General features: G+C 36.8%; 1 protein-coding gene across 1 annotated transcript; it reads right to left on the bottom strand.

The window, feature by feature from the left end:
* Window positions 1-12430: 12430 nt before the first annotated feature.
* Window positions 12431-69103, bottom strand: kcnh8 (potassium voltage-gated channel, subfamily H (eag-related), member 8). The gene is made up of 16 exons (XM_066714565.1): window positions 68943-69103; window positions 44932-45165; window positions 36950-37081; window positions 35218-35348; window positions 33691-33925; window positions 33439-33596; window positions 29853-30057; window positions 28975-29172; window positions 27664-27863; window positions 26989-27238; window positions 25582-25796; window positions 24021-24059; window positions 21247-21572; window positions 20825-20928; window positions 20272-20351; window positions 12431-14182 (listed from the first exon to the last, which is right to left on the bottom strand). The coding sequence occupies exons 1-16, from the start codon at window positions 69016-69018 to the stop codon at window positions 13508-13510; spliced, it is 3258 nt and encodes a 1085-aa protein (XP_066570662.1). The 5' UTR covers window positions 69019-69103; the 3' UTR covers window positions 12431-13507.
* Between the last annotated feature and the right edge of the window lie 2986 nt (window positions 69104-72089).

The raw sequence follows: 72089 nt of genomic DNA, 5'->3' as shown, positions 1-72089 counted from the left end.
ATATCCTTGGGGATATTATGCCGAAAAGGTTACTTTTAGGAAGTGGAATCCATTGTGTTAAAAGAGTCAGTAACCTGAAATTGGCGGTACTGTAAAGTCTCAACAACAGTGAAAAGTACACTGCAAATCAGTGTACAGGAGCTACAATTGTGCTGGTTATCTCTACAACTGGAAATGTGAATCTGTTAACTTTATGCCCCCAAAAATTGATAAAACATGAATGATTTCTAGAAACAGCAGAAAAAGGAGTCACAGTCTGAGAGGCATGCCCAGACTGCAGAAGAGAGGTGGCATGTTGACAAATCTTCTTTCATGAAATGTGAGTTTCACTTGTAAAGCACCTCATTTAATTTTACTTTTGAGAATTATTTAAAGCAGTGCATGCTTTTAGTAAATACTTGTCTACTCAGTGGTTATTCATTTTAAAATAGATTGATATTTCTTGTCATATAAAATATCAAATTTAATTTTCCACTTAGAAAAAGAATAGTTGGGGAAGTAATAGGTTGGTAAATAGACTGACAAAATATTTCACATATGTACAAGTACTTTGTAGAGGAAATATAATAATTACCAATTTAAATTTAACAAACAAACAAACGTTGGTAGAGGGCATTTTAAAGTTTTTTATTAAATGTTTTTTTTTGTAAGCAGGTTAAAAAAAATATATCTAAGAACCTAAATTTAGCTAACATTATTATGTCTGTTTTCAGATAGTTTCTGATTAAAAAATCCCAAAGATTGGTGTCTACTTCTCACAATATGGACCTTAATCCTGTCAGCAGGAATTTGCTTTTAGTGCAACAGCAACACTCTCTCTGGGAGTTCTGACCCCTGTCATATTTAATTTGAATATAGAAATTCTTGACATCAACTTGTCTTAGCTTCACAGCTAGATTGACAGAGCTGAGATTTTAGCTCTTCCTAAAAACCTCCATATACAAAGGGTCAAAGCACAAGCCCAGTAGTCTTTCATTTTTATTCCCTATCCATTATATATTTTCCTATTATATAACACAGACGTTCCTCTTGTATTAAAGGTAAATCCCATTCTTTGTAGGCTTTGCCATTGAAGACAATAAAATTGAACTAGAATGCTAAAGGTCCTGAAGAAACTTTGTCTGCATGTTTCACTACTATATGAGTTGTATATGTGTACAACAGTATGTGTTGTACTACTATAGTAAGTACTATAGTAAATTGCAAGGCACTACAGTATAATATAGTATACATTATACTACAGTATTTGTTGTAGTACCGTAGTATGTATCATACATTGCAAGGCACTACAGTATAATATAGTATACATTATACTACAGTATTTGTTGTAGTACCGTAGTATGTATCGTACATTGTAAGGTTGTACAGTATAATATAGTATACAGTATATCACAGTATTTTATGTAGTACTAGTAAATACTATAGTATGTCACAAGGTATTACAGTATAATATAGTATAAAGCAGTATACTATAGTTAATTGTTGTACTGTAGTAGGTATACAGTTTGTTATAGTACTATAGTAAATAGTTTAGCACCTTATAGTTTATTGCATGTTAGTACAGTGTAACAGAGCACTATCTGTATATCACAAGTTACCACAGTATAATATAGTTTAATATTGTATTATGGCATAAAACAGTGTATACTGTATACAGTGTATACTATAGTATTTGTTGTACTACTGTAGGAAGTGTAGTACATTGCAATGTATTAGAGTATAATATAGCCTACAGTAAGTCCATAAGCATATAGCAGTAAGCATATAGTATTCCCAATAGTACTTTAGTAAATATTATAGTATGGCCCAAGGTACAACAGTATACTGTAGTATAGAGCACTACCACAGTAGTGTTACAGTGTACTATAGTATTTGCTGTACTACTGTATGAAGTACTAATATAGTGCATTGCAAGGTACTACAGTACCCTATTTTGGCACTATTTTGGGGGAACTTTATTTTAAACTATTATTGTTATATCATAATTTCCTTTATCTCAGGCAGTCAGTCAGTCAGTCGGTAGTAAACAGGAGTGGACTGGGACCAAAAAACGGCCCTAGACTTATACCCAGGGGGGCAACGGTTAGTGAATTCTGGGTATCAATATAATATAGTCTGGGGGTGGGGGGGTGGGTTGGCAATGCGCGGTCTGCTAGTCTACATGGGGCAACCGGCCCACATAGGAACCAATCGGCACACCTAACACATTTTTTTTGGCAGTTGTTTTGGTGTATGTACATTAAGAATTGTAGAAGGAGTAGCAGTCCAGATGAACAGCAGAATAATCATAATAATAAAAGAATAAAGATTTTGTAAGAGAATAAGACTTTGCATGTTTTCACATGCAGACTAATTAAAAGCAAGTGTGTTTCTTTTCTTTTCTAGGGCTAAGATTAGAGTTAGCTAATGTAACTTAGACTTCCATTAGTGTTAGGGTTGCATTTCTACCAGATAAACCTCTCCCCCACTTCTTGCACTAAGAATCTTGGAGTGACCCTTGACCCCTCTTGGTCCTACTCCCATCACCTCTCCAGTCCTCTTCCTTCCCAACTACTCGACTCAACTACTCAGCTTCTCTCCCGCCTGGATTACTGCAACTCCCTCCTGGCTAGCCTGCCTATAGCTGCTGCCCGCCAGCTGCAGCTCATCCAGAACTTGACTGGTCTGGTGTTCTCTGTGCCTCAATTCACTCAGTCTATGATTTTCCTGGACATACTAGAGGCTTAACTTTATTATGCTTGCACTTGTTAGCTTATTGTATTAGTATTAGTATTGTAACACTTTGGGGGTTTTCAGGTCACAGCGAGAGGGGGAATTGAACCCCAGTCTCCTTCGCCACAATGCAGCGATCTTACTGCATCACTAAAAGGCCCAGATCGCTACACTACCCCTCCCTTAGTGCTAGCATGTCCCCGCACTACTCCCATATCTCCCCCCAGACTGGAGTTGCCCTGAACTACATCTCCGGGCCGGCGTGGTTCAACTCCTTGGACCTCTGCAGCAGCTACTGGCAAGTGGAGATGGCGCTGGCAGCCCAGGCAAAGACGACATTCTACATCGGGCAGGGGCTGTGGCAGTTCACGATGATGCCCTTTGTTCTCAGCAATGCCTCTGCCACCTTTGAGCGTGTGCTGGCCTCTGTGCCCCAGACTCAGTGTGTCCTGTACCTGGATGATCTGCTGGTGCATGGTCCTGACTTTGCCTGGGCACTCTCCCACCTCCGCTGCATCTTGACCTGCATCAGGGCCGCCAGGCTCCGCCTCAACCCCAGGAAGTGCAAACTACTGCTCAGGAAGGTCGCGTTCCTGGGGCATATTGTCAGCTCAGACGGCGTGGCAACAGACCCTGCTAAGGTGGCTGTTGTGTGGGACTGGCCGGTCCCTGGGAGCGTGACAGAACTAAGAAGCTTCCTGGGGTTGGCCTCCTACTACCGGCGGTTCGTGCAAGACCTCGCCAGCATCGCCAGCCCTCTGCACCGCCTCACCGAGAAGGGACGGCCTTTCACTTGGGGACCGGACTGCGAAGCTGCCTTTACCCAGGAGGCCCTGGCCCACGCCCCTGTCCTGGCCTACCCTGACCCCAAGCAGCCATCCGTTCTGGACATAGATGCCAGAAACACGGGGGTTTCACAAGGTGGCCCGAAGCATATGCCCTTCAGGACCAAAGCACCACCACCGTGGCTGACGCACTGCTGGACAACATGTTCACCAGGCCGGGGGCACTGGAGGAACTGCACAGCGACCAGGGGCGGAACTTTGATTACCCCTGATTTTATTTTCAGCTCGTCTTAGTTTTGTCTAGTTTAACCTTAGTCTAGTGTTAGTCTTTATTTCCTTTTCTTTCTGAATACTCATACTTTTTATCACTGTGATCAGATCAAATATGGGAAAAGGCATGTACTTTTGAGTAAGATCCAATAATGTTGATATATTCCCCTCAAAATAAAAATCCTATTAAAAATATATGCAGTGTTTCATTCTGTTTTCCAAAAATATCCAATTCAGTTTTTTACTTTTTTTTGCCATTGCCCTTAACTCGCTAATAAAATCCCACTATAAGTTGTCTTTGAAGCTGAACTCTACCCGCTATAGTTCTGTATCTCGATACACTCTGTCTTAATCTACGTGCTCCTGCCATCTTAGTATTCTTTGTGTGCTGTATGACTGAGCTCTGGTAACCAATGATAAGAGAGTACACAAGGGTTTACCAAACTAGTTGAATGTCTTTGAAGAGATCTGCCAGCCCATGTCCTTGCTTTTGCATGACAAGGTTACTCAGGCGTCCAGTGTGTTCAAACTGCTGAATCACATTACAGTTTGGCATTTGGTACCAACTCTTTAGCCATGATCCCAAATAGAATTGCTGTGTCCTTGGACAGATTAAGACAATTCCTACACCAACACATTTCTCCACAATCTTTTTATACTGGAGATGAAGTCCCTGCAAACAAAAGTGACTGTTTTAGTTTTTTCAGTGTGCCTTTGTCAACTGAAACAGGAGAATCTGAATTAGACTCTGGATGGAATCATGCCTTCTGCCTAAACCTTTCAATTCAAAGGACACATCCTAAAGCACTAATAGATACATTACCTTCAATGCAATTTCATGCAGAGCTCATATCTCACTGAGTGCTGAGATTATTTAATGACAGGGTACAGGCTGCCATCAGCTTGCCAACAATCAAGTTTTTAGAGTATTTTCTTCTTCTGTATCATGTTTCAAGCTTCACAACTCTGAATCAGAATACAGGCGTTGTGAAGAAAGGTTGTTTGAATGTGCCACAGCCATAATGATGACTTTTCTTCCTATTTGAAAACTGTAAAACAAAGCTTTTATTGTGGAGTCCTTAGGAAGCTGGTATGCAACTCAAAAAAGAGACACTGGGTGGTGGATAACATCTGAAGCAATGCAGAAACACTTCAATTCTTGATACTCTTTGTTTATACACTGACTACTAGCTACAAAAGTTAGTTTTCTTACATCGCTATGAGTAACAATTCCTTGTTATGTATGTTTGTATGTAAGTAATTCAATACAGAAATATTAGATTAAGTCTTAGAAATTTTCACAACCAAGGAATGCAAAAAGGTATTACAATTCTCTCTCAGCAAGTTTATTTTTTTCATGACACAATGCCGGCTTTACTGCAGTGCTGCTCCCGCTGAGTGGAAATGATAGTGCAACACCAGGCACATGAGTTCCCTCACACCAGTACCAATGATCTCTATTAGCAGCAAGCTGTCTGGTTGTCATGCTAAGATTGACTGGAGCGGCACACTTTTGAATGCCCATAACCATCTGTTTTACTCTTGACAGAAAAGTACACTTAATTATAATGTCTTTCAAGATTCATTAGTACATTCATTATTTAGATTTCCATCACAAATTCACATTATGGGAGGCGTTTGATAGTTTCTCATGCTCAACCGCATTGTATTGACTGTTATGTTCTCTCCCACCACTAATGAAAAAGTCCTGTAATAGCCAACTATTAAAAAATAAATACATACAAAAGAAATGTAATATAAATACATGTTTTTATTTCCCATTTGTAAATAACATCTCATTAACCATAATACCTAATGATTACGTATGGCTTTGTTTCAACACATGATGGATTAATTACTATAAATAATAATAAACAAGACTTTTTATTTGCATCGTTTAAAACAATGCACCCAGGGCCTCAGCCACTCAACACTCCCATCAATATTTAGTTTTTCATTACAAAATGTCAGGCTCAAAGGTTTAGGAGGCAGAATTTATTGTTTTCCAAAACTCTGAATGGGCAGTCAAAAATGAAAAAAACTGGCATTGCAATGTGTCTCATTGGGAGTTTTAGTTTCAGCCAGCCTAGCTGTACAACACAGTCAAAATATTAATTTATTTTCCACCTGTCAGCCAAACTTGCCATGTATTATTAAAGCCAAACCCCTAAAGCTGAATATGTGAACTCCTCCAGGAAGAAATATAAAAGATCCATTGCATCACCAGGCCACCTGATGTTTCCCTGCAGCTGACTTTGTAAATGTGCAAAGCAAAAGGCAAAATGATCTTCCCCACAACGGATAGGCCAATTTGAATTTAATTGACACTAATGGCATCAGAGCCATTTCTGTACTGCTCAAACTGCTGAACCATATACAGCAGATGTCAGCCAATACAGCAGTAATTATGAACTGTTCCCTGCTGCATGATTAGTATTTAATTTAGATTTTATGGTGAGATCATTGAATAACGTTTAAATGGCCTTTAGGACCTGTGGGCTTCAACAGTTTTTGTTGTGAACCAACATTTATGAAAAGTCAGTTGCCACTCACCACCCATTCTGTGGAACATCTCTGTTACCATCATTTTATTATTTCTTCCTCTCCATCAACTTTTTTACTACTACAGTCAACTCAAACCTGCTTTACTCGAATCGGCTTTACTCAGATTTTGTTGTACCTCAGATTATTACAAGTTAGATAAATTGCAAAGTTTCTCTTTAATCTGGATCGTATAATTCCGATATTCATTAATCCCCACCTTTTGCTGGTCAATTAAGTACAGATTCACTACAATGTGTTCCTTTAATTTGGAATGGCTTTCATTCATTATAGCCATAGTAACACAGTACAATAGTGTTTGTTATCATTATTCGATGAGTATTGGTTACTGCCCTCATTAAAAAGACTGCATTCATGCTAATCAACATGGCAGAGAAAATATGTCTTCTCTGTTTTCACTCAGTTCTGCAAAGATAATCCAAAGATTAATGAAATAGTGCACTGGATACACTGAACAGATTTGCATTGACGAAATGTGGCGATGGCCAGTTGTGGAGGGTGTGATGGCTTTTTCTCTGAAATACTGAAAATTCATGAATAAAAAAATCCAAAATGAACAAAACAAACATCAAACTTCTTTTGAAAAGCAAATAGGTTCAATAAATTATAACATTATTTAATGAGAAAAGACACTACAGGATTCAATGTATTATAATAATTTAAACTATTAAACTGAGTTTGGAGTTCAGTAGATTTAACATGTATTACGGTTGTAATGGAAAATGATTTCCGCTTAACTCAGATAAATTCCCAGGGTCCCAACTGATCCGAGTAAAGCAGGTTTGACTGTACTACTACTACTACTACTACTACTACTACTACTACTACTACTACTACTACTACTACTACTACTAATATAATAAGGATATGTCTAATTTTGCCAGTTACACTTTATTTCTAACTAATTTAATTTGTATTATTATTTTTGTTGACTCATTAATTTGCTTACAAGCATTATAAGTTATGATCTGGGTTTAATTATAGCAAATTATATTATGAAGCCTAAAATTGAAAGATATACAAATATGAAAATGGGTTTCTCTTCAATAACCTTCTTTTAAAGAATGGAAAACTTGCTTCATGATACTTTACTTCCTCTCTATTTACTTCTTGACAAATGAAGAACAAATAGAATCTAATAAAAACATATATATAACTAATTATATTATTTATTTATATTTCTTTCTTTCTTTCTTCTTTTCCTTTGCTATTAGATGCGGAAAAGGTTCATTTAAGTTAATTTCTGTATATGATCTGACACTTCATTGAAAGAAGATATCTAAGCCAGTGAGTTGAGGCTGGCTGGAATAATCTGTGTGACTAAAATCCTTGTAGTGCTGTTGCAGGTCCCGAATCTGTCCTTTATGAAGATCGCTTCCTTCGGTTGGCATTGAACCACAGATCTAAGCTGACACTAATTGGCTTCTTCCAGAGAAAATTTGAGTACAGAATTAAATCCTGGGAATTACATTGCAATCGTGCCGAATACGGATTGTCTACTTATCTCCACAGGCCCTCGAACACCTCAGCATTAATATAACAAACAAACAAATAAAACCCTCAGACAGCCAAACACACACTGGAATGCACACTTACAAGCACACACACATTGTATTCTCTAATATATGGTCATAAGCATAACCTTCTGCTCTGGGTTAAAAGTGAGGCAGTTAACTGGTAGGCAGTCATTAGAATTACTTGCTTTACTGAATTCTTAATTCCAAGCAAGACATCGATTAATGATCAAGTGTTCCAAGTTTACATTAAACACTAATAGCCATGCATTTTAAACACATTTTGATCAACATGTTGTTTAATTAATGCATCATACAGCTTCTGCTTTTTAGTTGCAACTGCAAAATACAAAGGATATATCTAATAAGGAGTACAGGCATAAATTATGACATTAAGAATATTGTGAAAAATACCTTAATCACCTACTGCTGTAACATGGCTTCTCAATGCTGTTCATTACTCCAGACAACAAGAAACCTTTGGGATTTAGTTATCTGCAAATTGCACTTGTCAAAGGAAAAGCCTGCTGTGAAGGAATAAACTGATATTTATAGTCAGTTTCAAGTGGAGGCCATGGGACCTCATGTTTAAAATAATTCTTAGCCCCGACAGGTTGTTTCCCAAAATAAACAGCACAAGTTAAAACAAGAAAATCTTAAATGTTAAATGTTATTTTAATACAATACGCATGTATTTTATAGAAAGAGAGGGAATACATACCCAGATACAATTTAAAACTCAGTCAATGTATTTATTTCTTTATATCTTTAGACTGTGTGCACCTAAACATACAACATATTGACACACTTCGGTCATGCATTCACTCATCTGTGGCAGAGTAAATTAGTATAACACATTTATTTGAGTTGCAACATTGATTAATTTTCAATTAAGAGTAATGCACAATGGGGCTTATTTGATGTGGTTTATTGGTCAAACACTGAACCTGGGAAAAAAAGGACACCAGCAATTTATACTTTACTGAAAGGAAATGAAATGCAGAGCAAGCAAGTGGACGAAGATGTGAAACTGTTGCCAAAATGTACACTAACACAGTTGGTGTATTTTATTTTTGGAGTGGCAAGTGCATGAATTTTTCACATGCAGCATTAAAACGAATGAATACATAAATAAAACAGAAATGAAGACCCGAATGACATGACCCTATTACTGCTTTCTTAAAAGGCTGTGTCAGTAATAATAGGAGCACACATATTCTTACCTTAGCTTTGCCAATTTAAGTGGTATGTCTTATCCAGTGCAACACAGTTAAAATGACATACTTGGTTTGAATTACTGTCAGTTTATGCTGCTGGTCGAGAATCCAAGTTGATGCGCTCTTTGTGCATCATCTTCTCGCTGCCAATCTGCTCTCCCTTACAGAATCCTCCCAGACAGAGTTGTCAACAGGTTCTTCATTTTGACTCAGTTGCCACAGTGTACCGATATACACTTTCCTCTTCTATCTGAATGTGTGAACCTGAAAAGTAGCTGGGCAATCTTCCACGTGAAAGCCATTGAGATTGAGTTTGGCGCCAAACGCACTGATGGCAGGTGTCCACAATGCACACAAGGAACTCTCAAAAAATGGTTTCTAAATTAGCTCTAAAAGGAAGAACACAAGCAACAGCAACATATTGTAGGAAATGAATCAGACTGCATTGACAAACTGGAAACAAATGGCACTGTTTAGATATAGGGACTGCAGAACCATGTTTCAGAAAAGGCAACATTTTGGAATTTATACATTGAATTTTGAACGGCACTTTTCTCAAGTTAAGGTTATCTCAGATCTACAAAAGTATCCCTTTTACACCTCATAACTGTCCATGAGAAAGAGATCTTAATGAAATGTAGGGCTGACTGGGTTTAGGTGCACACTTCAACCAACATTGGAAAGATTTCACGTAGATGGCGGTGTCACATGAAGTATCATTTGCTTCACTTTAAGAACATATTCATTAAGTGTTAATTTATGTGCTAACAGCTCATTTCGGCTGGGATTTCTTTATTAGCGTCGGTAGTTCCACGTCGCACTGACAGAAATATGTGGAATTGATCATGAATTATGCATATATTTCTGGCGCATAGCAGATACGCATATAATGATTTCATATTTAAATTTGGGTTAGGCATTTTAAATCTCTTTTCACAGAGCAGGTTTGGAAGAAGCAGAGTTTCTTCATAAATGAACAAAAAGAAGTTCATGTTGTAATCCAGAAAATGCTATGTTTTACAGTTTTAGAAAATAAGTATTAGTAATGTGTATAAGCAGTTTTAGCCAAGTGATGTATAATGAATACTTTTCTGTAAAATGTCAATGAGAATCAAGATCTGTCTTTCAAATAGTTAAGTGTTATAACTGTCTGTGTTACAACAGTGCTGTTCTCCACTAAGAATAGCGTGGGATATTCAGAATGACATTAAATATGTATAAACTCAAGGTGGTTCAGTGTTAAGTAATAATATGCCACTCCAGCCAACATATTACGTGCACACCTCATGTTTGTTTTGTGAATAAGAAAATTAGTTTAGTTGCTGAGAGGTTTACAAATAAATGTGCAGGTGTATTTGCTTTGATGCAGCTGTCAAAACACATTACAAATGCACTGGCTCATTGTAATTGATTCACAAGAGTGCTCAATAATGTATGTTTCAATGTAGGAGCAGCCTGCTTACACGATTATGAGCAGATGATGACATATCCTTACAGAACGTATGAACCACAGCTTCTTTGATCAATGTAAGTCAAACAACATGTTTTATTAACAACCAGATGCATTTCCAAGGTATTATAGTCATACAATACATTCCCATCATCAAGGATTATTATTCAACAAGCTGTGCAAAGTTCAGATAGTGTGTCCTAGCAAAACTAAAAACAAATGGTTAGGTAATCAATAATAGCAGCTTGACTCCAGTTCACAGCATTTATTTAATGTCTACGTAAAGGCCAGGGTATTTTGTGAATACTAGTCTCAGTTATGATAATTTGATTAATTTATGTTTATAGCATGTCATAATGAGATATAGAAATATGATACGTTGTACTTAATGCACTAAACCATGTACAATGTAAAAAATACATAATTTACTATAAAGTGCACTTGTTTGACTTACCTTCTTTGTAAAAACAAACATATACATTACACATTAATCAGATGTTCTGTTAAAAAAATAAAAAATGATAAACATACCTGCTTAAACCTAGAATGTATATAACATTGGACAAATTGTACATTTCTTAGGGTGCACTACAAAAATGACACAAAATAAGCTTTGAAATGGGATAGGGGGAAAAAAAACTATGCATGGAACCCCGAAGGAAAGAATGAAAAAGTAGTGCCAATGACAAGATGATATGACAGAGGCAGTGATATGGAAGGAACAGACAGCAAAGAGGTCGGCAAGTTCAGGACTCACTGCACAGCCCAGAGAGGCATGGCATTAAACCGAGAGGTGTAAAAGTGCTTTGTCACAGAGGGCACAAATTTGCTCGATCAATCTTGGCTGGTCTCACCTCAGTTTTGACCGCCAATCCAATGGTACTAAAAGCACATACAGGTAAAAAACATGGCACTAGCTTTTCTGTGTCCTTATTAGTTAAGCTTTAGTTTTATTGTCGGCAGAATGGACTTCAAAGTATGTGTAAAATGTTTAAATATGTTTACTTGTGGAATCCAATTGGAAGTCATAACATATTTGAATTCAAAGAACCCTAAAAGCTGCTCTGTCCATATAGATAGTGAGATATAAAATCACACACACACACACACACACACACACACACACACACATATTGGACTGGAAAGAAGCTAATCATAAATCTGATTAAATGTGATATTCAGAAAGAAGAAGATTCAAAAGATTAATAAATAAATAATCACAAAACAGAAATAGAATATGCTGCAAATTAAAAACAAATCAATAGTCTAGAGCTGATAACATAAGCTACATTGCTCACTTTAGACTAATTATTTTAAATGTTTAAATGGTGGATATTTCTTAGCAATGTAGTGCTAATGACACCATGGATCAAGAGGTCATGTGACAAGGTTGTGGACAAGTATTAATAGGATATATATGGCTGATGGAAAATGATTATCACATCGTGCACATAATTCTGGTTTCTATTCCTGCACTCCATGTGTCATCTCATCTTTCATAATTTTTCCCCTTAAACTGATCTGATTAAGTTAATTTGAGGTTCTCGATGTAGATTTGTACGAGTTTGCCCACTTAGCTGGAATTTAATTGATTGTTTCTTCTCAAAGACACCATTTAAATAATAAATGTAAAGCAGCATTTGGGTGCATTACTGATGTCTATTATTAGGTGATAACAGATTTCAGGATGTCTGTTTGAAATGGTATTGATGGTTTAATGCATTATTCTGTTAAGTTTTTATTACATTTTTGAGACATTTGAGAAATTGCTATAATTTGTTGAGTGTAATTGACAGAAAGACAAGAAAGATATGATGTTGGACAAGATTATGATTTCTTTTATTGGATTAATACATATCTATAAATATTATATTGGACAAATTAAAAAAAGCACCACTTAATTTACAGCATGAAGAAGAATTGTTGCTTAAAAAAATAAATCAACAGGTGAATGTTTGAAATGCTGAGTTAGTTAGTTAGCAGTGTAGCTTACGGCTAAAAATTATAAATGTAAACGGGGAGCACCTCAAAATGAAATTCACCACATCATGATCAAATTATTATTTATTTATTTATTTTTACTAACATAAGGCTGAGTTCAGGAAACCTGTGAGATTTAAGAGGCAAATTATATTATTTTTACATACATTCGTTGCATTTTAAATATTAAAACGTTTTCATGAAATATTGCCCTACTTTCCCTTTTGATCATCGATGCATTCCTCCCAGCATGCAGCAGAGGGACTCAGTATTAATCTATAGCTTCTAACAGTCTCAGATCTACAGTACCTTGACAGTAGTATAGTTGTCATATAATATCAAGCGTTCACTAAAAAGAATCAAACTTTATAAATATTTTCACTTAAATACAGTATCATACCAAGGTTACAAAAATAGCCATTTCCCCTAAATAAATAAATGAAGAGTTTGATTTACATGAGGGCAACATGCAGGGCTTGATGCTCGTCTACTGGTTCTATATGGTTGATTGTCTAGGAGGTGGCATGCCGTGCTAATTGTCCCCTTGCCAAGTCAGAGACGACAAATACACCAGCAGGAGCCCTGATCACCTGCAGCAAAAAGAGCTCGAAAGGGTCTTTGGGGACAACCTCTAAAGAGCAGACAATAATAACTCCCACTAAAAATGGTGTTTATGTTTCTTTGTCTCAGACTTCCTGCTGTTCTGACCCAGGAGACCTTTGGGCAACTATGGAAACAATGTCAACCCCACCAATCCGTGCTGAGATGTCTATACAACTTAAAGCTACAGTCACACCCTTTTAACATGCTCGTACAAACCCCCCTCTTTCTGAATTATATTATATATATATTTATAATATATATTTTTGTATCCCTTTGATTGATTCACTTAGAGTGAAGTCTCTGGCAGTTTCAACCCTATGGTAGTTGCTGAAGGCTTTCGAATAAAGCAGTCATGCAGTAACAATGCCTTTAGCAGCAGACACCCATGGAACATGCTTCCAGAGCCATTTAGCGCTATAAATGGATGGCGGTGTCATCCGTGAGATCTCCTGGAGCCATCATGATTTCTGGAGGCAAACGTCTTGGGCTTTGCAAAGACACAGGAACCGTTCCCTCAGTGTTCCACGAAAGGGGCAAGTTTTCCAGACTGTGTGATCTTGTTGCGGCATAAGGAGAGCCAACATTGTCCTCTTGGCTGTGAAGCACCTTGGATGCCGCTTCTGGGGACGAACACACAGAAGGAGACAGGGTGGCGGAAATAGACTGAAGGGTAGTGAAGGTCGAGTCTGTCTGCGGAGAAGTGCACCTTATGAATTGCAAATGATCGGCTTGGGGCGTCACTTGGAAGTGGCAGGGTGGACACGGCGCTGCTGGGGAGACAAAGTGCTCCAGAATTGGACAAGTCCTCTGTAGACTGCTAGAGTTCTGCAAAGAGTCCATCTCCAAGACTCTGGGCCTTGTGTTGCCTTGTTGAAAATGCACTGAGGAGCAGGAGATCGTCCCTGGTTGAGAATGCACACATGACTGCTGTGTTGTCCATGTCATCTTAGAGTGCAAACTTTCCATTGAGGAGTTGTGACTATGGCAAAACACCGGAGGTTTGGGGGCAGACAGTAAACCTTCCACCAATAACATAAAATTCCTCATGCCTTTGCTTAACTCTGCTACTTCCTTGCTCAGTGTGCTAACCTGAGAGAGAAAGAAAACATGAAAATATATAAATATGAGATGTATAAAGTACATGAGGGCAGTCAAAAGTATTACCTGTCAGACAATTGTTTATAATATGGTTATAATAATAGTTTTATTTGCAATAACATCTGGAACTCATTAGTATAGTATGATGATGAAACTAATTATTTTATTAACTGTATTAAGAAAAAACAAACTTAATGAACTTGTTTACCATTCCATTTAAATGCTGAGCACCCTGTGTAAAACAAGCCGAGACTACAACTTATGAACGCAAATCAAGAAATAGTGTAGGGTCACACAGTATCTTTCTGGAAGTATAAAGGCACAATATGTACCAGAAATAAAAAGCCCAGCATGCCCTTATAATGACAGTAGAAAGAGACCTTCTGAAAGTAATGAGAGCATAATAAATGGATTACACCTTCATTATCAGAGCGAGGCCAGGACACTGTTGTGCACACTACTGGCGGGCAATCTTTTTATATACAAGTATATATTCTGCAAATGTAACTATGTTTGGCTTGTAGAACAAAATATATGCAGTGTAAAGTGTTTATTTTTTAAATTATTTTGTGATTTTCATTTGTTTATCCTCAGCAACTGCCTGTTTCATGTAGAAATGAAAGATGTGTTCTGATTGAAACAGGAATAAAGCAAACTTAACAAAATATATCAAAATAAAAATGTTTTATTTTATTTTATTTTCCATGGAGAAAATGAAAGCAGGGATAAGATGCATTATATTTTTCAATTAAAAGCCATAAACATATATACTGCTAGTTGTACAGCTGTGACCCTGCATTAGTCTAAATTATTCTATTATACTTGTGAAATGCCTACTTCTATATACCAATCCTTCAGTGTAGGAGCTCAGACCTTTCTGCACCATTTGGCTAATTTCTCATGTTAGAATATGAAGTGATTGATATGTGTTCCTAATGAATTTGGAGAATCATATGCAGGCATGTTGCCAGTGTGCCAGCTGGTCATGTCAGTCAGGACACAGAGCAATTGATTACTGGGACGGCACAGAATATTGGGGATTTCATGAACGGATGGGGAAAATGCCATTCCATGATTATAATAAACTGACATTCAAAACAAATACATGTGAATGTAGATTTAGATATTAAATTCTTAACTGGTGTATTTTAATTTCTGTTCCATAGGTTACAGACAATACAAACACCTGACAAAAACTGGGTCTTCCCTTATTCTATGGTGTGTATGGGATATTTTATCATCATGTTAAATACTGCAGAGGGTAGAGTGTCAGCAATTGTCTAGTTTTTCTTCTTCACAATGTCTAATTGATCAAAATTTGCTGTGGGAGTAGGTTGCGCGTGTGCTTGTTTAAATGTTAATATTACATTGGAACTACACATAAATTTGCATTAAGTTGAACTGACATTTCGGGCCCCAGAGTGCCTCATTCTGTTAAAGCCTCAGCCCAAGGTCCAGGATAAGAGAGTAAATGTGCATGAAGGCATGAGATAGCTAAGCTAGGCCATCTACAGGCCATGGCCTGGAGTCCCACTGAGGCACTGAACTAGACTGGGCACAGCTGGAGTCTCCTGCCAGCAGGGGGATCCTGGCCTCTGCTCACGAGAGACACCGGTGGCTGGCCAGGCGCCTGCAAGCAGCACGATACCTGGAGTCTGGCCTGTTCCCATCCCTGATTCCAGCTCAAGAAGAAGCTGTTTTCCTGGAACCCTGGTTGCAGGGAGAATTGTTTGTCATGACTAGATGGCCAGATAACTGGCTATTAAAAATGGGAGTTAAAGGGATAATAGAAAAAAGCAAAATTCTTGAATCAGTCCTAATCTGTTTTGGAGAAGTGTTTTGACACACAGCTGCATACAATCCTGTTTTATGTTAATTAAATTTAGGTAAAGCAAAACATACCTTTGTGTGCCCCTGAAGTCAATATTGTGCAGGAAGTCAAAGTAGCCTTAGCAACTTTGAGTCTACTCAACTCCAGCAGAGTTGCACAACTACTTGGCCAATTAGAGTATGTTATTACATGGCCTAGTTTGTGTGCAACCTGCAATCTGGTTTAAACACCTCTTGTAAGGGTATTGCTCAGAGCAATACACGTTGTGGTGAAGCCTGTTTACTTGCACCTAAAATAACACTAAATCCCTGTCTACTCAACAAACTGTTCGCAATCTTCCCACCACACAAGGTGCTCAGCTCTCAATAGCCTAGGGTGCTCAAACAGCAGGATAAGAAAGAAACCCCACTGTTTATCAAAGGAAATGAAAATATAAACCAGTACAATGTCAGTATGCATTACAATACACTTCAATAGTGCTTTTGCTTTATGAAATATTACAAATCACATGCAGTTTTGTAACAGAGAACATAACATGAGACCTAAATTGGCTTTCATGTTCAGGGTATGTCTTTATGAAGGCTTCAGTAGAGTCAAGCTGGCTTTAAAATATTTTCCATTTACCCCAGGGGCAAAACAGGGCAAAATCACACATAAAGCACTACAATCCATGTTTATCAAATTTAATTTTATAGTAATATACATTCAAATTAGACATAGTAAGAGTTTACAGCAGGGGCAGTTATCCTCGGTCCTGGTCCACCAACAATCCAGCAGGTTTTGTAGATCACCCTGAATGATAATTTCCCAAAGGCCTGTAACAACTGCATCATAACCAGCAAAGCAGGTAATGCGCTCAATTAAGTAATTTAGAGATAATTGTGAATTTAAACCCTAACACCCTGCAGCTCTCAAGCACCTGAGATTGCCACTCCATACTTAATTGAGCAAATTACTTTCTAAATTGACAACAACTTACAATTGTTCCCAGTCATTAGAAACTGACGATTATAGAAAACCTATTCTGGTGTCTGGGATCAGGCTTGGGTACCCCTGCTTGATGTGGAAATTAATGATAAAAATCAAATAGATTCATGGCAGGGAAACAGAAGATTTCCAAGCCCCAATTTCAAGGTGAAGTGAAAAATGCAAAGATGTGGAACACAGCATTAAACCAAGAAGAGAAGCACTAGGTAGGGAGGCATTCTTTGAAAGTGCATTATACTTTCATCAAAAACCGATACTGCCATTTCAAATCCATTGCTTCTTTTCCGTTATTTTAGTTTATTTTTAAATCTGCACCAAAATGTGCACCAATCCATCATTCAGACACTTAGGAAAACTCATTCACACATTTCCCTTCACATTTGCCATAGTCCTAACTGGACATTTTAATCTCAAAGTTTTATGTGGGAAGAAGGGGTGTTTTCTATCATAATTCACATTAAAAAAATCAATCAGTGCCTCCTTGTAGACTGAAGACCAGTCCTGTGTTTTTTATAAATAATGCTAGTGATCTGTTTTTATGAGTTGAGCGAAATCATACCTTTCCTCAGTTACAGATTCAGGACAGCCCTAAATAATTTACTGAGCTGACAGATACTGACAGAGAAAAGCATACTTGAAATTACTAGAATATATTATGAGCTGCCAAACAACCAAAACCTTCCATATTTTCCATTTCAGTCATTGTAAGGAAACACGCAATACAGATCTTCCTTCAAGTTTGGTATGGGAAAAACAATAACTATAGCTGCGTGAAAGACATAATTATCACATGTAAAAAGGGAAATGGAATTAACTGCACTAATGCTGTGAAGAAAAACGAGACATAAAAAATGCTCTCACACACCAAGCCATATCACTTTTAGGGTGTTATATTTAGGTGCTGGTCCAGTTAAATCAAATTTGGACTGTTAAAATGTCTGTCCTTCATATAGGCATTTGTTTGAATTATTATTATTTTATTTATATTGGTTTGTTCTTGTTGCTAAAAAATATTGTAACTTATTATTATTGTAACAATTGTAACATCTAAGTGCTAATCTACAGAAAATGTATCATTTAGCAACTATATTATTTATTATTAATAATTATTTTAATTATTTAAGGATCTGAACTGCGAATGGTAACTGGGATGATGACACATGCTAAACCTCTGTGCAATGACTACTGTTGTGAATGTTTCATATTTTGAGTTATCTCTTTTTTTATGTGCACCTGAAAGCCTTTTGTTTTCTGATCCCAGAGCTGTCAGGAGCTGAGCACTAAAAACAAAGACCAAGACCCGAGTTGCATTGTCTCTGTGGGCTTTGTCTTTGGCCCCCAGCAATAGCAGGGATTCACAATATGTACAGTGAAAGACGAAAAGAAAGAACAAAAGAAAGAAAAAAGTGAGAGAGTGTTCCTTCAGAGTATGCAAACTATATGGCAACAATGGGACAAAAAACCTAGCAAACAAACAAACAAAATATGCATATTAATCACTTACAAAGATTAAAGCCTTGACGAAATAAAAACAAAATAAACAATACAATTGATTAAGAAAAATATTTTGATAATAGTTTTAATTTGAAAAAAATATTTATTTTGCATTAGCACATATGCAAGGTCTAAAACTATACGGAAGTTATGGATAGTAGTTTAAGGAGTTGTTTTACTGATAAATCATTTCCAAACAGAGGGTGTTTTCCTCAATGAATCATAATGTCTATACTTTATTTCTAGCAAACTATGTTCAAAATATAGAACATCGATCTTCAATAATTCGAGTTTTAAAATCAATACGCCAGTTTCTATTATATAAACAGAACTTGTTAAATACTGCCAATTAGACCTGTGAAGTTTGACCTAAAGTCCCTCTGGACGTGATTATTGTGTCCTGGAAGGCTTTATATTCAATGCGGCACCTCAACATCAAATGGCTCGGCAGGCTGGAATAATCCTGGAGAGTTGAGCCACACTGACACAGAGTCCAGAGTTTTGTTGACAAGGTCATTGTGTGTTGCCAAATGAAGTGGACACCCACTGCTAACAGCCACAGCTTGTTAATCAGGAAACATTGCTTTTAACCACCTGGTCAACCAAACAGTCCGACTTACTCCAATTCGCCACGTTGCCGCAAACCCATTTACATGCAATTCACAAAGTACACAGATGACATCTGGGAGGTGACTCCAAGACTTTACAACCACCCTACATGTGAGGTACCATTCAGGAAAAGCAACACACACTCTCTGTAACTACACCACACTTGAATGTGGGCATATATATCTAATTTTAGGATTCTTTTTTTTTCAGTGCTGCAAACAAATGCATTTAACGTTCCCAAACCATTTCATTTACCACAGAGCAAATGCATGCAATGTCCTCCAAGCCTGGACGTCCCAGTATTGCTTCAAGGGTTACATAAATGCACTCTAATGATGATACTGTCATGTCTTGCTGAGAGGCAGCCTGTCTATTCAATGAGGTTCAGATGTGGTATGTATCCCACAGTTGCCTGGACCGCTTCATGGAACATTTTCTAAGAATTCAGTGAGTAACTTTGAAAAATGTCCTTTATTTTTATTTTTTTCTCTCAGATGCTTCAATAGAGGAACCATATGGCTCCATATGCACAGGGACAGCAGGCCAGCTCAGGTTGGCTTGTTTTTTAACTCCTGATACCTCCAAGAACATTACCAATGCCAACACAACCAGTGACAACAAGCACAAAATCATTGCTCCTTGGCCAGACAAACACTAGGTATGACGGTAATGAATACAACAGAAATACAAATACTAATGTACTAATTCTATGATTGTTTTCCACATGTGAAAAAACTAACAAACAAGCAAATGCACTATTTCTAACTAACAACGAAAATAATAAGCATAACATTTAATTATTACATTACAAAAACACTTTCCCCAGAGCATGTATTTTGGATTCCTTGCTTAACACTCTTTAGATATAACGCGTAAAACTGTAATTCAATAAATATTTGAAAACTACAAACAATAACCAAATCAAATGTATATTGAAATTGAAAATAATTCAAAGTTAATAACTATGACACCAGTTTATTAAACCAAAACAAATGCAATTGTTGAAAATGGAGTAAACAACATTTTCTATTAAAAACAGAATACTTAAATGTGTAATACAGAATATTGATTTTACACTTGATAATTCAGTGTAATATAGACTGTCTTTAATGCAATGTTTTGTTTTTTCTTGTAGATTCTCCATACGAATGGGGCTTACCTCCTGATTTAACCTGTTTATTTGTAGTTTTGTTTCTTCAGTCTTTGCTGCTAGCTCTCCTGAGCTAACCTGGAGCAAATCTGCAAAGTACATTGAACACACATATAAACATACATATAAAAAGTCTGTATGAAATACATTTCTCAAATATGACAGTATACTATACTATACAATAAAATATACAAAATACTCTCCAGAAACATCAATTAAATCCATACGTTTTCTGATGCTTAACAAAAAACTATAAAATATATATTAAGTAACATTTAACCTTTTTTAGGAGATGATCATTCTACATTTTAATCAATAATTTAAAATATACATTTCATTATATTAATAGTCTTTCACTATAATAAAGCTTTCATTAATCATAGCTTATCTGAGCTGGGTGCTATTTTGACTTGGGGTCATATCTTATCCATTTTTTCTGTGGATTGATTTGTAGACTACATTTTTTGTATTATTGATTTATTATAAGAAACACTCTGGATCCTTCCTGCTCCAATGGAGAGAACAATGAAGGGTCAAATAAACAAATCGGATTTTCAGCTACCTCTGTCCAAGGGCTGTGCTCTTGACTCCTTCAGCTGGTTCGGGTGAAACTCAAATGTTGAATTGCTTTCGTTGCCAGCATCATCTTCAGTGCCATCAACTATCCTGTATTAAAAAGGAAAGAGCTATTTTGTGGTGGAGATGAAAGAGACTTCTGAGAACCAGGGTAACAGTCAGCTGACATGATCTCTTGCTTTTTTGAAAGATAATTTCCTTACAGAGAGTAGGGACTAGTCCCATTTGCACTAGAGTTCTGTGCTGTGCAGGATTGTGAAACACTGAAGGTGTTTTTTTGGTAAAACATAAGATTTGTTTAAAGACTTCTTATATTCTTTATATTTGGAATCAATCACATATTTTTTCTTCCACAATTCAACCTCACTGCTCCAGAAAGTGAAAAACAATCCTGTGTTATGGCTATACCTTGGACTGAGGTCAGGAGGGCCGATGCTATTCACAGTGGAGACGTGGATTTTGAGGTTCTTCTCCAGTCCTCTCGTGTTCCTATAAGACTCTGCTTCATATCTGGACTTGGCATCCAGGTTTGAGGAACAGAGCCTCGGTGTGGACTTGTATGGGGATCTCGCTGAAGAGAATGCTTTCAGATGGTTCTCTGACTTGTATGAAACTCGGTTTTTGACAGAAGCTGGAGACAGTGGTGTGGTTTCATCTTCCTCATCATTGTCTTCCTGGTCTTCTGCAATCGATAGGTGTCTCTGGTTGATCCGTCCATTGCCCTTACCTTCTGACTAAAATAATAATTTGTACAAAAAATATTCATATTTATATTCTGTTGACGTTAATAATAATAACAATAATATTATACATATATATATATATATATATATATATATATATATATATATATATATATATAATGAATTTGTCCAGAATATTTACGTTACTGATTTCCACTGAATTGTAATTTATTAAGAATAGTTTCCTTTAGCATGTACGTATGTATACTACTACTACTACTACTACTACTACTACTACTACTACTACTACTACTACTACTACTACTAATAATAATAATAATAATAATAATAATAATAAAAACTTTTAGAAAAGTAATTCTGAGCAGCTTAGCACTAAAAGAATCCTGACCTAATTATTCCAGTTTAATTCTCAGTTTCCACTTCTTGAATTCTCATTCTGAGGTAGTTGCTTTACATCTAGTATTAGCTGAAACTGAGCTTTTTTAAAAGGATCAAATTCTGTAGTTTCAAACCCCAGATTTTCACACTGAAAAAGCAAGTGCCGGGTATTCCTATTTCAGATAAACAGATTTTGCCAATTTAGGCCTCATTAATATTCATGTTTTGTGTTTGTTTGTTTTTGTTCATTAAGTCAAACGCCCACAACTGTGTCTACTTTGTGCTTCTCACCCTTCTGCTGTTGTCTAGCATTTCGCATAAACTGTGTTCCCTTAATATTCACAAGTTGAAATTAATTATTTTATTGTGAATTAGTGGTATTTTCTCATATCCCACTGTACACTGCTTTCTCCAATAACACTTAATCCAAGCTAACTGAAATAATAACTTCCTTTAAGAGCTCTTGACCTTTACATTCTCCATGCAAAAAACAAACAAAAAAACACGATATGCATATTTTTCTTGCCATTGATTGGCCTTATAATAGCTTGGATTCATTCAAAATCACACAGAATGCGACTTAAGCTCTTCAAATACTTCACATACAGGGAGGGCTGCAGTGGTAAGTGATAGACACTGCCAAACATTTCAAGCGTGCTAAAAGATAGTGCTGATACTATATGGGAATTCAATTCAAATCTCAACAGTAAGCACCCTGCAGGCCTTATTTATGTATAAAATGCAATACAATATGATTGGCAAATTCATATTTTCCCTAAGTCAGACAATACCTAGCCCTAGGCCATAAACTTCAAAGCTGAATGGATACAGTGTCCAGCTTTCTGTTTTGGTTATATTCACAGTTAATGCACCTTCCATTAATGCTGAAATCGACTAGGTATTACATCAGTTACAGGATGTCAAGCAAGTTCAATGGGCATTTCTGTTGCAAGTATATTATTGGTAGATTTTAGCTCAGGTTTCAGACATAGTTTACTTGGATTTAGACAAACAGCAGATTTGATAAAGTTGTAAAAAAAATGCCATACTACAGCAGTATTTTAGGATTAATTTGTTATATTTATATTCTACCAACAAAGTCAAATATAATTGCGTGAATTATTCAGGCATCATACTAAAGGTGTACTATATGTTTATATTATTTTTCTACAATTTGTTTATACCGGAAATTAAATATCACAATACACAACAGTGCCACACATTCAATTATGACAGTGAATTATATTTTAGATGTGTTTCCGAAATTTGATTTCAATACAGTAAATTAAGAATTGTTCGTCAGTGAGATGATTAATGACACAGTAAAATATTTTACTTCATATGTTATTTAATCATTTTTATCTTGACATGTTCTTCATTTTCTCCATTGAATAATTGATGATATACCTTAGTAGTGCATAATTCAATGTAATGCGTAGTTTCAAATATAGTGTCTTAATTTTTTTCTCTTTCCGTTTAATATCTTCAGCCTTTTGGCCTTCACACAGTCAAATGTACCCACTCTTTAATTACCATAGCTGTGAGCTGATGATAGGACAGCCATTGAGTGTGTCGCAAATGAGGAAACAAGCAGCTGCAGCCACCTCCATTGTATATGTTAGATGTCTAAGCTATTGTCTCTACTGACACCTTTAATAAGTCTGGGTACAGTCCAGTGTGCTAGGAATTAGGGGTGCCATCATTTTGTTGCTGTATCTTGAGCTTCAGAGTGTCTACTGTTATGGGTATTAAATGCTAAAGAAAGAAAATCAGTGTGAATATCTCTGATGGAAGCTTATTCCCGCAAATACAAACAAGTCATGCCTTGTCATACACAATCATTTGATTTAATCATTACCCCAAAATGTTTAAAAATGGTTGAAAGAATGTCGAAAAGTGCAAGAACTTTCCAAAGCCATCCAAACGACGATGGAACTTTTACGAGACTAAAATAATTTGATTGGTTGGCTGTTTTGTTCTGCTTCAACAAAACACTATAGCCAGATTAAAGCCAACCAGTTTGTTTTAAATTATTAATTAATTGTATAGTTTTATCTCAACTGCTCATCTCTCTCTGTACATATATATATATATACATACCTGAGGTAGTGATGTTTTGTTTGACAGTCTTGTTATCCCCTGTAAAATAAAACAACTGCATAAATGACAAACTACAGTTAGAGTTTTGTATAATTTCTAATTATGATGTATGTGTATAATGTTCATCAAACAATTCTGTCTTGTTCCAATCCCTTGCAGGTCTATATGCTAAAAGAAAGGATTCTGTGATTGTAAATGATATGTGAACAGTGTAGGGGCTGGAGCAGTATAGACAGATCAGGTAGATCTGTGGACTCTGATTGCATACATCGTCAGCAACTCTGGCTCAGTCCTTTCTGCTGGGATCACCTTAGGATGAATGAAAAAGTAGCTCATCTCTAATGCACATCCAATCTGTCTCGTCTCTAAGAAACTGCCAACTGTCACAGCCCCTATGACATTGACCTCTTGTCCGTTAGGAATAGAGTTAATCTCTTGAATACATTTCACCAAGTCGCTGTGAGCAACCAGCAGTAACTGCACACCTAGATCAGGTTCATATCCTCATTAAAAAGCAGGTGTAAGTAATTCAGTTAGAGAATGTTATATTATGTTACGTTGTAGAGCACAATAAGCCTCTTCTCTGGCGGATGAGTATCTCTTTTAAACACAGAACATCCCTGCGGATTGACTTGGCTCCTGTTCACACAAGTGTAGTAATGAGAGCACTAAGCCCATCTCCTAGATTAGCTGGTGGTAGTTCAGCATCTTTCAAGGTTTCTTTTATCATCCAATTATTCAAATGATTCAAGTGAGGACAGTCAGCACTCTCACAGGGGGGGTGTTTAATAACGGCAAGTTTCAGCTGTGACCCTTGGTGTTGTTGTGAAATTCATACAAATTCAGATTGTATATATCCCTGGATTTATGTCTCCACTTATTATATTTTCATTTATTTTCACTTTACGTACATGTAAAACGACTTAGTGTAATACATACAGCTGTAAAACAAAACAAAAAAGAAAAAAGCTGAAATGTCCTGGGGGTCTTAATACACACACACACACACACACGCACACACATTTACACACTCACAAATACACATTAATATAAATGCATTAGTATAATATAAAAGGAAACATTGTATCTCTTCCTTGATTAAATCATTCTTAGAATATTGCAGTCATCTGTTGAAAAAAGCTGCCTGTCGAAAAATGTATACTAAGTTTGTATAGATTCCCAGAAAGCTACCCTCACCTTAATTTAATGGTTAAGAAACAGTAATAGAAAAGCTGCCACGATACATTCAGAGCTGACTGATGGATTTTCAGGTCACATTCTGGACCATACTCTTGAGTCACTGCAAAAGCAATTTATTATATCCTAATGATGCCTTTTTCTCTCTTAATTCCCCTAAATCCCGGGTACTTTGGGGCTAGCCTCAATTACTAGAGCTCTGAGTAGCTAACCCCCTGCTAGAGTATCTGTTGGTCACTTTTAAATAATTTACTCAATTTCCTATTAGGTTATTCATTGAGAAGAGTGGACTGTGTCACAGAACTTTATTTCTTCCAAAGCAGGAAAATACAGAAACAGAGCATAGAAAGACAACAGAACTTACGTCACCCTCATGTCCTTCTCGTAAGTTGTAAGTTAGGTCCTGCTGAATATCTTCCACAAACTTATGGGAATATTCAGGATACAGGTCCAGAACCTCATACAGTCCTTTGAGGTTTATACACTGCAGGTCACAGTACGTCAGCGCTTTCACATCTGCATTTGTTTTTATCACTCTGTCATTCAGGGAAAGGTTGGCTCCGATGAGGTCTCCTTTTCCTTGAACATATGTAAATAAACAAACTCAGCTGTTATTATTTTGATGTTTGTAATATAAACCGTTTTATTTTGGTAAAAACTAAAATTAGCTAATTAGGGGAAAAGCTGTAAATTATGTATTTTCAGACTTTTAACAGTCATTTACAACTATAATGATACTGTAATTTATCAATCATTTTTATTTTTAATTTAAATGCAATGTTACATATACAAGCAAATGTGTTGAGTTCCCAGTTATTTGAATGTTGAGGTAAAATTTTAAAGCCCTATTTTAAATGGGAAGGCATTAAACTTAAGCACCAATTCTGAGAATTCAAGTGTGTGTGAAGACTGACCAAAAGTCCTAGGACACTCAAGTGTTGTGAACACAATTACTGTTAAAATGATGCCACAGAGCTCTTAGCAGTAGTGCACCTTCAGAAAGATGTGATGTCAAGTTGCACTCTACACAGGAGAGTAAGGAAAAGTGAACCCTGTCCCTAAAAATCAACCGGAAGAAGATTCAATGCTGGTGCTTTTTGTGCTATTATCTGTAGCTGTGAGATGCCCTGATAATTATGGGTTATTTAGGAAGCTTCAAAGTGAATATTATGTTCAGCACCCATGTATTTCTGTGCCATAATTACAGAAAACAAGACTCTATGGGTGCCACTCACTTCAGACACTGTATTGAGTAAAGCACCTTGAAAACATCATAAGGACTTTGCTACCAATCAGACTGCAACAAATGTTGGGGTTTCTGTGCATATATTTCCAGCATATACATTTTAAAAATGTCTCAATCTGCCATGGCAGATATTATTTAAGGTTGCTCCTCTTATTGCAGTTTTTGACAGGAAGCTTCTATGTGTAAGATAAGTGCCGCGTGTTCAAGGTTGTTGAACTGTTTGGATTTTCTTCAGCTACCGCTTGTAAATATTTTCCTTGGAGGTTTTCTGAATATATATTTATTGAGAATCATTCAATATAACATAGTATATACGTATCTGCCCTTAGTGTTCAATCTTTCTATCTTGCTTATTTAATTTTTTTCACACGTCACTAAATAATATTAACCCAAAGATGAAAACGAATTCCCACAATATGATTTCCATCTCTCTCTCTCATTAAAGCGGGAATCATAAGCATTCTTTTCAAGGAGGACAATTCAGGGGCGTAGTTAATTTCTGCAACAAATTAGGGGATCACCTACCAAGAATCGCTAGTACCATGCCATCTTTGAGGACCTCCATGGAGCCGGAGCAGACAAAAAAAATGGCCTGCAGGGCATCTCCCTGCCGCAGGAGATACTCCCCAGGAGCGCAGAAAGAGGTCTTGATGTGCAGCGACAGAGACCTGAGACAGCCTCGGCTGGCGGATTCAAACAGAGACAGCTGTAGAATCTCCTTATTCAAGTGCATAGTGATGTCTGAGCGCAGTTCATCTGGAAAATCCTTTAAAAGCTGCAGAGGCACGCAACAAGGAGGAGAAGAAGCAGCAGAGACTGTAATTATCTACAGAAGATAAGAGGATTGGTGTCCACTACTGGATCTCCCTTCTTGTGAGAATTCTATAATAACAAGGATTTGAGCTTTAAATAATGTATTGATTGTTTAAAGTATTGATTTTTTTAAAGTCTAGTACTACTTTTCAGCTTTTAAAGTACTGAAGCAATACCTGTTCTGTGGACACCAGACAGAGTTGCCTTTACAATGACACACTGAAGGTGTTTGGATTATTTTACGGAATGGTGCAAGCCCCTAAACTGTACTGTATTGAAAATCTTAGACACAATTTCTATTTGCATAAAAAGCCTGCGCAGATGTAATTTAAAAGTACTTGGAAAAGGTTCAAATAGGAAATGACTGAAGCTGTGATTAGAAAGTACCTCATTTGCATCGATCCCATTGTTGACGGACCAGGTTGTCTGGAAATATTCCAGCATTCTCTGCTTTAGCTGCTGTGGTAGGTGATGGACCCGGATGAAATCCTTCAGGTCTTTTGTTCTGGTGTGATACAGTGACCACCTCGAGTACATGCGCTGTATTATTGCTGTCACATTGCCAAACACTAATGCGTGCATCAGTGCTGGAAGCCAACATAGGAAGAATGGGTACAAATAGTGAAAAAGCAAGTAGAGATTATACATTGTGGTTATATATGGTCTATATCAATGGGTGTTTGTTTGTCTAGTTGAACATTGCAAACCAGGGGACAGGGTTTCAATTACAAATACATTATTTCTTATGTGGTTAAGATCTGAACCAAAATTATGTATTCATAATGACATTAAATACCTACATAGTTTAAAACTTGTCTGCATCAGAATTCTAAATGCAGCATTTTAAAAAAAGAATTACAATGAAATCACTTTTTCTTTCAGGTGAATTTCATCAGGGTTTTTTTCTCATTAAATTTCTCATGAGGTTTTGAATTGTGAGAAAGCTAAATTAAAAAAGAGTATAACAATATATTTTATAAATTTTGTAGACAGATTAATAAACTCTTGTGAGGCAAGAAAAAGCGCAATACTGTTGGATTTATAATAATAGCAAAAAGACCTTCTCATTCCCTCTAGAATATTCAATTGCTAAATCTACAGTTTTTGCGTGAAAGTTATATCTCAATGACAATTTTCTATCGGAGCATCAAAAAAGCAGATTAGTAGGATTGTGAAGGGTCTGACTTCTGCCTGCTTTACATTTACTGCTCTATTCTGGAATGTTTTTGTGTGATTTGTAGGGTAGTTAGCCTGCTATGTACTTCTGGATTATTTAATACATTCATTAATCTAATATTGTGACAAAGGTGTGGCCTTGAATAGTTAAAGCCACACCACAATTAGTTTTTCTTTAAGGATACATTTTGATTTATTTATGTATTTATCCTAGACTCTCTACAGTTTTATTCAGAGGAGCTCAGATTATCAGAATCAACTGAAATGTGTATGTCTTTCTGAAAGGCAGCATATCTAAATTTGCTTTTACATATCATACTTTGAATGATTATACAGTTCTGGGGATTAGAGTTTATCATATATATATTTAGCTGCCAGACCTTCATTTGACCTCTGACTGCCAAAAATAAAAATGCAGGTATTTCTGTGGTTGGGATTTGGGTGGGCACAAAAGATTGTATGCATCCTTTTTCCATTAAATATTGCAAATGCTTTGGTTTTGAAATATAATGTCTGACATACCTCCTATCAGCATAGTACATATTGAAAAAATCTTCTCTGCGTCCGTATTAGCAGAGACGTTCCCAAATCCCACACTGGTGAGACTGCTTAAGGTGAAGTAAAGGGAAGCGATATAGACACTTCGGATGGAGGGACCGGCTGCGCTGCTGCTCCCGTTGTATGGTGATTCCAGACGCTTGCCCAGTTCATGAAGCCAACCTGGAGCAAAACAAGTCAAATGGGTTATGTTTAACAGGATGCATTGAGGTAACACTCCAGATTAGGGCAATGAAATAGACCTTATACATTTCAAATCTCAAAGTCTCAATAACCTTATAGAAGCTAGCCTTGGTGAATGATTAAGTGTATATTAACACAAGGTGTCATTTACAAACTCTGTGTAAGTTAATAATTGAGTGTTAATAGCTGTGTTATTATACATTTGCAACAGACATACAGAAAAAAAAACATAACTTTAAACAACAAATTCCAGTTATGCTATGTTTTATAATATCCCACATGACTGAGTATATGGGCTCTTAATACTATTCTCATAAAAATGTGTAAGAGTTTGTTTTTGAACACATTCTGTTATAACAAACTGGCTGAGAGCTTCCTGAGTGAACATTCATGTGGGTAGCCAATTATCGTGGTGCCTTTATTTAGTTAAAATAGAGATGTTTGAATTTTTCTTTCAAGAAGTTCACTTTGCTACAATGGGTTTGATCACTGAGGACCAGCCCATGTCTGGGAAGCACCACTTGTGTTGGGCCTTTTAGTGAAGCGGTAAGATCACTGCATCGTGGTGCAGGAGACCGGGGTTCAATTCCCCATTGTGCTGTGACCCGAAAACCACCAACGTATTACAATATCAATCTCCCAAGAGCAAATGGGCTCACCGATGTCCCAAGTGTAGGAGTTGGATTCCATCTCCTTTTTGCCGATGACATACCAAATACATGCCATCCAGTGAGCCAGCAGGGCGAACATGGACATCAGAAGGGTGAGGACCACTGTACTGTGTTGTGAATAGCGATCCATTTTCTGCAAAAGACGTAAAAGTCGCAAGAGCCTGACTGTCTTCAGCAGATGGACAAGCGAAACCTACAGCAACAAAATAAAGCTGTTATCCAAGGAGCATCACAGAGGCCATTCTCCATTCTGGAAAACCAGAAATCAGAAGGGTGTGCTTTCCCAATCAGTATTGTAAAGAATTCATTTCATTAACAGTTCAATGTGCAGTTAATTCACTGGAAGAGATTAAAGGTTCTCAAGTGGAAAATATGGCATGGCACTCAAAAGGCAGGTGTTTTGTGATAGCCTTGGCTTAATGTCTTTTCATTAAAAAGTTCAGGCCTAATATTTCTTCCTATTTTTAGAAATGCCCCTGAAAACTTGAAATATAATTCAGATGGTTCATTAAAATTCAGAGAAAATGGTGACTGAGTGTAATTAAGAACTAGGACATCTAATTTTTCACATTGATGGCTTTGGCAATTTTAACTGCAACAGGGAGTTTCATGTGTTAGATGGAGAGTTTCTTTTCCCAGTCCTGAGTGAATGATTGTAAGAATCAATCAATAAATTAATAAATATGAACATATAAATAATACATACATATAATTCCACTCAAAGGGTGCTAAACGATACTACACTACTAGTAAAATCTTGTACATGTATAATTACATGAAATGTTAACTACTCTTGACATTACTGCCAAGGAGTTCATAAATGTAATTACATAGCTATGCATGAAGGTTACTTTCCCAGTATACCCCAAACTTTTTGCCATTTAAAATATTATTACTAAAGTAACTGATGCTAATTATTTACAGATATTTTTTTGACTGACTTGAAATGAAAATCCAACTGCAGATTTATATTTTTCTGGTTTAACACATGGGGCCCTCACTGAGAGGACCACAGGTGTGAAGAGCAGGCCAAGTGCACTGAACAATACATTTACAAAAGAATAATGAAACATACACACTGGTAGCTGTAAAGGGGCAGATTTAATTTTATGGCTAATGCAGACAAGCTAAGACTCCTATAAATGGTCCGGTTGAGAAACTGAAATTGAAAGAGACAAGCATAAATTGCCTTTGGAGATGAAAATTAGTTTGATGTACACGTTAATAAATTCAGATTAAACCAAAGCACTTTTCCCAGATTGCCTGTTCCTCAGAACTTTAATAATCTAATAACACATAATATACCAGAATAAGTGACATTTTGGTTAATAGTTAAGACTACACAGTTTCAAATCTTCAGTTGTCTCCCTGGTAAAAAAGACAGTGATTTCTTTGTAACCCAAGTAACCCCTGGCACTGCAAGAAAATGACAGTGTACTACAAGTGAAAAGTATCTTATTTTGAGACTATTAATAAAATGTCACATATCCCCAAATTCCCAAGGTAGAATACCACACATGTACTGAAAGCCTGAGAGAATTGTAACTGTAATTGCCAATGACTTCATAAATGTCCTCCAGAAAGATCTAGGGCAGATTTCACAGCAGCTAGGACCCACACAACATTGCTATAACTGAGCAAGACTTAAGACCTAATATTTTGTATTGCCTAATTATTTTGATAGCAAAGATAAGAGACACAATTTATTTGTTTACATGGTTATGAGTTTATGATATCACTCCTGGTAGGTTAACATTAAATATTGTCATATTTGCTGGGAAATTGTTATGTAATCTCTTATCTGTTGCAATAATCCAGGGGAGTAACACTTTTCCATTTCTTACAAGTTTTATCCTAAATTGTTTGGTCTGTTCACCGTTGAGTGACACAAGAGAAGTCAGGGAAGTATTAAAACTATCTGGCGCCTCAGGTACTGTACAGACTGTATGCTCATTCTCAATAGATTGATTTAATGATTATTGAACTGTTTTCAACAAAACATGTGTTCCTGCATTAGCTCTGTGTCCAGGGTCTCTCTAATTCCTGCAGCAATCAACAGTCTCCTGCTTCCTTGGCTATCTCTAAAACCCATCAACATGATACAGAATAGCTGTCAACTGCAGCATCAACTATTGCTATAAAACCTTCAACAGCTGCAGGGCGTTCTTGTCAGGTGACCGAACAGAACTACCCATATCATTATTTTCACACATGTGGTCAGTTTTTACTGTAATGGGTTTTGTGATGCATAAACACAGCTTTTCTACCCTCCAAAACATCTGGAGCTTTACTGAAGGTTGTCTGGAGATTAAAGAGATCCTGCATTTGGAATAAAAAGTTTTCCTAATTTAGTTGATATGAAAAGAATTGAAGGAAAGCTAAAATCCATAATAAAATTTCAAAGCTTATCAAAAACCATTCTTCATGTTGGTCTAGAATTTGATTCACACATCACAAAGTGATGCTATACTGATGTTTTACAGCTACTTTCAACATTTAATTTATTGTGACAGAAATCCTTTGTGTGGATTAGTTGTAATGCAGACTAACTTTTTACTAGTTTACTAACAAGAGGAGGCCATTCAACCCATCATGCTCATTTGGTGTCCATTAATAACTAAGTGATGCAAGGATCCTATCCAGTCTATTTTGAAATGTTCCCAAGTTTTTAGCTTCAACCACATCACCATCGAGTTTGTTCCAGATTGTGACAACTCTCTGTGTAAAGAAGTGTCTCCTGTTTTCCATCTTGAATGCCTTGAAGCCCAATTTCCATTTGTGTCCCGGGTGCGTGTGTCCCTGCTGATCTGGAAAAGCTCCTCTGGTTTGATGTGGTCGATGCCTTTCATGATTTTGAAGACTTGAATCAAGTCCCCACGTAGTCTCCTCTGTTCCAGGTTGAAAAGGTTCAGTTCCTCAGTCTCTCAGTAGGACATTCCCTTCAGACCTGGAATAAGTCTGGTTGCTCTCCTCCGACCTGCCTCTAGAGCAGCGATATCCTTCTTGAACTGTGGAGCCCAGAACTGTCCACAGTATCCAGATGAGCTCTAACTAGTGCATTGTACAGTCTGAACATCACTGCCCTTGTTTTAAATTCTACACTTTTGACAATATACCCTGACATTCTGTTGCCTTTTTTATTTCTTCCCCACATTGTTTGGATGGAGAAAGTGAGGAGTCCACATAGACTCCTAGGTCTTTCTCATGCATTACTTCATCTAGTTCTATTTCTCCCATAGTGTAATTATAGTGGACATTTTTAATTAATCAAGTTCATCAAATTCATCCTTTCACAATTTACACTTAATAGACCAGCCCTGTTCCTCATTACCCCCTTCCTTTAGTTAATTTGCCGCAGAGAAATAATAAATTTTGTCTTTCCACAAAATGTTGACATTGTTGGTAAATTATTTAAAACAAGATTTGCATTTTATATGATTGAAACCTAAGGTTTTATCTTTATTCAAGTCTTCAGGGGGAATTCCTTTTAAAACATATTTTATAGACTCTACAATGTGAAGTAACAGCCCTCAATTACAGGAAACTATATATATAGTCAAAATAAAATACTCACCACGTTGACATTAAAAGCATAGAGGAGGTCAAAGGGGAGCGCAGCAATTAGATCAATGATGAACCACGTTGTGACATAGTGGATACAAATTAATCTTGCTTCAAAAATGACTTGCCCAGATTTGCTGACATATGTTGTACGGAAATTAAAAATGATATCTATTGAAAACAAACATAAAAAGACAGTTAGTACCATGCAGAATGCAAAGTCAATTTAATATTATGCATTAATGTATCAGAGGCCTATTATTACCTATTATAAAAAGAATTTCTACTGCAATATCACTGACAGTTGTGCTTCGTGTAAGATCGTCATCTCCGATAAAACACACATTGTAAGGTACAGTCACAGCAACATAAAACGTTGCAAGTAAAATTAGCCAGTCCCAGCCAGCTTTGAAGGTGCTGTAATGTAAAAGGATAAATTTGGATTTCTTGGCATCGGCAACTTTGTACTCTGGGAGTGCTGGTGGATCCCCAAATACATTCTGTTAAAACAAATAAAAAGTAAATAAGAAAGGATCACTTTTAATTAAGATGTCAAAATATTATTTTTGCAGTAAGTTAATGTCTCAGTGTAAAATAGCCTTGTACTGAGGAAACATTATTAGTATGATGTGTTTTAAGAAACATCATAGATTTAATCTTTGCATTTCATCATTAAAGTTTTTTTTACTGACACAGAACAGATGAAGGAATGGTAATAAAACAATAGGTCATGATTGCAACCCCGGTTATCTAAAAAAGAGAATGCTACCCAAAGGGGATGTGAGTTTGAGCAATACTATGGGGAACTCATAAATCATTATCTTTCAGATCGAGAATACTACCCAAAGGGGGATGGGATACTGTGTGCACAAGCTTTCGCAAAGGAGACCAGCAGCAAAGCTTAAGGGTAATTTAATATTAATAAGAATATCAAAAGCTTTTTCCTCACAAGTTCGGCGGGAGTCCCAGGTGAATGGCTTAAAGAGGTAGGATGTCTATGTGCTGTACTAGTTAAAGTAGGCAGAGGGAGTGACAGCACACAACAGTCTATAGACAGTTTTGTTAGAAAAATTGTTCATGAGTTCAATGTCCCATCCCCCTTTGGGTAGTATTCTCGGCTTGAAAGATACAGTAACTAATGTTCTTGCTTTCTTGAAGCATTTGGTAGATCCCTAGAGACCAATAAAGCTTTGTGTTTCTTTCCCCTTGTTTCCCTTCTTTGAAAATAATTACATGATATGAAAAAAAAACACACACAAAGCCCCTTTGCAATAAAAACTTCTAGAGACCTTTTTAAATGGAAATGAATGGGGTTAAGTATAAAATGCATTACTTCTTAATAACAGCAGCTTGCAATAGGAAGTGGGCTGTGTGAAAATTAGCTTTGTACGGTGGGTGTCATGGCAGTTTTGTAGATTATTACCTTTATGACATGTTTGCAGAGCTTAAACAATGTGGAACCTGGGTGAACCACAACAACAAAGCTATCAGTGCATTTTTAAATATGTTAATTTAACAGCTCTATCAATGTTTTCTTATGTCTTTTGTTTTTATACTCCATACAAAATGATTTATAACAACACACATTTAAATATCTTAAATCCTCCACTAGAAAGTAAGTTATGTTATTCCATCTACCGCATAATTGCTCTTAGCAGTTTGCTTCCTCATACAGGATATTTACAGAGCGTGGCCATTGTTGTGAAAATGTTGATTGTGTAATAATCCTGGTACTTTTAACACCTCTCTGCTGTTTTACATTGCAGACAACTCACAGATGTTATGAACCTACTTTATTGATTTTAATTTTGTTCTTCTTTTCTCTGCTATGCAGATGTCCTGAGATCTGATACAGTACAGTTCGACTGCGGATCCGTGCTGAGCTGAAATGGGACCCAGTTTTCACCCGTCCTTTGTGCTTCTCTGTTCAACAAACAGAAGTTTTGATTAGAAAATGATACACCTGCTTAAAAACACACACAAAAGAAACAAAGCACACAAAAAGCAAGGCTGATGTGTCTGTGATGCTTTCATCTTGATAGCTGCACAATCGATTTCTTTATGTGATACTATACTGCACAAATGACATATATCTGTAAAAAAGGCTGTTGGGATTTAAAAAGCGAATTCAGGTAATCTGGATTCTCCTAGTGATAACAATAGTTCATACCAACAGATTTGCATGCAGCCCTTAGTATTTATTCAAAGCCTACAGATTTTTTTAATGAAGGTAAGAACCAAAAATAAAATCTCAATGAATGTTATTTATCTGTTCCTCTCCACAGTCTGACCTTGTGGCCAGTATTCCATACATTATTAATGCAGAAGAATCTGGGCCAAGGAGCCGATCACACACAGAAACCATCTATAAAACTCAGAGATGCCGGGGAGAGAACAGAAGCACACGGTTTATTTTTGGCACATAATGAATTTCCCTTCAACTAATATCCTGTGAGGTCAGTCATGAGAAGCTGTGCTAGGTGTATCCTCTTATGGGGAACCGAGCTTGATAATTATCTCACTGTAACAAATTTGCTTACTCCACAAGACAACCACTTTCTAGAAAAAACATTAGAAATAGGCAACAGCAAATTTAGTTGGAAAATGTCTCCAAACACTGTATAGCCTTATATTACATTATTTGTACATATTGTACACTTGTATCCAACTATATAATATAAGGATACATTTGTCTTTAAGTTTGGGAAAAAACATTAAGATGGTTGTAAAGTCTAAGAATTTTGTATTTGAAGATATAAATACTATACAAAATGTCAGCATGCAGACAATTGTTTGAAGTCTTTCAAGAGCATTCATACCCCCATCTATTTTGATGACAGCTTGCTATTTCTGACTCATGGGTCTGCAAGTACCTGCAGCAGACAGTTCAATATTCTGACAGCAGCAAAAGGTAATATATATTTTCTGTGTGTATTACAATTCTCTGTAAAATACCATTAAAATGAAGAACATCATCCTAATGTCCCTGCTCTCTTAAGCCTTTGCAATGTCACCATGGCGTACATAATGCATACATACAATTTTATCTTCTCTATACATTTCTATGCAGAGGATTTACTTCAAGAATATGTTACAATATTGTATCTGTTATCATTCACTCAGCCCTGTATACTTTTTCCAACTGCAATATGATAAGAGTAAGTTTGTGGTTCATGACGTACACAAAGCATGACTTTTTGTGTTTTTAAGTTTATTGTATAGCTATCCTTATTTGTCCACTAGACAGCAAAAACAAAAAATAAAAACAGTGGAACCTAGTGTACCGAATCCTAGCAAATAATTAGTAACTTCCATACCATACATAGTCCAACAATGTCTGCAGTAAACCATTAATTTATTTTTGTATTGCTTCAAGCATTATTTATAGCTCCTCATTAGTGCCATGTTTTAAAAGCAGCCTAAACTGCAGAGAATGCGATTGTGGCGAGAAGACTTCAAGAAAATCTGACTCCTACTCATTGCTGTAAATGAGCCTTGTTATGTAATAGAATGTGTATACTAACCTTCCCTTTTATCGTCATGAGCAATTTTAACTTTTGTGTCTGTGATGTCCTTAAAAGAGGCCAAGAATAGGACCACATCTCCTTTTTCATTTTTTATAGGAACTATGTCCAATAGGCACCAAAATAAATGACCTGTTAGAATTAGAAGAAGTAGAAAAAAAAAGCAAATACTGTTAGTTAAGAAGGGGAGAAATTGTTACACAGAGTCACAAAACAGCGATGACTGAAAGACTTATACTGTCATTCCAGATGTCAGAGGTCAGGGAATCACAGATGTTCAGCTCAAACCAATCTCCTCACATCATCAGTCAAAGCTGTGTATCATGTCTTTTTCTCCAGTCTGGAGACTTTCATTTAAGGATGATTCCTTAATGAAACTACATGCTCTTTCATTCACATTTACCCACTGCCTGCCTCCATCATTTCTATTTTTTTAATCTGTGGCTTGCAATCAAATTTGTGCGTGCAATCCATTTCTGTTTTCCACTGGTACCTCCACTTTACAGTACAGGGCACATGTAAAGCATGTTTAGATTATTTTCATTTGAAAGAAATGTCAAGAGATATTTTGAACTTGGACTTTTTTCACATTTTGTTGTGTCAGTGCTTCAGAGTTTCATGCATTTAAATGAGGATTTTTTTCCACTTATCTACACACCATACTCCACACTCTTATGGGGAAAAATGTTTTATTATGTATATATATATATATATATATATATACACTCACCTAAAGGATTATTAGGAACACCATACTAATACTGTGTTTGACCCCCTTTCTCCTTCAGAACTGCCTTAATTCTACGTGGCATTGATTCAACAAGGTGCTGAAAGCATTCTTTAGAAATGTTGGCCCATATTGATAGGATAGCATCTTGCAGTTGATGGAGATTTGTGGGGTGCACATCCAGGGCACGAAGCTCCCGTTCCACCACATCCCAAAGATGCTGTATTGGGTTGAGATCTGGTGACTGTGGGGGCCAGTTTAGTACAGTGAACTCATTGTCGTGTTCAAGAAACCAATTTGAAATGATTCGACCTTTGTGACATGGTGCATTATCCTGCTGGAAGTAGCCATCAGAGGATGGGTACATGGTGGTCATAAAGGGATGGACATGGTCAGAAACAATGCTCAGGTAGGCCGTGGCATTTAAACGATGCCCAATTGGCACTAAGGGGCCTAAAGTGTGCCAAGAAAACATCCCCCACACCATTACACCACCACCACCAGCCTGCACAGTGGTAACAAGGCATGATGGATCCATGTTCTCATTCTGTTTACGCCAAATTCTGACTCTACCATCTGAATGTCTCAACAGAAATCGAGACTCATCAGACCAGGCAACATTTTTCCAGTCTTCAACTGTCCAATTTTGGTGAGCTTGTGCAAATTGTAGCCTCTTTTTCCTATTTGTAGTGGAGATGAGTGGTACCCGGTGGGGTCTTCTGCTGTTGTAGCCCATCCACCTCAAGGTTGTACGTGTTGTGGCTTCACAAATGCTTTGCTGCATACCTCGGTTGTAACGAGTGGTTATTTCAGTCAAAGTTGCTCTTCCATCAGCTTGAATCAGTCGGCCCATTCTCCTCTGACCTCTAGCATCAACAAGGCATTTTCGCCCCCACAGGACTGCCGCATACTGGATGTTTTTCCCTTTTCACACCATTCTTTGTAAACCCTAGAAATGGTTGTGCGTGAAAATCCCAGTAACTGAGCAGATTGTGAAATACTCAGACCGGCCCGTCTGGCACCAACAACCATGCCACGCTCAAAATTGCTTAAATCACCTTTCTTTCCCATTCAGACATTCAGTTTGGAGTTCAGGAGATTGTCTTGACCAGGACCACACCCCTAAATGCATTGAAGCAACTGTCATGTGATTGGTTGGTTAGATAATTGCATTAATGAGAAATTGAACAGGTGTTCCTAATAATCCTTTAGGTGAGTGTATATATATATATATATATATATATATATTCAAAATACAAAACTAAAATATAATAATTGGATATATTAAATTCTCCACCCCCTTGAGTTAATAATTAATGGAAGCAACTTTGGCAGCAGTTACAGCTGTGAGTCTGTTGGGATCGGTCTCTACCAACATTGCACACTTACATTTAGCAATATTTGATAATTCTTCATTATAAAACTGATCAAACTCTGTCAAGTTCCTTGGGGAGCATTGATGGACAGCAAAATTTGAGTTTTGCAACACTTTTTTGATTGGATTTAGGTCAGAGCTCTGACTGGGCCACTCAGGGACATTTACTTTTTTTGTTCCTTTTTGTACCTTGTTGTTCCTCCAGTGTAGTTTTGGTTGTGTGCTTCGGGTCTTTGTCAGACTGAAAGGTGAACTTCCATCCCACTTTCAAATTCTTGCAGAGGGTAGCAGGTTTTCACTCAAGGACTTTTCTGTACTTTGCTTTATTCATTTTCCTTTCTATCCTGACAAGTGCCCCAGTCCCAGGTGATGAGAAATATTCCAATAACATGATGCTGCACCAGCATGCTTCACAGTAGAGATAGTTGTTTTTGAGAGATGCACTGTGTTGGGTTTGTGCCAAACATAAAGCTTAGAATTTAGGCCCAAAAGTTCAATTTTAGTTTTGTCAGAACCCAAAACCTTTTGCCACATGCGTACAGATTTTTTTGTTTGTTTGTTTTTTTGCATATTTCAAATGGGTCGATGGGTCGAATGGCCTCCTCTCTTTGTAAACTTTCTTAAATGGGATTCGAGGTGGGGTTTCTTGAATATCAAAGAGGCCAGATTTGTGGAGTACAATTGGAGCAGTCTTGGCCATAAAAGCCTGTAGCTCTTTCAAAGGTAGCCTCTCTGATCAATCTCCTTCTTGCTCAGTCATCCAGTTTGGATCTAGGCAGGGTCTTGGTGGTGCCATACACCTTCCACTTCTTAGTTATTGTCTTGACCATGCTTTTGTATACCCATCCCCTCATCTGTGCCTTTCAACAGTTTTGTCCTAGAGTTCTTCTGAAATCTCCTAGGTGCTCATGATTGAGTCATTGCTTTGAAATGCACTACTCAGCAGGGAGAACCTACAGGAATGGATTAATTTATCCTGAAATAATGTGAATCATTAAATGTGACACAGGTGAAAGCCAAGTAACTTGGTATGTGATATTGTAGGTGATTGCTTTAACTGAGCTAATTTAGGATTGCTATTACAAGGAGGGTGGATACTTATCCACCCAAGCTATTTCAGTTTTTATTTTAAATATATTTTCTATACTTTTCTATAATATTTGTTTCACTGGGAAGTTGTGGGGTAGAATGTGTAGATAAATTAATTCCAGGCTAGATATACACACACACATACATATATTGTAGCATTTGGGGTGGCAAACTAAATTTAGTAGTTAATTAAAAATGATAAAAAGCAACAGGATAACGTTTTTTTGATGCAAAAGGCAACTGTTGATCTCCATCCATAAACACCCCGGCTGGCGTACATATATATATATATATATATATATATATATATAGAGAGAGAGAGAGAGAGAGAGAGAGGGAGTATTGTAATAAACAAGAAGAAACAAAGCCAAGGACAACTTCATTGTTTCAGTTGAACCTCTTTAGTCCAGAGCATTTACAGTTCTGTGAAAGCGAATGTGACATTTGGAAATTCCTGCATGGTGTACTTACAGATATTCAGTGACTGTAATGGATGCATTTCAGGTAATAAGATATCCAGATACACATGGAAAAACTAGCAATTGCTACCGGAGATGTCTTGTCTTTAAATTAATGTATTATGTTCCACTTAAAATTCCCTCTGGCTCCTGAATGTACACTTTACTAAAACAAAGCAGTTCATGTTTCACAGTGAAACGAAAGGGTATATTGGAGTCATCATACTGCTGGCTGCTCTTATTACAAATCATACATTCTATGGGTAATATATACCCATACAAATACATATATTCCTTGTAAATGTGGTTTAATCTTCACTTTTGTTGCCAATATAGCATTTAACTGTTACCTGAACCTTGCTCCATTTTACATCATTTACATTATACAGGTACAATTATTCTAGTTAATGCTACTGCATAACAACTAGTAGTATATATGTCTCAATTACATGCTTTCCACTTGATGTTTAGGTACTGTGTAGTATGCATTTAAGGTTACTCAGTAGAATGCTAATCTTAAACCTATAACCCTAGTGTGAGCCGGGAATTGTACTGCAAAATGTAGCTAGGATTAGGGTTATGATGAGATTACTCTGTAGTGTGAGATTTACTTTTCTACTAAGCATAACAAGATAGCATGAGTGAAGGACTGTGTTTGGCTTGATATTTTGGTGTAAATTACAAATAGAGATTTCAGCCATTAGCCCTGATCCCATACGGAATGAATCCATATTGTTCATTTGGCAAATTTGGCACAGTTTTTGTATATTTAAAATATATTTTAGTCCGTAATCCTGTTGAAAATATATTGCACAAATTAACTTCACCATATATTTTCAACCTATACATAAATACAGTGAGGGAAAAAAGTATTTGATCCCCTGCTGATTTTGTATGTTTGCCCACTGTCAAAGAAATGATCAGTCTATAATTTTAATGGTAGATGTATTTTAACAGTGAGAGACAGAATAACAACAAGAAAAACCACAAAAACGCATTTCCAAAAAGTTATAAATTGATTTGCATGTTAATGAGGGAAATAAGTATTTGACCCCTTCCACTTAGTACTTGGTGGCAAAACCCTTGTTGGCAATCACAAAGGTCAGACGTTTCTTGTAGTTGGCCACCAGGTTTGCACACATCTCAGGAGGGATTTTGTCCCACTCCTCTTTGCAAATCCTCTCCAAGTCATTAAGGTTTCGAGGCTGACGTTTGGCAACTCGAACCTTCAGCTCCCTCCACAGATTTTCTATGGGATTAAGGTCTGGAGACTGGCTAGGCCACTCCAGGACCTTAATGTGCTTCTTCTTGAGCCACTCCTTTGTTGCCTTGGCTGTGTGTTTTGGGTCATTGTCATGCTGGAATACCCATCCACGACCCATTTTCAATGCCCTGGCTGAGGGAAGGAGGTTCTCACCCAAGATTTGAGGGTACATGGCCCCGTCCATCGTCCCTTTGATGCGGTGCAGTTGTCCTGTCCCCTTAGCAGAAAAACACCCCCAAAGCATAATGTTTCCACCTCCATGTTTGACGGTGGGGATGGTGTTCTTGGGGTCATTCCTCCTCCTCCAAACACGGCGAGTTGAGTTGATGCCAAAAAGCTCGATTTTGGTCTCATCTGACCACAACACTTTCACCCAGTTCTCCTCTGAATCATTCAGATGTTCATTGGCAAACTTCAGACGGGCCTGTACATGTGCTTTCTTGAGCAGGGGGGCCTTGCGGGCATTGCAGGATTTCAGTCCTTCATGGCGTAGTGTGTTACCAATTGTTTTCTGGGTGACTATGGTCCCAGCTGCCTTGAGATCATTAACAAGATCCTCCCGTGTAGTTCTCGGCTGATTGCTCACCGTTCTCATGATCATTGAAACTCCACGAGGTGAGATCTCATGGAGCCCCAGACCGAGGGAGACTGACAGTTATTTTGTGTTTCTTCCATTTGCGAATAATCACACCAACTGTTGTCACCTTCTCACCAAGCTGCTTGGCGATGGTCTTGTAGCCCATTCCAGCCTTGTGTAGGTCTACAATCTTGTCCCTGACATGCTTGGACAGCTCTTTGGTCTTGGCCATGGTGGAGAGTTTGGAATCTGATTGATTGATTGCTTCTGTGGACAGGTGTCTTTTATACAGGTAACGAGCTGAGATTAGGAGCACTCCCTTTAAGAGAGTGCTCCTAATCTCAGCTCGTTACCTGTATAAAAAACACCTGGAAGCCAGAAATCTTGCTGATTGATAGGGGATCAAATACTTATTTCCCTCATTAACATGCAAATCAACGTATAACTTTTTTGAAATGCGTTTTTCTGGATTTTTTTGTTGTTCTTCTGTCTCTCACTGTTAAAATACACCTACCATTAAAATTATAGACTGATCATTTCTTTGTCAGTGGGCAAACGTACAAAATCAACAGGGGATCAAATACTTTTTTCCCTCACTGTATATGGATTACAGACTAAATACATTTATAAGAATACATTCCATATGTTTCAAATACGATTTGAAAATGGACTCAATTTTGGAAAATGATAAATATAAGGATCATATATCGCGACCATATAAAAAAAATATATATATAGGGTCAGTAAGGGATAATTGGCCTATAGGCAGAACCATAGCTACCTCTAGCCAACACCATCATTCAATGCTATGCCCAATCAATCACCCGTGAAAGTGATGACCAGTGCCATGTCATCGTGCCCAAAATCATGAGCACCCAGCAAGTCATACTCCATACATACTGTTTTAAAAATATAATATAACATGATTATATGAAGAAAAAGATACATAATGTCTACCTACAAACCCTTCTAAATCAAAGAGGAACTCACATTTGTATTTAAATAAATAAATCAATATACTATTTAATATATAAAAAATATCAGACAATGTATTCTATTTTAGAAATTTCTTAAAATGTAATACCCACATTTTTGGAATTGTAATTTACTCGTATTTATTGTTTTTAACCTTCATAATTTCAACTAAATTGTTTAATTGACAATTTGGAATGCTGCCAGTCTATGATGAAGACCTGCTGTGATGTTTTAAAAATACTGTGTTATTTGGCACATTGTTTGATACCAGCTTAACCTCCTTAATATTGAAGAAAAAAAATAGCAATGTTGTAGAGACTTGCAAGATCAACTACTTTGTTACAGTAAGAATTCCATACTTCTTTGATGGAAATATTACTACTACTACTACTACTACTATTATTACTACTACTACTACTACTACTACTACTACTACTACTACTACTACTAATAATAATAATAATAATAATAATAATAATAATAATAATAATAATAATAATAATAATAAACAAATGGCCCTCTTTGAGTTCACTAAAATTATTATATGCACAGATGCTATATGATTGTAACAGCTCTCGAGTGTTATGTCTCGAGTGTTTATTCTGTATTTAATCGGAGTGCATTTTGAGTAATGTGAATGAAAATAGAAACACTTAAAATGGAGACATTAGTCTCCAGTCTGGCCTGATGCAATTGTAACTCTGAGGTTACAAGCAGGTTGTGGGAATATAAATCCCTTCAAATCAATCGTTTTTAAGATAAAAGTTCCAGTTGATAGCTTGAATGGGAACATAAAGCTTAATGATTGATCTTATAATAATACTATCTATGATCTATAGATTACATTTTTTTTTTACATATGTATTGATGCAGTCAGGACAAACAAGCAGATTTAGATGCTAATACAGCATGTGTGTTAACTTAGTGATTGCAAAAGTGAGTTTCTGATGACTGACATGGATTATATTTTTATTTGGTTCTTCAAATGTTATCACATATCTGGAAAACAGAAAAGAAACAGGCGTATTTGGACTTACCACTATTGACCATAAATGTACAGTAGAATGTGTGAACAGATTTCCTAAAACTAATTAATGGTAATTGGAAATGAAAGTTTGAAAGTGCTTTAGACATATTCCCCAAAGCCTCACTCATCCAGATGACTGATGACTGAAATAATTAAATTGATGGTATCTGGAGAAAAGATAAATGGCAACATTAATTCTTCAGCTGACATAAAGTTAATGAAGACTTGTTGAGTTTAACAGTATTTGTTCTGATATCTATAGACGAATAATCCATCAATGATTACCAGATGGGAAACTTGATTATTCTTATTTGATTATTCTAATTTACATTATCTTGATGAACCACCGCATTCAAGATTTTATTGTATGTTTTATCTCCAAGGAGAAACAGTGGTTAAATTGAAGTTTTAATTAACAGTTTACAAAATAGCAGTTTGTGTGCTTCATGATGTGGCACACATCTGTATACCTGTAAGGGATTCAACTCACCATTCTTTTTATAAAACATGATTTCCCCCTTGAATTCCTTCTTTTCCTCTAAGGTCTTGTCAATGCGAAGGATTATCGGCTCATTTGTCTCTGTGCCATACAAAAACTTACAGCTGCAGCTCTTTTGCATGACTTCCGTCCGCACAAAGCCAGTCAGTTCACAGAATCCATCGGAGCAGTAAACGATTGGGAATCCCTTTGACACCTGAGCGTTCGCAAGAATGAAGTTACTGTCTGAAAGGGAACAAGGACAGAAAGTGAATATCAGAACATCATTGCAGAACTTGCTGTAAGGGAGTAGTTGAGTGGAGGTAAAGAGTATAATGAATCAGACATCACATACAGATGGGAAGTTATTTCAAGGCCTTGACTTTTTGCTTCCCCCACAAACTATTTAAAAAACACCACTTCACAACATGAGCATATTGGATAATATAAAATAACACTAGGAAACAACTTGTAAGTAGTTTTTCTTCTTCTAAATCCACTAGAAGATAACTAGAAGCAGGTAAGCCAAAGATACCCCACACCACCCCAGCATCTTGAAAAAGAATGCAAAAAGCCATGGGGGAATCACAATTTCTGTCAGGTAGGATTTAAACCTGCAACCTCCAGGCAATAGAACATAATCTTCTCTCGGAATGAAGGCTTGTACCAAACGAGCCAATAAGGAGCCCCTAGGCACAAAATCTAATTGAGCATATACCTCAGGTTTAAATATGAGTTTATTGTATTTCTGGAAATGGAAAAGTAACAGGAACCATCCAAGTAAAGTAATAGTTTCTGTTCCTATATCTATATCATTGCATCAAATGTTTCCTCTGAAATAGTTATTGTGTTTTCTAAAGATGTTTTGCTTTTTATCAGTGATTCTCCCCAGTTCTGATAAGCTTGGACAACCTCTAGTTGGAATTTAAGCTTGAGTGTGTTCACATGCAGAAACATAGGTTTATCGTTGTTTGAAGTACTAGACAAGACAAAGTGCTAAGAGTATTATCAGTTTACATTGAAATGTGTATGAAGATCAATTGCAGTGAAATATGAGAAGAAATACTGATGGCAACTGTCACAATGTGAAAATTGCCAGTCTGTGTGCTCAGCTACATTAAAAAAAGAAAGAAATACCCAGCCTTATATTATTACTGTATCAGTGACAGAGAATTCATAGTAAGTCAGCAAATACCTCATACCATTTATTTTTTAATCAAAAGCCCATAGCTTACAGTGTTCCAGAGTAGAGGAGCCAACAGTCAAATTTATTTCACTTTGCCTCAAGGACATGTTGTAAACCTAAACATTAACCTTGGAAGTATTCATAGTATGTTGGTGTTGTAGCAGTTATTTGTTCTGGATCTTTTTAATAAATAAACTTTTTAAATTAAACTTTTACAGTTGTAGCCTCATTGGCAAAATACTAGGAAAACATAAAATGTGTGTTTTTTTATAGAAATGCTTCAACAGCTGGTTTCGTTATGGTCGTAACTTTACAAATTATCATTTGCAGATATCTCTAAATCATTTAAAGATATCTGCAAATCATTTAGAGATATCTGCAAATCATTTAGAGAGATCTTCAAATGACATCCTGTATGTAGCCCAAGATTATCAGTTCCTGTTAACTTGTCCATTCATTTCTATGTAACTGAATAAGGAAACAGGAAGTGATAATCTCAGCCAAAATACAGGAAATCATTTGAAGATATCTCTAAATGATTTGCAGATATCTTTAAGTGATTTAGAGATATCTGCAAATCATTTAGAAATATCTCTAAATGATTATTTGGCTTGCCATACATTAGAGACTTCAGGTTAAAACATTATTTACACAAATACATTCAGAAGATGTCGACACACACACACACACACACACACACACACACATATATATATATATATATATATATATATACACATATATTGTGATGCCGTAGTGGGTGGCATCTCCCTGGACCCCGGAGGAGGAAAAATACCAAGGGGAACACCTGACCCACTTTTCCCTCCATGGCTGGTTGAGGAGAGGAAGGAGGAAAGCCTGGTAGTAGGAGCGAGCAAGCAATTGTGGAAGGAAGGAAGGAAGGAAGGAAGGAGTAGGATTGGAATAAACCATGATGGATTGTATTTATGGACTTTTACTGCAGCTTGGATTATGGATTTACACTGATTGCTGGGTGTGTTTGTGTTATGTTAGTTACTTGTGAAGAGAGGGACCTGTGTCAGTGTTTAGTTAGGCTCAAGAGGAGCTAGGGTTTTGTTCATGTTTTTGTATGTCTTTGGGTTTGTTCAACTGTAAAAGCACGTCTTTTCACCGTACCCTGCCTCTGTGTTTCCTGAGCCCGGACGCTGTGTCCAACCCCACACTGAGCCACTGTATATACACAGCTCTGGAAACAATTAAGAGACCACTGCAAAATGATCAGTTTCCTGGTTTTACTATTTATAGGTATGTGTTTGGGTAAAATTAACATTTTTGTTTTATTCTATAAACTACTTACAACATTTCTCCCAAATTACAAATACAAATATTGTCATTTAGAGCATTTATTTGCAGAAAATGACAACTGGTCAAAATAACAAAAAAGATGCAGTGTTGTCAGACATCAAATAATGCAAATAAAATAAGTTCATATTATTTTTTAAACAACACAATACTAATGTTTCTCTTAGGAACAGTTCAGAAATAAATATTTGGTGGAATAACCCTGATTTTCAATCACAGCTTTCATGTGTCTTGGCATGCTCTCCACCAGTCTTTCACATTGATGTTGGGTGACTTTATGCCACTCCTGGAGCAAACATTCAAGCAGCTCGGCTTTGTTTGATGGCTTGTGACCATCCATCTTCCTCTTGATCACATTCCAGAGGTTTTCAATGGGGTTCAGGTCTGGAGATTGGGTTGGCCATGACAGGGTCTTGATCTGGTGGTCCTCCAACCACACCTTGATTGACCTGGCTGTGTGGCATGGAGCATCGTCCTGCTGGAAAAAAAACAATCCTCAGAGATGGGGAACATTGTCAGACCAGAAGGAAGCAAGTTTTCTTCCAGGACAACCTTGTACATGGCTTGATTCATGTGTCCTTCACAAAGACAAATCTGCCCGATTCCAGCCTTGCTGAAGCACCCCCAGATCATCACCGATCCTCCACCAAATGTCACAGTGGGTGCGAGACACTGTGGCTTGTAGGCCTCTCCAGATCTCTGTCTCACCATTAGACTACCAGGTGTTGGGCAAACCTGAAAATTGGACTCATCAGAGAAGATGACCTTACTCCAGTCCAGGTCCAAATACATTCAGGTCTAATCCTTATGGTCTTTTGCAAACCTCAGTCTGGCACTTCTTTGCTTCTCATTGATGAAGGGCTTTTTTCTAGCTTTGCATGACTTCAGCCCTGCCCCTAGGAGCCTGTTTTGAAACGTCCTCGCTGTGCACTTCACCCCAGCTGTCGTTTGCCATTGTTTTTGTAGGTCACTTGATGCCATGCTACAGTTGTTGAGTGACATTCGAATGAGTTGGCGGTCATCCCGGTCAGTGGAGAATTGTTTTCGCCCTCTGCCATTCTGTAGCTTTGTTGTCCACAATGTCTGCCGCTTGATCTTGTTCTGATGAACAGCTGTCTTTGAATTTTAAAGGATGGAAACAACCCAACTGAAAGACCTGAGGTCTTGTCAAATTTAAATACAATAAATGACATATCAGCTCTGCATAAATATTCAAATGTATATGAATATGTATATATATTTCCTTGAATGGAATATATAAAATGTTGTTGTACAGTTCTGTCTGTCTGTCTCTCTCCCCCTGCAAACCCAATTTTCTGGTTCCACGTATCAAATACATGGAACAACTCTTCCCTCCCCCTGCACAGCCACTTTTCTCTTTGTCTGGTTCCACGTGCAAAACACGTCGAACCACTCTCTCCCCCACAGTCCTTTGCGCATCCCAGAATGCTTTGCGGAAGAAACGGCGACATCACCCCCTACACTCCAAAGAAGGAAGAAGAAGTAGAGAAGCAGAGGGCTGAGCCAATCCACATGCACATCCGGGACACTGACCTCATCTGATTGGACATTATTCAACTTTTGTTTACTAGTGTATAAAATGTAAAACCCGGAAGAGATCTGTAAGAAAGCTGTTTGAACACGAGTTCACTCTGGTTTTCTTCCAGGCCGGCCTGATTAAAAGACTTCTTTACCATTTGCTCCTGCGCTTCCGTTTTCGTCAATTTAAGAGGGTTTCTTCACCAACGCTCACTGTATCCCTCTGCCAGTAAAGCCAGAATTGAACCCTTCTTTTCCTCACTCAAAACTTTCCATTTCAACTCTTTTGTTATTTTTTGATTACTACTACTACTAGCACTGTTTTTGCCATCCAGCTGGTCCTATTCAAGAGGATAGTGATGACCACAGCAGTGGTTTTTATACTTTTCCTCGTTAAATAAGATTTGGTTCAGGTGATCAACTAATCAGTAGCTCATTCAGTAGAATGAGGTGTGTCTGTGTTGGAATTCAACAGACACTGCAACGGAATGGCTGCCATACATGTAGAGATGAAAAAAATGGCAGTGGTCTCATTTTTTCCAGAGCTGTATATGGCTACAAAACACACAGGGCATCACAGAGTGCAAACCAATTACAGTATGTGCTGCATATAACCCATAGATGGCTGGGTGGCTTAATTTGTCATTGTGGGTAGCCTTCTGTTTTTATTTTTCTGTCATTGTATTCAACTTTCACACTTTGGGACTACAATTCCCACACCACCTTCTCCTCATTTTCTGTCCCTCACTGGACCTCCTGACAATTATCTCAAAGATTAAGGTCTAGACCACTTAAAAACTGTCCAACCCGCAGATCGCAGAGTACAAATTGTTAGAAGCCACTTTCTACTATTTATAAATCTGTTATAAAGCATGATATGGTACAATGTAATTTGCGATTCATGGGTGGGTCAAAGTTTTTATTTAGTCTAGCTCTTATCTCTTTCCTCTTGTGCATAATTCTCCATTCCAGACACTTTTGTTTATGTTGTTTTCAAAACTCTCTATTGCAGTGTTTACTATCAACGTAAATGTTTTTTAGACAGAAGATAGTTTTTAATGTGATATTATCAGATACATTGTATGATATTGTTCTAATCGTAATTACCAAGGCTTAATTTTCTTAAGACAAGGTGTAGTTTTGTGTTTTTTTTTTTACCCTATAATTAAAATATCAAACTTTGGGAAAAAAACACATTCATTACAAGTTAATTATTGATCACAAAGGAACTCCTCAGTGGCCTCTTGCTCAGTTAGCTTATCTCTTCTTCTGTCCATACAATGTTTCCTCCATTCACAGGTAGAGAATGTATTAAATATAGTGAGATGAATGCTGAAAATGGCTATTAAATAACCTCTGTCCCATAAGTTATGCAGTAAGACATTAGTGTTATGTTTCTTTTGTTTTCAAAGGTGGGAACAGTAAGCTTTTTCTGTAGGTAATAGACACAGTGATCAACAGAGAACTTTCCCTCAGGGATTATTTTAACATGGTTATTAAAAACAGGAAATTAACAGAAAATCTCAACTCCAGTTCAGAGTTGGAATATATTAAATAAGCCTCAAAGAAAACTTTGAATACAAATAATGCACAACACACAATCTAGTGTAGCTTCCTCGTTTCAGCATAGAAAATAATTTACAATTTCGGGGGGACCATAAGGAAGGTCATGAACTGCTACTTCAGTTAATTGTTAATCCCACACTCATTCTTGTTCACAAATGTCTGTTACAATAAAACTGTACTAAACCTCTTACTGATTATGACTTTAAAAAATGTTGCTCTGATTTGTTCTGAATTTGCATTTAACACAAATAAGGGCACAAAACTCACAAAATACCTCAATTGAAACAGTATTTTAAAATGCCCCTTCTCAGAATAATTCTACATGAACGAAACCCCAAAGAAGAAGCCATTTATATTGGGAGGATTTTTAGCTAATTAGTTTCTGAAAAACACAAATGATTATTCTCGTGGGGCAAATACCTAATTCACAAGATGTTTCACTCCACAGGACAAAACTGAGATCCCATGGAGTTCACACATCATTAGCATAATCTTATCCCTTTTTAAATTTAAATATTTTTCAAGGGGCTGTGCAGATGCAAAATCAGTTACGACAGTGAAACATGTCGTGGGGAGAGGATGCAAATATTCAACCGAAATGCTGCCACGCCTTTCAGCTACAGAAATACATCTTAAAAAAAACAATATGCCTTTGTAAGCTGGGGATAGAGGGTAGGGGGTAACTAAATGATCTACAACCATCCAAAGAAAGTTTTAAAGCTATAATCCTTTAAGAAAACATCCACAAAAGCTTTGCTGTAGGTTTCCTGACAGATATTTTAGGAGTTATTTTGAGCGTATTTGAGATGAGAGTCTGTTAATGACATGGATATTTCATTGGAGAATCAGGCCATTTCAACTGTCCAGTTAAATATCCCCATCTCATTTCACTGTCCGAAAATTGCTACGAATGCTCCAGTCTCCCTGATTCTGGTATACACTGGTGAGTGCGTTGCCTGCCTGTCACATTCAATTGATATAAAGTTCAGTTCCATGTGGCCAGCATCATTACAAAAGCCTGTCAAAATGAACATGGTAAACAGATGAGGCAGACCTGCCAAATGTGTGTACACAGAATGGAGAGTTTTCCCTGAGGATAACCCTAAGCAAAGGAGCAATTATTTTAATGGTCCTCCATTGCTGGATCATGACTGGCATCATTCATCTCATTCAGGGAACACAGTGTTGTTTACAGCTGTATTGTCAGGTTAACAATGTCCTTAGTTGTCAGGGGATAGTAATTAAAAGAAAAAAAAGTAGTTGTATGAGTGTGTGTGTGTGTGTATATATGTGCACATAAAGCAGTATACATTCTGCCTTATAAAACCAGTAAATGATAAACAAGCAAAGAACAGATTATTATGGAGAGCAGAGTCACTAACGCTTTTGTGTTGTTTTACATTTTGTATTATGATTATCTGTGTTTCTTCTCACCACACAGTTAAACGAAACAACACTTGATAGATGCATTTCTCGATCAGTCTAAAAGCATCATATGTATATTAACACTGAACTACAATTACAAATTAGTTTCTGAAATAAAAACATCTATCGTCCCTCATTCAGTTGCTAATTGACTACGTTTTTAGTTAAATGAATTACCTGTGAGATCAGTTCAAACAAAACTCTAATGTATATTTAAATAAGAATAATATGTGCTATACTATGGATTGAACCTGGAGGTATACCCTTTAATATGATCAATCAATGGAAACAATTGGCTGAACAAAGAAACACAGTTCGTGATCAATCCATCCTCCTAGGACAAACACACTTATGTTTGAGCAAAGGTTGCACTTGAGAAGAACCATTTTCCATATAAAATGTGACTTTGGTTTTAAAATGACATTCAAGGTAATGATTTGATGATACATTATCTTGATTCTCTAATATCTTTTCTTGTGAGCTGAATGTGTTAGTGGTTTACCATTGAGCTGTAACAGGGCAGTTTTTATTAATATACATTTTGTATTTCCTCCTTGTGTCAGAAAAGCTGTAGTGTACTGCATAAGGTTAAATGTATGGAACTGGTCTTCATGATCTATTTCAGCATGCTGAAGGATAAGAAAATCCCAAACCCTTTGTCTATATAAAACTCTTTGATAAGGGATGACTCAGGAGTCAGTTGCACTCTGTTTGAAGTCCTGTTGATGCTCTACAAACGTATTTGTAGAAGAAAACAAACCCAAGACTCCCACTGACATTCTCTTAGATAGACATACAGAGTGATGTTGGTGAGATGGAGATTTCTCAATCAGCTGTAACTTGATGTTAAGTGAAGGCATGCAAAAAAGCAAGTTCCATGATTTTCCAGGACATAATAAACAATATTTAAACTCTTTAAAGGTATAGGAATTAGTGTTACCTTTAATTTCTCTGACCTTAATGTACTATGGTGTTGTTTCCTTTCCTCTGTAGAAATGTTACTATTACATAGGGGGTGGTGGGGAGGGGGCGGGGGACGAATCAGTAATTAGGCTTTTTACAATTTTAATGAAGGGTCCTGGGAATGTTAAAAAAATGACAGAAAAAGGTAGTACCTTTCAGCTGATTTTGACTGATGACAGTACACTCTAAAAAGCCCTACACTTCAAAGGGAAATCAAAGGGATACCATTTTACTTTTGTGATGGAAAGGTCTATTTTATTTCTGCATGGCTGTCCTTCTTGTTTTCACTGAAACAAATCATATTTTTCATCTGATCTGAGAGAGGGGTAGACCTATTTCTCCCCTCCCACCTCCCTCCTCCCCTGATTAAATCAGCTAAATAATCTCTGTAATGACGCACCCACCGACCTGAAAAAAATAAACAAATAAAATAAGAAAATGAAACAAAACAAAAACACTTTTGCACAAAACGAGTTGGCATTACTGTATTTACCAAGAGGCATGGACATTTTTATAAGAGTTTTGTAACAAAAACAAGTCCTGATCATGATGATAACTTAAAAAAAATGCCTAGGGACAATTCTATACTTCATTAGTCAAATTATGTATTTATTAGGCTTCTACAAGATATTAATTTCTCATTCAGATTACATTAGAGACTTTATGTATTAATGTATCTTGTCTGGATCTGGATATGTATAACTAAAGCACACATTTTAAAATTGCAGCAACTGTGCTTAGATGGATTCCTTTGGTTTAGTGTGCTTTAGGACCTAAAGAAAAATAAACAATAATTCATATTAAATATATTTAGTCCCAGCTTTACCAGTGCTTTTTAATATATTTCAGCTTTTCATGATTATGAAATTGTTGCAACATTATGAAAACAGACGATTTATCACTTTTTTAAATGTTTAGCTGCAGTGGAAATTTAAATAATACATTTGCTTTGTATGAAATACAATGTTATAAATGTTATAAAAAAATAATTCTCATTAAGAAGGTCAATATGTACTTCCCTTGTGATAAACTTAAGCCTGTAATTATATAATAATTAAATTGTCATATTCAATTTGGTGTTAATGTTTCTTTTAGCTTGGAGAAATGAAGTAAATTATCAAATTTCAATGTAGTAGGGAAATAGCAAATAAGGATATTTTCAAGACAGATCAAAGGCTTATATATTTTTGTGAGGGTGAGGTAAAAACAAGATTAATTGCTGTTGCTAATGCTAAAATTTCATCATTTACTGAAGATCTTTGTTTTCAATGTGTAAGAGGGCAAAGGTTAAACTATAATAATACTGTGTTCATCCCCACTAGAACAATGCTCTCTTCTAAGATGTTAGTGATAAACAATATAGAGGTAGTAATGGAATTCATGAAGCTCATATTGCAGGTGGTATTTATTGACTGAAGTGAATAGAAATTAGATCATGTAACATCTTCCTATGGAGTAAAAGATATTGAACAAAGTCTGAGTCTTTACCCTAACAGATAAGCAGTGATGGGTGGTTTTGCAAATACACTCTCTATTGTGTTTTGATGACTTGATAGTGTGGTGACAATATTGTCTTCTTGTCTCCAAGGTATGATTTAGATTGCAGAGGTTTACTGGGATGCGTAACAATTTTGTTCTTTACTTGGTGTACAGACAGGAGATAAACATAACCATGAATAAATGTGATGCAAAACTGGAGATGAACACATTAATCTTCCTTGAAATGGTAGTAATAAAGAACATTTAAAAAGTGCACAAACTGCATCTAGTTTCAACAAAATAAATCTTGATCATGTCACCATCTATAACTTTTTTGTTTTTAAAACAAAAACACATTTAGGATGACAAAGGTTTATCTAATATTAGCTGTCATACATCCTTGGTACTTCTCTATCTTCAGGTTACAATGACCATTAATCTTGTTTGGACTAGCTCAAACTAAATTGTATTAGTTTAAAGTGAATACTACAGCTAGTACGTTACATATAAAATACACTCTATTGACATGAAATTCATTATGTTGATTTTGCATTACTATTTTAAGAACAACAACACATTACCACATTCTGAATAGGTTATTACAAATGTTCTGTCATAAAAGCTACATTGAGTAAAACAGAAAAAAACTTGGTATTCAATTAGGAGATTTCCCATATTGGAACACTCCAAAAATATTAAACTACAGTTTCAGTACATCCCCAGTTTCAGAATGTGTGTAAACTGGGACAAGAGCATGGAAGAATACTTTGTGTGTGTGTGTTTTATTTTTTGTTCTTATATTGTGAGTTGCCCTGTGTGCTACTCTGTAGCAAAGCTCAAAATCCATTTGCCTCACATGTGAAGACATTTATAGAGATCTCCATTTGAAAGCTGTATTAGGGGATCTGAACAAAGTGACTGAGAATCCATTGCTGAACACATACAACCACTTGCCAAGGAAATGTGTAAAGCTTACCTTACTGAAGAGAATAATACTAGTAAGATGCTTTGAATGCTCAGATATACCAATAAAAAAACCTGCAATACAGGGGCAAAAATACAATAGAACTGCTTCTTGTACAATGTAAATGATTAACTATTTAGTAATAAAAAAATAAAAAAACACTTCCAAGAAAAGTAAACAAACCTAAAAGTAATTTCACCAGTCTGCTTTATTATGTATTGTAACTATTTATGTCTTCCCATACAGAACTATATCCTCCATCTGCCGACTTGGTAGGGTAGCATTTATTTCACCTTTTCCCATGGTGATCAATTTAATCCCATCCCAAGTGTAAACTAAAGGCTTCCCTCAGACTGAACTAGATTTTTATGACAAGGTTCTTGAATGCCTTTTACCTTCTAGCAACAGAAAAAACATAGATTTTTGTATAATTGTCCTTTCGCCTCCAAATAAGACTAAAGTCATATCTATCAATCAGATTAGACATTGTGTTGGTGATATACAATTAATGATAAGAGGCAGCGGTTGTTTCCAGTCAAAATGATCAAGTTGATGAACAATTAACAGGAGTACAATCTTAAATCCTGTTGTCTGGAAAAAATTACTTCACTTTTCCGGGATTTAAAAATGTGCAAACAAGGCTGGCTAACAGTGTAAACACAAGTTCATCTCCAAATAAAATGATGAGGTGTTGAGACTGAAGATAATGACCATGCTCCGTGTGGAGAAAAAGTAGGTATATCACCTTTGTAGTTAGATCCTCCTGATATGTGTATATTCTGACAGCTGTCAAGCATGCACAGAGAAAGTAGCTACTATCTTAATAAATAAATAAACAAGAACCCAGATGAAGTGTTGTGTTTGCGATGCATAATTAAGCGATGTTCAAACTGATGTGCTCTGCAAGTTCCTTTGTCATTTGGCTAGATCAGCAAAAAAACAACCGCAGGAATCTGAATTTGTGTGCCGGTGTCTCTTCATTGCAGAGCCCAGGGATCGTGTGCAACTCTACCAAACCCCAGCCCGAGCCACAGCTGCAGCCATCTTGTTCCCAAACACAGCAGGTTTCGCCGCGAGGAGCCCAAACAACAATCAACCAGAAACCTGGCTAATTTGCGCCGGTGTCCCTAAACGGATTTTGCAATTCTCATTTGCATATCACTTCTGCAGCAGCCCCCAACTGGGATGCCTGGATTTTAAACATCAGTAACTAATGCCACATTTCTAGGTCTAATTCTCTTGAAGTTACAATACTACAGATTAAATCCCAAAACACATTTTCCGCAGTTCTTTTGAAATCTCACTTGCTGAGATGGACCAAGTCAACATTTACCCCCCTTTTAGTTTAATAGTAATAATAATTATATTAACATAAACAAGAGTCCTATTAGCCCAAATTCAACAGGGGCACACCCTTTAAACAGAAGTAAACAGAATCCAAATTTAACTTGGTCCTAATTGTTTATTTCATATTAGACACCATATTGGCTGGTGATGAAAGTGATTTAGCTGGGGTATATTTAGTGTTTGTAATCACATATTTTAAAAAAAGTATTTTCAAAGAATTCCTGGAATGTGTGACACACTTGATTAATTTCACAGGCCTTTGAATAAAAGCAGCAAAATGAGGCAGGTTTATATTCAGCGTAGTGGGCACCAAAAGAAGATGTGCTATCAGTACCGTAAAGGGTGGCTCCCCTGTGTAGCTTATCAGATGTCGACTGGCCTCTTACTCTCTCTCTCTCTCTCTCTCTCTCTCTCTCTCTCTCTCTCTCTCTCTCTCTCGTTGTTGTTCTAATTTGAACTTTCCATTTGAACTGATTAGAAAACAGCATTACCTCAGCATTATCCCCCAACTCCCCTCTAATTTCACAGATAAATATATATATATATATATATGTTTTACATGTGGCACATCTATAGCTAGATAATAATCAATGCATCCATTCAAAAAGTGTGCAAACTGATAAGAATATTGCTTCTACAAATGAACTAATCACAGAGTGGAAATAGTCCCCAAATAATTCCTTTAACATGTAAATGCAAAACAAATCAGGAACATTTTGAAAACAATTAAAAAGCAACACAAAATATAAATTTGATATGTGCTGGGTTTGTCATAATAACTTCACATGAGCAATCTGCACTGACGTAACATACACTGTAACAAGGGATTGATAATATATGAATAGTTTAAAACATTTAAATACGGTTAAACAAATAAAAAAACACACATTTCCTTTAAAAAATAAATACAATATTTAATAAAGTATTTTGAGTATATACTCAAAAACAGTGATTTTTGGCATATATGGGAGCAATTTTGGCTGTCAATAGCATGAGTGATACATTGTTTTATAGTTCGATTTCCTGAACCACAGCTTTAATACAGTTGTTTCATAATTAAAATAATAGCTTTGTTGTTGTCTAATTATTGAGAACAAATTGTGTCACATTATTACATGGTGGCAGAATGTATAACAGGTAATTAGACACAAACCTCCGCTGTTAAATAATTTGAGTAAGTCTAGAGGTATGGTAGGTGATTAAAAAATAGAAGGCTCCTATTCTGTTATTTACTCGCTTTCTAAATACTGATGGGAAACTATAAATATAGGCCTACCATATTACACATGTAGTGCAATAAAAATAAAATATACATTTAAAAATATTACATTAATATTTAAAAATATATAAAGAGTTTTCTTCAAAGCACCTCCTTTTTTTCTTTTGCTACCAGGAATAGAAGAAACTGGTGGGACAGCACTAATAAAATTGCACTCGATAGATATATTGCAGTAAATTAAGATCACAAACATTAGTTACTAGCCTACAGCCACAGCATTTTCTCTTCAGCTCAGCTATTAGGCGCTTGCCTTCATCAGACATTAATGTTTTTTTAAGACACAGATTTCTGTGGATATTTTTAAAACAGACAGTGATTTAAAGGGATATTAGATTCAAGAGACATAAAAATTCCATAAGGTAATCTGGCTTCTCTTTAATCAATGGCCGGATAAAAATAGATACTTCTCTTCAAATCTAAAGGGGACTCATTAAACTGTGCCGAGGAAAAGTGTTACCCTCAGGGAGTTCACTAACAATGCAGTCCAGTGGCCACCTAGACCTATTATTTTTTCTTTTGTGTCTAAAAGATGAGATTAACATTTTTTATTATTATACTTTTGCCTCACTCTTTCTTTAATGAATGTAATGGTCACCACACCTAGTGTTTTATGTACACTTTATGCATGTAGGATAGATTTGTACAGTTTAGGAAAGTGGAGAGCATGAATCATTTATATCAGGTAGTGGTTGTACAACTGTGTTGTTTCAAATGTCCAGTCAATTGTAAATTGAATTATTCATAAGGTAGCAGAATATAAAATACTCAAACCAGAGTACCTTAATTATTAAACATACAGCTGTCAATCAAAGAATGTGTTACTGCCTAACATTACAGTAACAATCCAGATGTCCTCCTTGGAGTATTGCTCTAAATTCACAGTCATGATTCTTTCTTCCTGTTTTGAACCAAAACCTATTGTACTGTACTGTACAATGTGGTATCACATTTTTATCCAGCAAATAGGAAGCACAAATACATGTGTACACACACACAGTACTAATAAAGGGTCTATCCTATTGCAAACTATGGATACTGCAGTTTTCCAAACATAAAAGAAGAATTCCACAGAAAATAAAATCAGAACACTTTTAATTAGATTTAAATTTCCCATCCAAAGAGCCTCTTTTCTGCCCATTATCACTTCCCATATTTTATGCTTGTTTTTATTTCCTTAAAATAATGAGGTGGAAGTAATGGCTGGTGTATATATATATATACCGTAGCCTTGTAATAGGTTCATTAACATCTCAGCAGGAATATGCTACCATTCATATAGAAGCCCTACAGCTTGTGCTTATGGATGCTTGTTTTCTGTATCGAGGTCTATAGATTTTGTGAATGATAGGTTGTGTATGCAACTCCAGTTATCTGAAAAAGAGATAATACCCAAAGGGGTCAATAGGAAGTTTGCAGCAGATTTCATGAAAAATGTAATATGAAATCTGCCAATAGGCCTCCATGTGCTGTCACTCATGTAAGCCCTCCCCCTTGCCTGCTTCAACCAGCCCAGCACACAGATCTACTTTTTCTTTTGCCTGGAACATAACCTCACAACTTTGGGTGTTATTGTCTTTTTAAATCTATTGTTATCTTTCAAGTGGAGAATAACACCCAAAGGTACTATCGACAGGGCCCAGGAAAGCCATGCCCGAGGCCTGTAGCCTACAAGGATGTGAGACTGGGTACAATATATAGAGAACAATGTAGGGGGGCAGGGTGCCACTAAGGGACTGAATAGTCAAAATCAGGAACAAGAGCCATATAGGCCAAACAATGACAAGAGGCAGCTAACCGGCCCAGGGACATCTAAGGCCTGTAGCCTACTAGAACAAGAGACCTCCACCCAGGTCGGAGGACCTGCACACCACCATAGGCCAAGGCCAGAGACAGGAACCCCTGAGACTCAATCACCGGCAAAAACACAACAGAAGCCAGGAGCAGGCACCAAGTAGGTTACCTCAGGTCAACTGAAGCCAGCACCAGATTCCCAATACAGGAAACTGAGCCCATCACTTTAAGTCTAAAAAAACACATAAAAGTGTGAGGAGACACTCGCTGCAGCACAATTGTTAGTCAGGTGGGTCCCTTGAAACAGGGCCCAGGATGAAGTTACACCTCAAGTTGCCACACGAACACAATGGCCAGCAGAAGCTTGGTCTTTTAACAATATGAAGATTCAACTCGACTAGGTGAAGCGGTTCTTGTTCCCTTCAGGAACTGCAACTCACTATCAATGAGGACATGACAAGTGGAAATGGACACCACATACTCTTTGAGCAGGCATAGAATCTTGCCAACATCCAACAGCTCTTGCAAGAATTGCAATATCAACACCATGGAGCCAGTGACAGGTTCATGTCCTCTGTCCAGACACCATGTCTGGAAGCTCTGCCAGTGGGACAAGTACTATGACCTCGTAGAAGGAGCTCTTGCACACTGGATTAATCAAGTCACCACGACAGCTGGTACAGAGCTGGGTCTGGGTTCCACAGCATCTTGTGTGCTTGAGACAGGAGGTCTATCCGCAGGGTAGGCTGCCTAGGAGTGGGAAGTGAGGAAATGCATTAAGGGGGCTGTGCGGCAACCTGTGGGCCAGCGTGCCAATCATTAGCAGGCCGGCCAGGTCTGGAACCATACTGGGCAATGAATGGACTCTTGCGATGTGAAGAGATCTATGCCTACCCTGCTGTACCTGTCCCAAATGCACTACACCACCTGCAGATGAATGTGCCACTCAGAGGTCAGGGGACCTCCCTGGAAAGGAAGTCTGCTGCTGTGTTGCATAAACCTGGGATGTGAACTGTTCTGATCAAGCACAAGCAAGGCTGAGCCCAGAGGAGAAGCTTGCAAACCAGATGGTTCACCTTCGCAATCACAGTCCCCACTGCATGTAAATGTCCAGACATACCAACCCTAAAATGCTTCATTGAGTTCTGAAATGTGTTGAATTGAATAAAGTGCAGGATATTGCTGGAGTCTGAAGTCTCTCTTAAGGGCTACTGGGCAAACCTGTGAAATCCTAAAGAAAATACCAGCACAGAGACCCATGTTGTAAAAAAATATATATATTGATATTATGGATATTATTAATAAATTTGAGCAAGCAATTAGTAACAAATACTTCATAGAAAGCAACCACTGTAAGGTCTGAAATTGGCACTTTGCACAACAAAACAAATCCAGTAAAAGGCAAAAGAGGAAGTATATCCATGTGCTGGGGTAGCCTGAGTGACAGCGTGCGGATGGAAGCCAAATGGTAGCTTTGATCTGAACTATCATAATATCTCCAGCAGCCACAACTTTCCACAGACCCCTTCAGGTGTTATTCTGGACTTGAAAGACAACTTCAGTTTTCTGAGCCCTCAACCATTTGATGCAATACAAACGTACGCACACCAGTAGTATAGATGAGATGCAGGTCAGCAGGAACAATTCATATCTAAGAGGAAAAGGAAAACTGCACAGTCAAAATGCAATCCCCAAGAAATTATACTTATTGCATTTTCTCAGAATTGGATGTGTGCTTCAGACGGTCTATTTCAGATTCTATTCATCCCTCAATTCTAACAAGGGCACCAGGGAAAAGGGATCCACCTCCATGCTTCACAGTGGGCTTGACATTATTCTTGACATAAGCTTCACTTTTCATGTGCAAAATTTCCAATGGGCAAGAATTGACACAATGACAGAATGCACAAAAATCTATTTATAAAGCTACACAAAGAACACAAATGTTCTACAATGCTGCAGAAATGCTTAATATAATTAGACCCGCATGCCAAATAGTGAGAAGTAGAAGCAAACAGCTAAACTAATCCAATAAACTAAACTAATCAACCTAAGTAGCATGACTTTGGGATGTGGGAGGAAACCAGAGCACCCGGTGAAAACCCACGAGGCCACAGGGGAAAATAACACATACTCCAAACAGGCATACACCCAAGGACAGAAATCAAACCTTGTTCCTGCGATCTGTAAGGCAGCAGCACTAACCACTAATCCACTGTGCCACCCAGGAAACACAATAAAAAGGATTCCTGTTGTATTGCCTTTTTATTGCCTTTTTATTGTTTTATTGCTCAGTTTCACATACACTTAAACAAAACTGATCTCTGTTTTAGCCACTACAAAAATCCTCATTGGCACAACAAACAGCTGTGACATGATGTATGAATTGTCTGATGTATCAGGCATCTATAATACTGCTCCTCTGAATCTTTGCCACACTTTGATGCTGATGTGAGAACCACATTGACTGCAAACTGTGCATCCACACAGCCATTAAGTTAAAACAGAAAAATTCTCAAGCTGTAACTTGCCTTGTTGTGTTCAATGACCCTTGTTACAAAGGTCCCCTTTAAGGGCAGAAAGAAATCCATTTGTCAATATAGGATTTCATATTTAAAGAAAATTTGGTTAGGCGCTTATGTGCCTGTAATCTGACACACCACTAAGCAATGGAGTTGAGCCTTATGTCCAACACTAGATACATGGAGTGACACATAGTCTTTGTATTATTTTCTACTCTTTTGATTTCTGAAATGAAAACACAATAAAATAAATCATTTTAGCTACCTAAATTGTGCCTCCAATACCAACAACAACGCTGCTCATATAGAAATTTAATTAAAATTAAATTAATTAAAATTAAAATGTAATTCTGTTTATTTTACTTGTTGTTGTAATGTGTCCCTTAATAAAACATAAACATAGACAGTGCATTGGTCAGTTTTAACATGATACATGATACATTATTGTGTTTGATTTATGTGGTGTTTAATCCATTCATTTATTTTTACTTTAAATTTCAGACCTATCATTTTCAACTGTTTCTCCAGAAATGCATAAACAAGTGTTACATGTGACACTGAAATTGTTATTAAATAAGGGTGTAGTTGTTAGAAAGTAGATGGACTAATCTCATTATGGCTTTTTAGGCTTTCTTTCCTCTCTTTAGTACTTGCAAAAGGCATTTACTAATGAGTGACTTAAGTGGGAATGAAGCCACATTAAATGCATTGAAAGGAGACTTAAGGTCAAATGGCAATTGTTGTCTTGATCTTCTGCTACCTGTAAAGAAGGGAGGAAGCCAGCACAATTTCCAAGTGACCATTTTATATGACAACCCTGGGATATGAAGCTGAGAAAGAATAGCTGTGTCTGTAGGAGTGTCTCCTGGAGTGCCTGTCTCTGCAGCCATGATTCCTCCATAGATTACTTTAAACCACAGGCTTCCTAGGGTATTCAAATGGGTGTCAGGATACTAAAACAGATGCTGCCCTACTTTTTTCTGTGAAGGAAATTATATTCCTAAAGGTGGCTTGTTTGTACTTTCAACTTTGATTATCGGCTAGCCATTTATTTTACTTTCTGACAGCTCTTTCCTGAGAGTAACACATCTTGATCTGAGTGTAAGTCAGAACAGACTCTACCCATGCCACTTTAAACCATTGCTTGTATGCACTAAGAAAGTTTAACATGGACAATGAAATCTCACATGGTGACCTTGACCAATCAGTGTGCAGAATTCTAATTAATCTCTTCAGTGAAAAACAATCAGGTAAATATTCAACAGCACTGGTGAATATTGTACCTCCTCCCCCCATTCTGATCTCACTGGGTTAGGACCTCGCACAGTTCTATTTTTAACACATAAAGACTTAAAGAGACAATTTTGATGTGACCTAGTCATTGAAGGAAACAATTGAGAGGAATTTTTTAAAAAGGGCTTACACTTCAAAAGAGAATATGAGGTTGAATTTGGAGTTCTAATTCTGTCAATCAAATTGATTCACTATATAAAAGAACATAAACTGGAAAGAGGGATAAAGGTTGCCTTTCTAGCTGATGTTTTACATGTCTATGCTGCTGGACCCTTTGCCTAAATGCCAGTTGACTTTCATGATGATGATGTTTGTCGATCTTTTTCAATTATGTTAGCCTTTGATACATTTTGAGGTCTGAATTCAACTATTATTCGGCACCAGTAAAATAATAAAACCAAACAATCGAGTTCTGCCATTCTCCACCCAAACATGCATCTATGTTGCCTTATTATAAACTTAACAGCCAAGTAGTTAACTGTCTCATACTTAATGAGCCCTATGATTCCATTACAATGATAATGATTGCGTATCTCACTGTTAAGTATCATAATTATTAAAAACATAATTTGCCAAAAACAATTGAAGTTGTTGAATCTTGCCTGATGGAGACCAGTAGGAGGCCTATATATTTGTTGTGAAAAAAGTAAAGCTTGTGTGAAGAAAAACACCATTCTAGATGAATGTATCATCCTTCAGTCCTGGTGACCTTGTTAGAATTGAGGGATGGATGGGTTCCAAAATATATTAGGATGTTTTGCCCCAAAACCCTCTGTCAAGAATGTAAAACTTGATCAGAAATGGACTTTCCTGGACAATAATGATTCAAAATTATACAGAAGATTTGTTGTATGGACTGAAATGAATAACCTGGAGGAGGAGTCATCAAATACTACCATGGGATCTACCAATCAAAAGCTTAGCCCTCCAACTATATAAAGCTGGAATGATCCTCTGTATAGCATAGTTTTTGAAGCAGTACCATAATCAACAACAAAAAAGAGCCAGTTGACCTAAATAGACAGATGAGAAAGGCAAAGAATGGAAATAAGGATAAACAGGTGTGCTACAGCCAGTGCATTAAAGCTCAATCAATAAATAAATAAGTAAAGCCTAAACGTGCATACCAAGTCCATTAGAGGGTGGATGAACAAATCATGTTATAATGGGAGATCTGACCAAAAAAACCATTTTTATTCTCTAGTGAGACAGACGTAAACCTTGGCTTAGATCATAAAAAACGATTTGAGGGAAGTCAGAAGAATCATTCTGTGCCTAACATTAAACTTGGAGGTGAACTACTTTTTAATATAAATATATTTTATATATATATATACACTCACCTAAAGGATTATTAGGAACACCTGTTCAATTTCTCATGAATGCAATTATCTAACCAACCAATCACATGGCAGTTGCTTCAATGCATTTAGGGGTGTGGTCCTGGTCAAGACAATCTCCTGAACTCCAAACTGAATGTCTGAATGGGAAAGAAAGGTGATTTAAGCAATTTTGAGCGTGGCATGGTTGTTGGTGCCAGACGGGCCGGTCTGAGTATTTCACAATCTGCTCAGTTACTGGGATTTTCACGCACAACCATTTCTAGGGTTTACAAAGAATGGTGTGAAAAGGGAAAAACATCCAGTATGCGGCAGTCCTGTGGGCGAAAATGCCTTGTTGATGCTAGAGGTCAGAGGAGAATGGGCCGACTGATTCAAGCTGATAGAAGAGCAACTTTGACAGAAATAACCACTTGTTACAACCGAGGTATGCTTCAAAGCATTTGTGAAGCCACAACACGTACAACCTTGAGGCGGATGGGCTACAACAGCAGAAGACCCCACCGGGTACCACTCATCTCCACTACAAATAGGAAAAAGAGGCTACAATTTGCACAAGCTCACCAAAATTGGACAGACTGGAAAAATGTTGCCTGGTCTGATGAGTCTCGATTTCTGTTGAGACATTCAGATGGTAGAGTCAGAATTTGGCGTAAACAGAATGAGAACATGGATCCATCATGCCTTGTTACCACTGTGCAGGCTGGTGGTGGTGGTGTAATGGTGTGGGGGATGTTTTCTTGGCACACTTTAGGCCCCTTAGTGCCAATTGGGCATCGTTTAAATGCCACGGCCTACCTGAGCATTGTTTCTGACCATGTCCTTCCCTTTATGACCACCATGTACCCATCCTCTGATGGCTACTTCCAGCAGGATAATGCACCATGTCACAAAGGTCGAATCATTTCAAATTGGTTCCTTGAACATGACAATGAGTTCACTGTACTAAACTGGCCCCCACAGTCACCAGATCTCAACCCAATAGAGCATCTTTGGGATGTGGTGGAACGGGAGCTTCGTGCCCTGGATGTGCATCCCACAAATCTCCATCAACTGCAAGATGCTATCCTATCAATATGGGCCAACATTTCTAAAGAATGCTTTCAGCACCTTGTTGAATCAATGCCACGTAGAATTAAGGCAGTTCTGAAGGCGAAAGGGGGTCAAACACAGTATTAGTCTGGTGTTCCTAATAATCCTTTAGGTGAGTGTATATATATATATTCACAGGTTAAATTAGGATGGACAGTACTGAAGCATAAAAGTAAGTTCGAATATTCTAGATGTGGAAGAACTGTTCATGATTATGACCCGTTACATTTCATGTAAATTGTTTAGCAACACATGTAGCTGAAACTTCAATTAAGGATGTTCAAGAAAAACAAGTCTGCAATACACCGCCGAAGAATTTAAAATGGTAGGATACTTTCACCTCAGTTTTCTAAAAATGCACTGATACACTGTCAAGCAGACCTAATGGTGCTAGAAATTGCTTTCTAAAAAATAAATATTGATGAATAAATATTTTCAAACTTAATTTAATTTAAAAAATATACAGTGGCAGATCTAAAAAATAATTATATTAATTTTCTGTGTGATATTATATATTCCATAATATAAAAATCAGTAATACTAGGATTTGTCAGAAGGTTGCTTTTATTTTATACTTACCAAGGCACACATCGGACACAATGTCATCAAGGAGCCTTGCGACCAAGAATTAAACTTTTGACAAAATCTGCTCTCCCTTAACAAAAGGCAATCTTGTTGTTTATTGCCTTTCATAAAGCAACAGCACATTTTGCTTCTTCTACTACTTTGCTTTAAAACATATTATATTCTAATTAAAATGTAATATTGTAGCAAATGGAAAATTCTTTAGAAGAATTCCATATCACATACTATAAAAAGTCATGTTTTCTGCTAAAATCCTTTTTCATCACTATAGAGAAAACATCACAACAGACAGTATTTGATATAGTGCTGCAGGTATACATTTGTTTTGGGGGTTATTGTACATGCATGGCTTCATGAATGAATAATGTTTCTCCAGCAGCAGTTTGAGAAAATAGTGATAGAACAGCAAGTGTCTGACAGCAGATCTGTTAAACCTTTTTCTTCCTTTCTGTCTTTCCATGCAGTTTATCACATTTTTCACAATACTGGTGTCATATATGGGAACAAATGTAGTCTGAAACACTAACAATGGTCTGAAACATGAACAGATATGATTAATAGGTACCTGAATAAAAAGTGGGCTTACATTATTGTCTCAAAATCTTTACAGAGTGAAGTCCTCGAAGAACAATAAAGAACCATGTGAGTCTCATACCACATAACACTATTTTTGTTCATGTACAGTAAAATTAGTGACCACTGTGTCTTGTGTAATGAAGAATCGTGTACAACTATTACTGAACTACTTAAACTGTTATGAACCCAGTTCTCCTTGTCATGGGATGGATCACACTCCTTTTATGAAAAGAAAAACATGCACCCTGATTTCGATGGTCGTGGGAAATGTGTTGATGTTACAGACATGCTTATAATCATGCAGGTGAAGTGGAATGAAAAACATAATCATGGTCAGTGTAATCAAATACTGACATGTATTTAATGGCTTCGTCAATATGTAGTGACAACTAATTGCTATTTACTGGTTCCACATTCCACACAGATGAACATAAACATGGCCGGACTGCCTATTGGCACTGCTCAAATGTTGACATCTATTTTAAATTACATTGGGTAGTTTTTCTATTTTGCTTGTTTCCTGTCATTAATTATGAATTCAAACCCCATTAAAGGATGCATCACCTCCTCTACAAATTGGTAGTAAAATTGTCATAAATGCTTGCTATAGCCTCAAAATATATTTTACATTCACACATTCAATTATTGAGCATTACATGTTTTATGATTTGTTAACACACACACACACACACAACAACAACAACAACAACAACAACAACAACAACAACAACAACAACAACAACAACAACAACAACAAGTAGATCATAGTGATATTCAAATCACCTCGACAGAGAAAACGATTTGGAAGGAAAATCAGATTTATACTAAAACAAAATAAAACTAGCAAAATATTACACCTCGTATCGATGTATTTGAGTGTTGTTACACATGTCTCCACAACATGGAAACTCCAGACAACAGTGTGTAATATAAAAGACAACAAAACAAGCACATGGACGCTATAGCAAATTCAATTTCCAGGCTGTTCTTCTTTTAAAGAAACACGAGCACCTGTCTCTCACCTAATTTCAAACCACAACCAGATGTTTTCTATATTTAAGAAGTATTTTTGGCAAGACATTAGCTCTTAGTAGCCGATCTTTCCTTTTGAAAGGCAGATAGTATTACAGGAGTACAGCGGACGACCAGTTTCGGAAACTCCTTATACTGAAGGTAGTCGCTGTCCAAGGTACCGACTGTTTTTGTGTTTTATTTTGTCGATTTAATTTATGCGAAAAGTTGAAGTGAGACATGTAAACTCTACTAAGCAGAGGACTGCTGTCAAACGCCCCTTTTACTAGACAAAAAATAAAATCTCATCACATGTTTATACAGAACAATCATATATATAGAAGATAAAGAAGTCATCTCTGCCACCTTCACAGTTTGTACATGAGACACAGCTGGAAAAAGCATCGAGAGTACATTTAAATCTATTTTGAAGTCAGTTCAAGAAAGAGAGAGAGACAGAGAGAGAGAGAGGGAGAGAGAGAGAGATGTAAGTTCAATTGTGTAGCTGTATTCATCAATGGGGTGATATTGGGAATGGCAAACCCCTCATAAATGACTTTCCTGTCATTCATTATGTCGCATTTATCTCGACACCACACTTGCCCACTTTACACGATGGCCCTTTGTTTGCAGCCAGTAAAGTGCACTCGATTCTCCCTGCAGCCAAACTTCACACCAGCGTGTCCATGCCATGGGAACACAACTTACAAGTCCTATACAAAAAGGAAAACCCAAGACTTACGTGTGCCGTCAAAACGTGTCGCTATGGTGTCCAGAAATGTATTTTGAGGGGCTAGTAATCCTTTCATGACAGGCATTTTTCCCAAGAGGTGTGGACGTCCCCATCAAAGGTCCAGCACAGGTGAAACGCAAGCTGTCCTTGGTGCTCCCAAAACCGTGCTGCCGCCGGATAAAGAGTTCAGCCTCTCCACTCAGCCTGTCTCCTCAGCTGCAGACACAGAGATGAAGCCCGTCCCTGATAGGCCAGGAGGAGGGCATGGATGATCCGGGCAAGGGTACCGCCCGCAGGTGCAAACCAGGTGAAGACCGGCTTCTCAGAGGATGGAAGTATCAGATTTTTCATATGAAGTAAAAAAACAAACAAAAAAAAAAACACCTTGAGACTTCAACAGATATATTGCCAATTCAGATTAAGATAGATAAAGCTTTACTTTGCATAATTGCTGTTAATCACATCATCAGACTACTGTTGAGAAGAAGTGCAGATACAGAACACCAGACTGCACGATTATAGCGTCTCTCTCTCTCTCTCTCTCTCTCTCTCTCTCTCTCTCCCCCGTGCTTGTTCCAGCACAAAAAAAGAAATACAATATGTTAATTCAGTTTTTTTTTCCTCCAACTAAATTTAGATTTAGATTTTAATATTGACATTTCAATATTGCATGTCAAAAATAACTGCTATCCAAATTGCAGCCAAGAACTGTACAAAAAGAAGATAAGTACAGAGAGAGAGCTTGGTTCACAGCTTAATGATGGCTACGCATTTCGTCGGCACCCAGAACCGACATTGCCAACACAACCCCCCACCCCCCCAATGGACCGCACTGCACTTTATTGGTACCCAGACTTCACCAGCTGTCGCCCACCTTGGTAGAAGTCCAGAGCCGTTTTATGGTCCCAGTCCGCCCCTGATATGTAGTAATAATAATAATAATAATAATAATAATAATAATAATAATAATAATAATAATAATAATAATAATAATAATAATAGGAGAAATAAATCAAAATCCTTCAACAATTTTACTTAATCATTTTGCTTTCATAGGCGAACTACCGTCATCACAGTCATTTAAATCGATCCTTGACACCGATCAGTCATCCACGTCATACAGATTAAATCACTGACGATATGAGAGAACAGAAGAGGTGATTCATTATATGTGTTGTCTAAATCTGTCATCTTTAAAGTGTTGTTGTGTGCTTGACGTCTTCTTCTTTTCTCTTGTATATTAAAATGCATTACAGAAATAGGGTTTGGGTGACAATCCCTATGTAACTGCAGAGTGAACTCAGCAGACCTTTACATTTCTCTAGAGGTTTCTTCACCTCTTGTCTTCCCCTAAAGCCTGAATTGAATGATCTGTTTGTGGTTTGACCCTTTTCAACCCATACCAGAGTCAGTAGTACTGAAGATTGATGAATGTCTTCCAGTCTTCCCAACTGGGTAGTGTCTGTCTGGCCTCAAAGCTGCAGCAATATATGGGATTGGTTGAGCAAATAGACAACTAAGATGTGTCAACATATTAGAGCCTTATTTCTTATGTATGTATGTTTGCCTACAAATGAATATAAACTGGTGATATAATTCCAGTCTTACAGTGTATGTAGTGATTGTCGGTGTGAAGAGGATATGCTGGGAGGAATACTACAGTTGAAAGTAATTGATTGAATAAATGATGAGTTTCCATAACATCTTGCTGGTTTAGGAGTTGTAAAAAAGCAAAATAAAATCCTTTCATTTGGAGTAAATAAATCCAGTTTAATAAACTGCTTTGCCTGTAACTTATATGTATGTTCTACTATGTATAAATAACATTGTATAACTGATAGGATTTGTTTTCCATTTAAGTTACAAAGCCAAAAAAGTGCAGACAGTATATATTTTTTATAAAGAAAGTGTATTGCTGCATTTATCTTTCTTCTTCTTCTTCTTCTTCATGTTTAAAGGTTTTCAAAGTATTCCAAGGACACAGCTCCACCAATCAAAATGTCAGTGCTGAGAAACATCATCAATATTCCTCTTCCTTCCATCCTTCCCAATGTAGAATCACATTTATCAATTCAAATGAATTTTGGGCTCTACTTCCTGTGGATATTGTGTTATTCAGAGTGATTATTAGTAATGCAGAGTAATATAACATGTAAATACATCAGCAATTAAATAGTATTACATTAAATGTAAAGAAAAATAATATTCAAGAGTTATTGTACAGTTTCCATATATTTGTCTGTTTTTAAGAGACTTTATATACCAAAGAAAAAAGTTAGTTATATGGGCTGTGTATACTATGGTAAACTACTTGTTTCTTTAAACATATTTTAAATACTCTTTATTAGAATTGTTGACATTACATGGTTTCTCACTTTGAGAATTGATTAAGTGGTTCAAAAGGAGATTTTTTTTTATATATATATTTTTTGTTATATGTCACTAGGAATCATATAGCAGCTTTTAACAGAGCCCATATTGAAAAAATCTTAATATTTAATTAATATCCTAATTTTATATATTGCCTACCAAAGTGAGGAATGTTTGTATTTGGATAAAATAATAATAATAATAATAATAATAATAATAATAATAATAATAATAATAATAATAATAATAATAACAAAATGCACATAACAGATTAATGAAGCACATATGAAAATCTGAAAAAAGAGAGTACACAATATAAATGATTCGGGAACAGATTTACAGGTTTAACAGTGGACAAAATTTACCAAGAGTATAGCATCCTCTTAGGCTGTTGTTTGTTCCCGAACTTGGGTTTGTCAAAAAAACGATTTTTGGTTTCCAGTAAAGAAAAACAAAATGCTGTCACCAAACCTTTCACTCTTCCCAGGTGGACTGAACATGAACATGGAGAGACTTCTCAACAGCTCTTTCATACCACTGGTATATTATTGTGTATGTGATAATGGAGTCCAGTAATTCTAAACCATTGCACTTCCAATTATTTTCTATGTAATTTTTTTGTTTTGTATTTTACACACACATACAGCTGACAGTCTGATCACAAACAACAAAACACCTGTCCTGTTTTTAATGGAAAAACAAATGTTTGTCAAAATGAATGCCTGGGTGCAGATACAGAACAGAGCCATTGTATATTGATAATCCTAGCAAGATTACCATTACTGA

The sequence above is a fragment of the Amia ocellicauda genome, chromosome 10, assembly GCF_036373705.1.
Source record: "Amia ocellicauda isolate fAmiCal2 chromosome 10, fAmiCal2.hap1, whole genome shotgun sequence".
In the NCBI taxonomy this organism is placed as follows: domain Eukaryota; kingdom Metazoa; phylum Chordata; class Actinopteri; order Amiiformes; family Amiidae; genus Amia; species Amia ocellicauda.
The sequence above is the reverse complement of the archived record's forward strand: the minus strand, read 5'-3'. Positions and strand labels throughout refer to the sequence as shown.

Excerpts from the sequence above, each read along its gene's own strand:
- kcnh8 (XM_066714565.1), bottom strand. The coding sequence starts at position 69,018 with ATGCCTGTCATGAAAGGATTACTAGCCCCTCAAAATACATTTCTGGAC. Across the intron at positions 37,082-44,931 it reads CATGTTTTATAAAAAGAATG|GTCATTTATTTTGGTGCCTA; the intron begins GTGAGTTGAATC and ends TAATTCTAACAG. Across the intron at positions 35,349-36,949 it reads TCATGACGATAAAAGGGAAG|AGAAGCACAAAGGACGGGTG; the intron begins GTTAGTATACAC and ends TTTGTTGAACAG.